Here is a 72,089-nt window from a genome sequence, read left to right as displayed (position 1 = left end):
AGGACTTGTCTAGCAATTCTGAGTTATGATTCTTTATTTGAAAAATGCTGATGCACTTGCTGGAGCTTTTTTTGTCTCATGAACAGGTATGAGACAATTCTGGGCAGGTGATGAATGCTTCCTTCAAGTCAGCGTGTTCTGGGCTTATTGCTAGTGAAAAATCAATCTGGGCTAACCTCAATTCAGATCTGAGTTGTCCTATGTATTTCATTTTCAAACCACATCTGGGCCCAATATGAATGTTACATTCTTGCTTGCTTATTTTGTTTATGACTTGTGTGTTTAAGTTTTCTTTAAAAGTTTTTTTTGTGGCCTGAAATGGTTTTTAATCCAACTTAATTTTTTTTTTACTTTAGTTCAGTTTAATTTTTGTTGTCTTTCAAAATTTAAAATTAATTTCATGTTTTTAATTCAAAATCCAATAAAATCTTTCTTTTATGAGGTTATATCTTTTCAAGTCTTTTCAAATGGTGATGCAGTTGCATGGTTTTAGAAATCCACTTTTTGGGTACGGTTACCAACACTCCCTCTCTTCCCTCCATAACTTCTCCACACACTCTTTGGTTTCTTCCCACTCACTTTACTGCTTCTCTTCCCTCAAAAGATTGAATCTAACCAAATGAGAAAGAAAACCATTGCAAAAAGGGCTCCTCGTGAAAAGATTTACAAGCTACCCACCAAACCTGCAACTCGCTCCCAAGACCAAACATTCATGCCTTCACCCTCTCCTCCTACCTCTCCTCCTCGCTCTAGTCCCATGGCCCGAACCAAGACCACGCCAAGGATCCCTGTCTCAGCCAAGCCGACGCCACCGCCAAAAGCCACATCTTCCAAGCCTGGCTCCTCAAAACCTGGTTCTGCAAAGCCATCCTCATCCAAAGGGAAGCGTCTGGCGACGGAGGAACCTGTTCCCGAGCCACCACAACCCAGGGCAAGGTCAGTTCCTGTGCGATCACAGAGAGGTAAAACTCGAGTTCCTCTCAAATCAGTTAGTGAACCTGACATTGGGCCGTTTGATCACAAAGCTCATTTTTTGACCTCTCATTCGAACTATAACCTTATAGATTCAAATCTGCCATGAACAATGATTTTTATGAAGGGGTTATCCAGTATCGTACCCTGTGTCTTTCATTTCTCGCTGATTTGCCATCTTTGAAAAGAAAAGGTTTTCCTTTTGTTGACAACTTAATTTTTCTGGACTGGAATCACCTTTTTGACATCAAAAAACCTGTCTATCCCTTGTTGTTCAAAGAGTTTTATGCAAACATGACTTATCATGAAGGCACTGCTCATTCGTATGTCAAGGGCCGAGATATAGTTTTAAACAATGAGACCATCAGTGATGCTTTGAAGTATACTGATGTTGGGCCTTGTGCCTACACGTCAGTTAAGTGGGATGAAGGAGTTGGAGTTTCTTACAACGATGCCCGGGCTAGTATTTGTGAACATGTCTCCTTAATAGATGGCATTACACCCACACACAAAGCCCTAGGATATGAACGTGCTCAGTTGCACCGAATGGTCAACCACATTATACTTCCCCAAAGTGGTTCATATCAAAGGGTTTCATACACTAACACTCTTGTTTTATATGCCATTCTCACTAAAACTGAAATTTCATTGCATATTTGATGGCTAGATACATGTTTGATTCTGTTAGAAGTGAAAAGGACAAAGCTCTTCCTTATGGCATGTTTCTAACTTGTATTTTTGAGTATTTTGGTGTTGACTTGACCAATGAGAAATATGAAAATAGACATTCATATCTAAAGGGAGGTGGTTCAGTGAAACAGAACAAAGGACCCACTAGATCTGAAAGAGTTGTCCTAGATGATGAAGATGATGATTTTGTCCCCAAGGATTCTCCTGCCCCTTCCACTGAGGGAACATCCATCTCCACTGGAAAGAAATCTACTCTGCTAAATGTGGTTAAGGATGTTGCTCAAGAGTTTGTCTCCCAATCAAATCACTTGATTGCCATGAGCAAGGAACAAAGGAAACTAGCTAGCAAGCATGAGAACTTTCTGAAGAAATCGAGGGATAGGGTGGTTGTGCTCATGACCTTCATTGATAACCTTCAAAATGATGAAGACGTTGCCACTGATGTTGAAGAGGAAGCTGCTTCGGAGGGGAGTGGTTCTGATGCCTAGATTTTGTCTCATGAAAACTGTTGCTGCTGCTCTTTCTGTCTCATGAATTCTATTTATTTTACTACTGTTGAACTGTTTTATTTTGGATGACTGTAATAACTCTAAATACTGCTGCACTGTTGATGGTTTAGTTGGGACTTTAAACTGTGATCTAACCTTTCTTGCAGGATTTGTTTTACTGTTTTTGTTGATCTTGCTAGTCCTCCACCCTTGATGACAAAAGGGGGAGTAATAGTAGGATAAGAAATTTTTTAGCATTGATGCAGCTATCAGTATTTCTTTTGAAATTTTTTTGTCTAATTGCTGCACTAAAATTTGATTTTACATGCTGAATACTGATGCTGATGATATTAGCTTGATGATTGGGCTGATTATGTGATGTTGCTCATTTGATATTCCTTATACAAGATATAGTGTGCATAGCTCTTTATTGTGCTTTCTTTAAGTACAATGTGAAACAGGGACAAAGAGGAAAGCATAAATCCAGGGGGAGCTAATATTGAAAAGGAAAGGGGGAGCAACATAAAAGCAAATGACAAATATCAAAGGGAGTTTCCAAACCTTACTCAAACTCAATTCCTTTTGATTATTGCTTAAATCATGTTTGTCATCAAGGGGGAGATTGTTGAGTTAAGAAATTAACTAAATTAATTAATGATGACAAATATTATTTTTGGGCAAAATAAATAATTAGTGTTAAATGTTAATAAGTATATGTTGCTAATTATTTATTTCATGTTGCAGGCCAAATTCATTTTAAGCAGCCCAAATGGTATAATAATAATTTAGCAAGGCTGATGGGTAAATAAACAAACTCAGCGCAAAAGAAACAAAGCCAAAGGATCTGATGGGCCAACCGGGTTGCTTAATGGAAATTCAATCCAAACCCGTATCCATCTCACAAAGCTTCTTTTGTAAGATTGAAGTCTTCTCCCTCTTGAAGTGCAACGTTCCTCTACTTTCTGACCAAGTCAAATCAACTTCAGAAAAAGTAAGAAAGAGAGAGAGCTTCTTCACTAAGCTAGAAACCAAAGAAGCAAGAAAGAGAGAGTTGAAGCTTGAAGCACAGAAGCTAAAACAGAAATTCCAAACCAAATCAAGCTTAAGAAAGGTAATCCATCTCATCTTGCATGCATCAGATCCTCATCCCTTCTTCCCAACTCTCTGCTCTATCCGAAAATGGCATTCAAAAGAAAAGTTGATCTCTGTTCTTCACTGTTACAAATCCACGGTCACAAGAGATTCTTGGGGACCAAGTTGCATCTCTATGGTTCAGATTTGGTTGACCATTGGAAGATAATTTCGGTTACTCCTTCATGGCTTTCAGTCAAGTTGGAAAAGTTAGAAGCAAAGGTCCTACTTTGATGTTTGAGAAGAAAAAGTGAGCTTGTGGGTTGGTAAAGCTCAGTGCTCAAGGAGTTGACCTAGGGAGATGAACCCATCAACATGCAAGGAGATAAAAGAGGTTTGTTGTTCATTTAGAAACCAAGGAGAGATAACCAGTGAATTGAGGTTTTGTTCTGAGAAGAGCTCTTTGAAGAAGTTCAGCTAACTGGACAGTGTAACCTAATCAAAGGTGCATTCCGCCAGTATGAAGAACTGAATCAGAGGCTTGCTAATCTGGTTTTTCGCATAGCACAGAGGCTGTTGATGAAGTCAATCTCCTTCATGTTTTACCGATTGTAATGTACTTTTCTAAGTTTATCTTTCTGTAATTTCTTGTGAGAAAAGACATTGTGAGAAAGCTCAAGAAAAAGCCATGAGTGGAAAAAGGCTGAGTGAAACACTTGAGAGAAAAGCCTAGAGTTATTTTCAGATTTCTTTAGGTTGGTTAAGTGTCTTGTATCTTGTACCTGTAAGGTATCCCTTTCTTAGTTGGGTTAGCACTAAGAGGTATAGTTAGGTATTAGCATAGCCAATGTCAAGTTAGGTTAGAACTTGAGTGTGAAAGGATTGGGTCAATCCTGTGTTATTGGTGTATGTAATACTGTTAACTATAGTGAAATTCTTCCATAGTTGTGGAGGAGACTGGATGCAGGTTGCATAGCACAAGGCAACCGAACCAGGATACATGCTGGTGTTAGCTTTTCTATTCTCTGCTGTGTTCTGTTTTCTGATATTCATGAGACAAAAATAAATTGTCTCATAAATTTCCGCTGCTGAGTTCAAACAGAATCAAAACTGTAAATCTGTTTTAAAAGGATAATAACAGCAACCAAAAAGGAAGGCATAGATTCAACCCCCCTTCTCTATGCCTACCACAACCTTCACTTTCCATTTCAATTTTTAATAATGTTTGTCATCAAGGGGGAGATTGATGAGTTTGGAAAACTCTAATTTAATTTGATGATGAACGAACATTATTAAAAATAATTAATTACAAAATTATTAATTTGATCTTAATTCATACTTGCTTAATTAATAATTTTGTTGTGCAGATTGTGTTGGGCCGAAAAAATAGCAAGCCCAATGGAGAAATAAAATTCAGCCTTGTGCAAAAATATATCTAAGAATATGTGGCTGATTTTTTTATTGTGATAGTTGGGTCAGATTTAATGGTGTAAGCCCAAATCAATTGTTGGTGCAAGACCAAATAGGTTGGTCCAAAATTAAAAAGGAAATGGGGCCCAACGGTTAAGCTATTCTTTTATCATCATGGTAAAATCCAATTTTTGTTATATAGCTACATGTTTCCACGGACACCAATCTCCCACTAAGGAATGGATTTCAAATTTATTCAATTGTGTTTATTGTCTTGGAAACATGAAAGAGAAAAAGCAAAGTGATTTGATGGCATTGATGGAAGTCTACATGTTGCCACACAAAGCATGGAAAGTTGCACCTAATTAATTTATTTTTGATAACACTCATTGCTTTGCTTTTCTTTTCTTATTCTCTAGTCTTTCTTCTCTCTCTCTCTCGGTCATTTCCATCAGGAAACATGGAAGCATTAGCAAGCTACCAACAAGAAGAAGAAATAGCTAGTATCAAGACCATCATGATGATGGCAAGAAAACATAAAAAATATAAAGTATGCTGTGGCTGAGATCTTCAACCATGAATGGTAAGATATGGTGATGAGATCTTGGCTTCTTCATACCAAAAAAGGTAGAAGGAGATTCGGCCAGCAAGGTGAAGATTCTTGGAGGCATGGCTTGTCACTGATTCTATTCAACCACCACAGAAGGTAGCTAGGGTGGCTACGTGATGGAAAAGGCAGAGATTGGAGCAGATGAAGCCATCATCATCATGAAGCATCAAGGGCCAGAAATCCATCTTGGAGAGCAAGCCAAGGATGGAGCGCTCGGATTGATGAAGTCTGATGACCAAGGAAGAACTAGAGGTATTTGCATGTTGGGTTTTGCATAAGTTACCTATTCTCTCTCTCTGGCCGAACCGGTTATGTGTGAAGGAAAAGAAGTTAAGCTTGGTTTTTGCTTCAACTGTGAAGGCTTCTCCTCTCTATAAAAGGGGTGAACAGCCACGGTTTGATTCAAGGAGAAAAGTGTGAGAGTGCAAGGCACAGAAGTCTCATAGCTACCTAAGCTTACAGATTTTCTTCTCCTTCAATGTATTCTATTTTGTATTTTTTTGTTTAATTTTGTCATGTCTTGAGTCTCATGGAAAAAGGCAAACAGTGAGGTTTGTATGAAAAAGCCATAGAGCGAAAAAAGGCAGAGAGTGCAAAATTAAAAGAAAAAGCCATAGATATCCTTAGAGTTCCTTTGTACATCTGTGTTGTGTTTTAGATTCTGTGGGAATCCCCTTGTAAGTTGGGTTAGCACTTTACAGTTTGTAATTAGGTTGATTATAGTGAAATTCCATCATTGTTGTGATGGAGACTGGATGTAGGATGCATTGCACTTAGCAGCTGAACCAGGATATATCTGGGTGTAATCTTCTTTCTCTACTACTCCATTTCTGTTTCTAGTGCACAGGAGCTAAAACCAAAAATATCTCGTGCCAAGTGACGAGACAAAAATGAAAAGTCTCGTGGCTAGGGACGAGACAAAAACAGAAAAATTTCCTCAAAGATCAAAAAGTGTAATCAAGCAAAGAGGGGCTAAGATTCAACCCTCTCTTCTCTTAGCCACTGAAACCATCAAGATAGTATATCAAATTTGTAAATTGCTTAGAGAATTTTGACGGAATAAGTAAGAATTTCTAAGTTTCTTTCCATCGTCGCCTCTGGCATGGCTGCCAAGGTTAGCGTCACTCGTAGTTTCAAAACTGTGGAAGACGGTGTTACTAGAGAGATTTGTATTTTGATCTAGAGTATTTTGGTGATAGAGATGTCTGTGCGCTATTCTCTTCTCATTTCTTTAGTAAAATCATAGTTTTTTTCCTTTAAATTCAACATTTTAAATTTTTACAACAACAACAACAAAGCCTTGTCCCACTAAGTGGGGTCAGCTACATGAATCAAACGACGTTATTGTGCTCTGTCATGTATCATGTCTACAGAAAGACCTTTTATATGTAGATCTCGTTTGACCACCTCATGGATGGTCTTCTTAGGTCTTCCTCTGCCTTTCGCCCTTTGTCCATCTTTCATCTCATCCACCTTCCTGACTGGATGTTCTATCGGTCTTCTTCTCACATGTCCAAACCACCTGAGACGCGATTCAACCATCTTTTCCACAATGGGTGCTACTCCAACTCTCTCCCTTATATCTTCATTCCTTATTTTATCCAATCGCGTATGACCACTCATCCATCTCAACATCTTCATCTCTGCCACACTCAACTTATGTTCGTGCTCCCCTTTAGCCGCCCAACACTCCGTACCATACAGCATAGCCGGTCTTATAGCGGTGCGATAGAATTTACCTTTAAGTTTTAAAGACACTTTTTTGTCGCATATAAAATCAGATACACTCCGCCATTTTGACCAACCTGCTTGGATCCTATGATTTACATCCTGTTCAATCTCTCCATTATCTTGTATGATGCACCCAAGATACTTAAAACTTTTAACTTTTTCTAGGATGTTTTCTCCAATCTTCACCTCTATATTGGGGTTTTCCCTTCTCAGACTGAACTTACATTCCATATATTCCATCTTGCTACGGCTTATGCGCAGACCATACACTTCTATAGCTTCTCTCCATAACTCCAACTTCTTATTTAGGTCTTCCCTTGACTCTCCTATAAGGACGATATCATCGGCAAAAAGCATGCACCATGGCACAGGCTCTTGGATGTGCTCTGTGGGTACTTCCAAGACTAATGTGAAAAGGTATGGACTTAAGGATGATCCCTGGTGTAATCCTATACTAATAGGGAATTCTTCCGTCACACCACTTTGAGTCTTCACACTAGTTGTGGCCCTATCATACATGTCTTTAATTGCCCGAATATACGTGATCCTTACTCTTCTCTTTTCTAAAACCTTTCATAAGACCTCCCTTGGTACCATATCATACGCTTTTTCCAAATCAATAAACACCATATGTAGATCCCTTTTATTACTACGATACCTCTCCATCATCCTTCTTAATAGGTATATCGCTTCAATGGTAGATCTTCCTGGCATAAATTCAAATTGGTTTTCTGTTACTTGTGTCTCTTTTCTCAACCTCCGTTCTATCACCCTTTTCCATAACTTCATAGTATGACTCATAAGCTTAATCCCTCTATAATTTCCGCAACTTTGTATATCCCCCTTATTCTTGTAGATAGGTACCAAGGTGCTCTTTCTCCACTAATCAGGCATCTTCTTTGACCTTAAAATCTCATTAAAAAGTTTATTTAACCAGTTGATGCCTTTTTCTCCAAGACCCTTCCAAACCTCAATCGGGATATTATCAGGTCCTACTGCCCTGCCATTTTTCATCTGTTTTAGAGCCTCTTTTACCTCGAAGTCTCGAATCCTTCGATAGTAGTCAAAGTTTTGATCTTCTTCCCTTGTGCATAATCGACCAAGGCTCGGAAGAGTCTTCTATCCCTCATTAAATAACTCATAGAAGTAGCTCTTCCACCTTTCATTAATCTTCTCCTCTTAAGCCAACACATCTCCATCCTTATCCTTTATGCACTTAACCTGATCCAAATCTCTTGTTTTTCTTTCTCGGCTCTTTGTGATTCTATATATACCTTTTTCTTCTTCTTTTGTGCCCAAAGATTGGTAGCTAGAGACCCTCATATGTTCTTGTTTTTGCATCACTTACAGCCACTTTTGTCTCTTTCTTAGCCGCCTTATATTTTTCCCATTTATCTACATTGCGGCATAAAGACCACTCTTTAAAGTATTCCCTTTTTATCTTTATATTTTCTTGTATACTCGCATTCCACCACCAGGACTCCTTGTCTCTTGGTCCTATTCCTTTAGATTCACCAAAACTTTCTTTTGTTGTTCTTCTAATAACTTCTGCCATCTCCCTCCACATCTCTTCCGCACTTCCATTCCCATTCCACTTTGCCTCTTCTCCTACCCGTCTTAGGAAGCTTCTTTGTTCCTCACCTTTCATCCGCCACCACCTCGTCCTTGGGTTCTTCGTATGATGTCTTTTCCTCAACTTTTGCTTAACGCGAAAATTCATGACGAGCACCCTATGTTGTGTTGTCAAACTCTCTCCCGGGATGATTTCACAGTTAATGCAAAATTTCTGGTCGACTCTCCTCAACAAGAAGAAGTCGATTTGAGAGCTTGTCATGCCACTCTTATAGGTTATAAGATGTTCGTCTCTCTTTTTAAAACATGTATTTGCGATGAGAAGATCAAAGGTTGAGAAAAAGTCTAAAATAATTTTACCCTCTGCATTGATCACCCCAAAACCATAGCCTCCATGAATACTCCCATATCCAGTCACTTCTCTCCCAACATGGCCATTTAAATCTCCTCCTAAGAAAATCTTATCTCCCAAAGGTATGCCTTGAACCAAACTCTCTAGATCCTCCCAAAACCTTATCTTATGTTGTTCGTCCGAACCCACTTGCGGTGCATAAGCACTAATCACATGGAAAGCACCTCCCTCCATCACAAGTTTGATAGAGATGATCCGATCTCCCACCCTCTTGACATCCACTACGTCCTTCTTCCACTGCTTATCCACAATTATTCCAACTCCATTCCTATTCTTCACCTTTCCTGTATACCAAAGTTTGAAACCAGAAGTATCTAACTCCCTAGCCTTTGCACCAACTCATTTCGTTTCTTGTAGACACATAATGTTAATCTTCCTCCTTGTTATGGTGTCCACCACCTCCATAGACTTTTCTGTTAGAGTGCCTATGTTCCATGTCCCAAATTTCAACCTTCTATAATTGACTAAAAAAAAAGTTTACCTTTAAATATTCTTATTCATGTTAATTTATAAATGATCAACTTTCAAGGCTTTTTATTTCAAAATACATAATGCATTTTAAATAATTAATTGAATTTATAGTTAGCACATATTATTTCTGAGCCATTTCCAACAATGTATGAATAAAGAAAAGAAATATATAGTTTGGAATTTCACATAAAGTTAGAATGACTCTTGTTTGTAAAAGAAATTTATTTTAAAAATTAGATTTGAATCATACTTATAATGTTATGTTATCAACTGATTACATTATTGATTAGACTAAAAAAGCAATAAATAAGAATGAATAAGGAAATTAAATTCAAACCAATGGAAGTTTATATATAAATGGTTGGAGATTTATCTAATTCAAATTTTTATAGCCATTATTAAACAAAATAAGCTAATGTGGTCAATTTTGCTATGAAGAGTTTCTAAAACTAAAATGATACATACATGCATATAGATTAAAATTTAGGAAACATTTTAAGTGCACCAGGGAGTACTAGTGCACCAGTTATTTTAACCATTGATTTCAATTAATATATATTATATATATTTTTTATAATTCAGATCAACGGTTAAAATAACTGGAGCACCGGTACTCTCGGTGCACTTGAAATGCTTCCTAAAATTTATATGGCGTAAAGAAATTCTTTACACGTCTAATTCATATATGATAATATACTACTCTGTACAAAACCCCATGCATAACTAGGGGAGCAAAAAGTTAAGAGCAAGTGGAACCAAAGAAACATAAGAGCGATGTTCACAAAAACATAGGTATCGATTTAATGCATGATATCATTTTACTACAAACTTAAAAGTTGTTAATATATACACACTACACGAGAAGGATTCGTTTAACGGTTCCGCTACGTTACCAACAGCATATCTGCCGACTTCTGCCAACTCTTATTTATAATTGTGTTTTATGGAAGTGTGTTCATGGATGTGTCTAATAAAAATGTCTTTTTTATAACTGTATTTAATAGAAGTGTCTTTATAGATATATTTTCTGGATGTGTCTCTTTATATATGTATTTAAAATATATTAATTATTAGACACATCTACAAACACACTTCCATAAAACACAAATATAAATAAGAATTGGCAGAAGTTGGCAGATAATATGTTGGTAACTTATACTTTTCCTTCGTTTAATTATGTAGGTATAAGTTTTCTTTAACTTATATTCTCAAATAATTTCTTATGTAGGATGAACTTTATCAATCTAGTTTAATGATTCTTTTTTCCATGACACGGTTTAACAGTTGAATTAATGAAATTTATTGTACATAGAAAGTTATTCAACGGTATAGGTTAACAAGTGTTGTCTTATGAGCGATATAAATGAAATCTTATTTATCTTCCAATGCAAAGAGTAAACATATATTAAGATTCTTCCATCAAATTAGAGGGATTAAAACTGTGTACTAAGCTGATCCTAATTTGGCTTAGTTCGGGAACAAGAAAGACGATACTATTAAACCGATGGTGAGAATATCTGTAAAAGAGACATATATATATATATATATATATGGGTTAATACTCAAATTCGTCCCTGAAAGATCATTCATTTTTTAAATTAGTCCTCAAATAATTTTTTTTAATCCTATTAGTCCATGAAAGATAAAATGTAAGTCAAATTAGTCCTTCTGCGAGTTGGATAATGACGTGTCACATTAAATGTCATGTGAAATATTTTTTTCTTTATAATATTAATTATAAAAAATTTTTTTACATGTCAAGTGACACGTGTCACTGACCTATCACGTAGCGTGTCACGTGTTACTGACCTGCCACGTGACAATTAACGTGACATGTCATCATCCAACTGATAGAAGGACTAATTTGACTTACATTTTATCTTTCAGGAACTAATATAACTAAAAAAATCATTTGAAAACTAATTTAAAAAATGAGTGATCTTTCAGAGACAAATTTGAGTATTAATCCATATATATATATATATATATAGGCATTATAGTTATGGTAATAATCGAAGATAAATAAAATTGAAATCATCTTTAATTTTTTTTAAAATGATCTTCAATATTATTTTTAGTATTAAAATTATTCTTTTCACAAATTTATTCTTTATAAGTATTATTTCGAATAAAAAATGATTAGGAATAATTGTAATTTTGACCCTATATTTTAGGATCAAAATAATATTTTTTTTGGTGACGATCAAAATAATATTTATCCTTAATTGAATGCATAATGTTGCTAGGTTAAAAATAATATTCATCCCTAATTGAAGCATAATGTTGCTAGGTTAATTAAATTTTAAAGTATCGTCTCATTAACTAACTAGCCATATAGATTTGATTGGGCCATATTAATTTGCCTTTGCCTATATATCAAAAAGGGTTGTAATGTGACTATGACATCTCACGTCCCATATTTTGGGAATAGAATAGTTAATTAACTCCTTTACAAATGCCCTAAAAAGTAGGGCTTGGAATGTGATCCTCTAGAACTCTCTTGTATCTTTATAATTAAGGCATATATTGATTTGCAAGCATGATGAGTATGACCCAATTGTCTATTATACCCAAACAAGAAGGACCAATATTATTGCAAACATGATCTTCACAATGATGAAGAAATCCTATTTCTGTTTTATTCAAGTCTCTTTTTTTTTTTAAGTCCATGGTTATCTTAAAAATTAATTTTATGAATTTTATTATAAAAGTATAGGTTAAATATATTATAAAAAAATTAATATTATTTATTATAAAAATAAACTTTTACGTTTACAATGTATAAAAACAATAAATAATATTAACATATTATTTAATCTATGTTTTTAGGAGACACGATAATAAAACAGTTATAGTACAATACTTTGTGATACCACCGACCAAACACGTCTATCTATAAACTTCATGAATCCACGCAAGAAAAATGAAATGGTTCAAAAATTCAAAATCTACTATTGAGTTTCTTTATTATAGATCAAATTATTAAATATTTAGTTGACTTATTAATGCATTCTAGAGTATAATAACTGGATTTTTAGGTCATTTATAGCTTAACCACCAATCATAATGCAAAAGCGAAAGCTTGAAAAAAGGGCCTCAAGAGGTTGATACCGTAGACACATACAAAATCATTTGTGTGATCACATCATTAATCTAGAAAGGTTCGAGATATTTTTGGGGTATAAGTATATTCTGGACTATATAATGGTCCAGTTTAGATAAATAATTTAATTAATTTTTTTAAAAATAATTTAAAATAATAAATAGTTATATTTATTTGAATTTTTATTTTAAAAGTGTTTATTTTATAAAAATATAATAAAAGATAACAGTATTACGAGAGAAATCATTTTTTTAATTCTTTTATAAATTTTTAAATAGCTTTTTAAAAAATAATTTAATTTTAAAAATTATACCAGACATTAATACTACTATTTTTTATAAGTTAAAATTTAAAAAAAAATATTTTTAAAACTTTTTAAACGGGTTCATAATCGATTATAAAATTAATTAAATAATATGTATGAAGGCGTCTGAATATTATAAAATAATCTGGTGTTTATCATTTATTTATAAAATTTAAAAATAAAAAGATAGGCCTCGCTTTATTCTATTTCTACTTTTAAATAAATTATTCAAAATTTTGTAGGCACAACAAAATTTTTCTTATATAAAATATATAAGTTATTAACTTTATTTATATATGTTCTGAGGTTATAATAATATTATTCTAGTCAATAATGTCCTGCTTACTCCTCTTAAGAACAATATAGAAAAAACTAGAGAAAATCATCTTCAACTTCTTTTGTTGTTTTCTAAATCAAATCTTAGCCAGATTAATTAAAGATATGGTAAGATTTAGGGATTGGTCAGTCCAATGATGAGAGCATATGACCTATGTTTAGGGGAGCTTAATCAAATAAAAATTGACATCATCATCAATACATCATTCTACTTTTCTAGTCACCTTGATGGCTTGATATTTAATTAAAGGAATATAATACCGTAAAGTTTTGGTTTCGTATATAATATGGAAATTAAAGCTAGCATCCAAATTAAATATATATACGAAACATTTCATATAACAATAATTATTATGAACTAAAGAAAGAAATTTTAATTTGCTACAATTATAACCACCAAATCTCCTTGAATTTTTTCAAGTTTTATAATTATACTCCAAATAATTAAGTAGTAAACAAATTAGCCCATTTTTTGAATAATCTCATCGAATTCCAACAATGCAATTTAAGAGAAAAAAAAAAGAGACAAAGAAAACTAAGGAGATGGCTACATATAATTTTTTGAACCAAATTATTTATAAATTTAATTATTTTATTAATTTTTATAATTTCAACAAATTTTCAATTAGACTTTTATAATTTTAAAATTTATAATTAAGTCTCTATATTAGATAAAGATTTTTTTTAAGTCATTTTTAACCATTATTTGTTAAAAAATAAAATTTTTTAAAATATTTATTTTGTGTTTGATATATAATAAGTTATAAAATATTTCGAAAAAATATATATTTTAGAATTAGTGTATTTTTATTATTTTTAAAGTCCTTAAAATTGATTTCTACTGTTTAATTATTGGTTCTTTCATAAATTTTAATTAAATTTTGAATAAATTTTATTATAAAATAATTAATTTAAAATAATATAAGATAAATTGAGCCATCATCATATTCCACTTCCAGAGAATTCGGCATTTGTGATTTTGATAGTAAAGTTGCAAGTTGCAAGTTGCATGCATATCCGATCTTAGTTATACATATAATAATCTGGTGGTGAGTTTAGATTAGATTTGATGGGTCCGCCAAAGTAATTGACAATCTTGCAATCTTGCGTGGAAGCATGGAGGTTTCACTTCGATAGATACGCACCATCTACGCTTTTATTTGAACACCATGCACTAATCATTATTATTTATTAATTATTACTACTATGGAATCAACCAATTATTTTGCTAGAAACTTGTAGACAACATTTCTTTTTTTATATATATAAAGTTAGGAGTGGGACTCGATCAAAACTTTTAAATAAGATCGAGACTTTTAAATAAGAACAAGGAGATTATATTATTTGAATTCTAATTTGTTGGCAATTTGTAGAGAACATTACTTCTTAATTAATCGTTGAAACTTATTTTTTTTAAAGAATTTAATAAGCGAGCCATTTTTTAGTTAATATTAACTATTTTTTAGTTTTAAATTCTAATATTAAATCTTAAATTTGTAACTAAATTTTAAATTCTTTAAAAATTAAAAATTCAAAAAATAATTTTATAATAAAAAATTAATTAATATTGAACATTTAAAAAATAATTTTATACTACTTCTTTTTAAAATTCTTTGAATTAAACAATAAAATAACGTATAAATTAGGTTAGGAGTTACTAATACATACTGTTGGATAGTATTTATTATTTAAGAGAGGGAATGGAATAATAAAAAGATAAAAAATTTAAACTAAAAAGAAAAATACAATCACTATGAATTCAACCTCCATAAATATTTGATGGGTAATGGGAGTTATAATTATAGTGAGTGCGTGTGATAATTACGAAATTTTAGTAATACTTCAAATGTATTATTAATATTAAGATCACACTTTTTAATTTAATTATATTTTTTATTTTAAAATTAAAAATATTATCAAATAATAAAAAGTGTGACATTAATGTTAGCTATGTTTTTTAAATATTGTTAAAGTTATATAACTACTATAATTATTATAATCATAAATTGGTTGAATGATCAATTCATTTGTCTGTCTAATTAATAAGTGTCGGAAATTCGAATTCTGCATTATATATATAGCAACTTATTGACTAGCAACAGATTTTTAAATGAAGTTTTGTTATGAACTAGTCTTTAACCTGTTAAGTCGGAGAATATTGTGGATAAAAAAAGTTACTATAGGATTCAGTAATATATTATTATTATATCAGATAAATTTTTTTCTAAAGAAAGAAAAGCTGGTTCGCTTTTTTGAGAAAGCCAAATTGCAGAATGTAAATACTATCATAATAACTTGACATTTTATTGGAAGTGTGTGTATGCCTAGTCAGTGTGATTTTTTTTATGACAAAATTCTTGACATTCACATTGAAAGAGCAATGCACTTGTTAGCTACAGAAGAAAGAAAAATGTGGCATGCCTGAGACCATTATTATTATATATCGAAAATATTTGATAAAAAAATAAAAAAAAACTAAAATTTATCTTATTTAAAATTTATTAAAAATATATTAATTATAAATAAAATAAATTTTAATAATTTTTTTGTCTTATTATTATTAACCTCCAAAAAATTAACACCACGCCTAATGAAACAAAACTATGTATCAATTAATTATTACTTCTTGCAATATAATGACATGCATATATCTGCGGCTAATTTTTTTTTATATTGTTTAAATATATATGTAATACATTATTATTGGAAGATTGGGTGTTTTTTTTGATATGGTGTTTTATTCAAATCGGACGGTCCGATTTGTTTGAAGAGAAAAATAAATTACAAATCGGAGGGTCCGATTTGTTTGGAGAAAAAAATAAATTACAAATCGGAGGGTCCGTTTGTATTTTTTATTATTTTTTATTTTTTAAAATAAAAATCAGACGGTCCGATTTTAACATTAAAATTTTTTTTTTCGAATTCACAAATCAGACCGTCCGATTTGTGATTGTTTGTTTGAAAAAAAAAATAAAACAAACAAATCGGTGCATCCGATTTGTATATCCCATACCAATGTGAAACACACTTCTATTCACAGCTTCTTGTTATACACTTCTCTCTCTCCCACATAAAAAATAACAAGCGTATATCTGCTCCTACACCATTATTATAATATTATGCTGTCAACTAACACTAGATAAAAAGATATATATATACTAATGTTTTTACCAATGGAAAGTTCATGCAATCATGCATGTTTGTGTCGTCGTATAGCTAAAACTTTTATCTATAATTATCAACTGTTAAAAAATTTATAATAAAAAAAATAGAAGTAGGTATATCGGTATAATTAATATTGCTACTAAGTTCTGAATCTTAGATATGTTCTCAATGAATAATTAATATGAGCTAGCTAAGTTCAAATCATCTAAAATGTATTTTATTATATTTTTTATTTTTATTTTTAATTTTTTCTTTTTAAAAAATAAAAAAACCGAAAAAATTACTTCTTTTATAAATAACTTCTACTATAAATAATGGACTCCACCAAATAATTTAAAAATAATTAACATCTTATTTTTTTTTATTTACAAATTTTTCACTTTATAAAAATAATAAAACACTATACTAGCAAAATAATTGTCACTCGCAACACTAGAAATCAATTAATGATGTGGCTATATTAATATATATAAACTCGCCTGTTAAAATCGCCGTAATAACAATCGGTAGTTTCCTTTTTGCAACAGTTTGGGTTGATCGCTGCAAAAAAATTGCCGCTATCTGCTGCTGGATTTTTTTGTAGTATAGATATTTACTTATATGGAATGTGTTAGTTGGAATACCACTAAATACCATATAGAAAACCGTGGGCCAATTTCTAACAAGATATAATATGTAGTTGGATTCAAGGGACAAGAAAATAGTAGTACATATTTTATTTTCTAGGTAACAATTAGGTTTAGGACCATATACTATATAGCTAGCTCTTATTTAGGCTAGACATGCTTTCAGTCAATGATTACAAGTTCAAATAAATTGAAAGGCAAATTCAGGTTGTTTAGATTTGTCAAATGTATTCAATTCACTCATCAAAAATTTTATCTAACAAGTTATTTGCAAAAGATTCGTTAAAGTAATGTGTACAAAATAATTAATCCTAAGAAATTCACCCTATCTATTTATGCACACACACTTCTCACTTCTGTACACAAATAATAATATTAATAATGATAATTATGAATAATAATGACTATTTAATTAAAAAAACTCACTTTTATTTAAGAAAATTATCTATATAAAAAACAATATATAATAATGTTATTTTAACATTCTATTTTGACAACTTTCACAAACAATTTTTTATATATCTAACATAAAATAATATAATAAAACTTATTCGCCAAGTTATCTTGAATGATGAAAATCACATTCCGATCGGATCAACAAATATTATAGTTTTTCGAGCTGGTTGAATGAATGATAGGGATGACCCTCAAAAATACTTTGATGCTTAAGTCAAAATAGATTTAAGAGGTAAAATTTTAAATGTGTGTAACGTATTTAAAGAAACTTTAAACTCCTGTTTATATAATTTTCTCTTATTATCTTATTTTTTTAATTAATTAAGATAAAAAGATATTTAGATTTAAATATCGATTAATAATTTTTAATTATCTAATTTCTTCCGAATTTTTGGATCATTTGAGAATGATTTGGACTTGAGAATCAAGTCATCGCTGAACCGTTGAGGCCAGAATTTGGATCCGTAACTTCTTACTCATGTGATGAATTATTGAATACCACAACTTTATATATAATTAAACTCTATTATTAAAGCAATAATATAGAGTAGCTAGCAAAAGAAGTTGTCCCATTCACAAGGCAAAAAGGGAACTTACTTTCTTTGTTGTTTTCTTTTCCTCTCATTATTGGTGTCTTTGTTTCTTAATAAATATTTAAAAATGGTTTTCATAAAATTTAAAATTACATATTTTATTTTCTAAAAATTCTTAAAAATTACTTTTAAAACATAGGTTAGTTCCTTTGTTGTTTAAAAAAAAAACATAATAACTTTTTTAAACTTAATTATCTCATAATAAAATTTATTACGAATTTATTTATTTAGTATACATATTTTTTATTAAAAATGACGAAAAATAATCTATCTAACAAAAATAATTCTAGATAATTTCTAAAATAATAAAAGAAGTTTAAAAACCAAAATATCCCATTTAAAATTGTTTAAAATCAATTTGATTTTTCCTCTTTGTTTTTCTTTTCTGTTAGGTTCCGAACTTGAAAGCCAATTGATTTCTTGGCTAAGAAAAATAGTAATGAAGCATAGAAATAGAGAGAGTGAATGAGTGACGTTAATCTAAAAGAGGCACATTGCATTAAATGCGAGTTGGTTGATGGTAGTTTCATTCCACCTTCTCCCTCACCTTTCCCTTACTCCTTAAGCTTCACCTTCTAAATCTCTCTATATCTATATATCTTTATAAATAAATACATATAATACATTATATATTTATATCATATCATATAAGCCTATATATATAAATAAAGGTATAAGAATAGCAACAATAATTAATCTATCAAATAGAAAAACAGTGGTGTCACTACTACTACTACTAGCTAGCATTATTTTGCTTAATAACCAAGCTTGTGAGATCATAATATCATATCCTTCTTCATCAATGGAGTTTGTGACAGAAAATTCAAGTCCTTTGTTGGGTTCCTTTGTGGAGAGGGTGAACATGGTTGGCAGCCATGCCCTCTCTGCCATTGTTAGGAACATCTTCTCTGCCATCTTCACCTTCTGCTTTGCATTTGGTACTTCACTACTTCTTCATTAACTCAGCTTCAATTCTCTCTTTTAATTTCATTCTATTTAGCATTTCACATTCTATATTCTGAGTTTTTATTTGTACCTGTTATTTCACCTATTAAAACCAGGAATTCAACTAATTCAACTCGAAAAACTGTGTTTTTAGCAAATTCTTTTTCTTTTTAGTTTAGTAATGAACTCGAATTCAGAGTTGAATTCGAGCTCATTACTAAAAAGAGTTCTTTTGTTTACTGGGACATGGTACAAGGTTGTTTTTGGCATTTCTTAAAAGGTGGAAACACTAATGCACTTTTTATTTTATTGTTGAATAATGTACTTTGATTTGAATTTTGTGAGAAAAATCCAAACTTGGGATGTGGGCATTTGTTAGATTATTGTTCTGTAATTTGCAGTATTTTTGACATTTTTTTCATATTTATTTAGAATTCTTAATAATTGTGACACTTTTTGAGGTTAATACATACAAGGTTTTGATTTGAATTAATGAGGTTTGTTTTTTGTTGGCAGTGGGGACTTTGTTGGGGGCTATGACTGGAGCTTTGATAGGACAAGAGACAGAGAGTGGATTCATTAGAGGAGCTGCCATTGGAGCCATTTCAGGAGCTGTTTTTTCCATTGAAGTTTTTGAATCTTCTCTTGTTCTTTGGCAATCTGATGAATCTGGAATTGGCTGCTTCTTATACTTGGTGAGTTCTAGTTCACCATCCAATGTTGTAGTAATCCTTTAATTGGATCTTTAAATGGTTGAAGTTGGTGTGTTTGGACAACAAATTAAACTATTTCTTAAAATAATCAATTATATAATCCATGTATTTTGTTTTAATATCCACTTTATATCATCATTATACTTAGCATTAAGTGTTAATTGATACTCATTTTTAGATGTTCAAGTAGCATATCAATTATTGGATAATAAAATATTTAGTACCCTTGAGATTTCATATTGTTATCTCTTTATTCCTTATCAATGTATGTATTTAAATATAACTTTTTAGTTTGAAAATGTATAAAAGAAGGGTCTTTTAGGACAATAAAAAATCAATTAATAATCACCCAATAAGAATTTACATATCTAAAATTTAGAAAAGTATAGGTAAATAATTTATAATCAGCCAACTTTAAACAACTGCAATTAATAATTATTAATTTGTATTTTTAAAAAATAAAATTTAAATAATTACTAATTAACGATAATTAATTAATACAGAATGCAATTCAAAAATATTTGTTAGCTTGTTGTTAGTTAGATCCTGTTGATTACTTAACGAAATTGTTAAAATTTATATTGACTAAATTATAGGCTATTTTATTATTTTTTAATTTATTTATAAGAAAATAATATTAATAGATAAAAGAAAATATAATTGTGTATTGTATATATATAATCTAATGATGTTGAGTAAATGTGCATGCAGCTTGATGTAATTGCAAGCCTATTAAGTGGAAGACTTGTGAGAGAAAGGATTGGTCCAGCAATGTTAAGTGCTGTCCAAAGTCAGGTAATTTACTTGGTCCTAATTTCATAACCAATTTACAATGATGTTGACACACAAGTTTTTGTTAATGTAGTCTTATTTATATATATATCAAGGACAAAAGTGGATAAATGGACACCAATTCAAAAAACAAATAAACTTTTTTACAATGTAAAAAAAATATTCTAAACTTAATTTTAATACCCTCAAAGTATATAAAATTTTACTCAATTAGTGAATTTAAAAATTAATTTCTTTTGTTAATTGTCTCGGTAAAAAAAATTTACACTTGAGTATAAAAAATTAAATTTTAATATTCTTTTTTTGCTAACGCAACTTAATTATATATGCATGTGAGATTAACCTTAATTTCATTTTCAGATGGGTGCTGTTGAGATTAACTTTGATGATGTGCAAAACATCTTTGACACTGGTGGTGCAAAAGGCTTATCAAAAGATTCAGTTGAAAAGATCTCAAAGATCATAATTACAAGTGACAACAATGTTGATGCTTCTGGTGAAAAGGTTTCTTGCTCAGTTTGCCTTCAGGTTTGTTTTCACCTCATCTTTTTTTTTTTCTATAGTAATTAAAAGAGAAATAATTAACTTCTTTATTTGTCACTATTATTTTTTAGATTTAATTATTTTATTAGTCTTTATAATTTTACTAAATTTTTAATTAAGTCTATATATATATTTTTTCAATTTGGTCCCTACTTCCTATATTATTTTTAATTTTGTAATTAGGTTATTTTCATATCAAAAACATTAAAATTAACCGAATATTTCTCCTAAAAAATATGCGGTAAAAAATCTAATTAGATTTTTATAAATACATTTAATTTGCGAAAAAAATATTCAGTTAACTTTAAGATTTTTTACATTAGAAAATACCTTAACTATAAAATTAAAAGTAGTGTAGAGATTCAATTGAAAAGAAAAAATATAAAAATCTAATTACAAATTTGGTAAAATTATAGAAACTAATAGAATAATTAAACATATTTTTTATTAATATTAATAAAATTGAAAAGTTTTTAAGTATATCAATATATCGGTATTTCAGTAAATTTTAATCATTGATCTTAATTATATATATTATTATATATATTTTCTATAATTAAAATCAATGATTAAAAATTACTGAAACACTAATATAGCGGTACACTTGAAAATTTTCCAAAAAAATTATATATACAGAGATAGTATTTGGATTGAGTTTGGTATATAGAAGTTACTCACTTTTGTGGTTAGATCATACCTACAAAGTGTGTTGTTGAGCTTATAAAAGTGTTATGAAATTGACATTATGAAATTTTGTGATTTTTTTTTTTCTTTTCTCTTCAGGACTTTCAAATTGGAGAAACAGTTAGAAGCTTGCCCCATTGCCATCACATGTTTCACCAACCTTGCATTGACAAGTGGCTCATAAGGCATGGATCTTGCCCTCTATGTAGAAGGGATCTGTAATTTTTGTACATGTATGTGGAAATTAAAAAAAGTACAAGCAGTCAGAAAAAAAAAGAAGGATATTTCATTGTTTATATGCGCATTTAATTACTTGTAGGAACATATATACTCAGGGTACATTGTTGTAAAATTCCCTCCCAATGCCATTTATGAGTGGCACCAATATTGTACCAAATTAGTGAAAAGAAAATTTTGGCATTAAATAGAGTCTATTATATTTATTATATTCTTAAATTAAATAATTTTAAGACATAATATTAGAATTTTTATAATCAAAATATTTTTAAATTTGATTTTTGTTAATATTAATAGAAATAATTTTAGCCTAAGACAACAGAAAAAGAAAAAAAAAGTATCAATTTAAAAGTAATTTTTATGATAATAATTTTTTATATATTAATTTAATTTTGATCCATTATTATTGACTTATTGTGAAAGAATTTCTTATTATATATCGTCTAAGTATGTATTTATGTTGATATATCAAAGTAATTAATTAACTCGCACACAATTGGTTAATTGTTGTCTTAAATGTTAGTAGAAATATTAAGTATAGAGAATTAATTTTTAATTAGTCAATTAACATTAGTAAATTTTTTTATTGTAAAAGTTATTTTTTGACTCCTACTTTTTGGACGAGTTTAGAATTTACCATTAAAATTTAGATTTTGAAATATAAAATTTAGAGTTTAGTTTAGGATGTAAAATTTAAGATAAAAAAATTTAAAAATTGATTGGAAAAAATTAACTCCCTAACGAATTAAATTCATATTATTCTTTTGTGATAAGGATATATGAATATGTGATTAGATAAATGGTGTATGTGAGTTTTATGCCCAATTTTACCTACTAAATATTAACATTCATTTATTTTTCAAATTAGCAATGTGAAATTAGCTAGTCATCTTAATTGTTTAATTAAGGTCTTTTTATAGAACTTTAGCTAAGCTGAGTTTTAGTCAATTTATATTAAGGTCCTTTTAAATGATAAGACTTTAGCTAGTTCAAGTTGAGTTTGCCCGTGAATTTACTCAAATATTGAAAATGTTTAATAATAAAAAAATATTAACAAAAAATTGTCAAAATTTATCTTATTTAATATTTATTAATTATTGTAATAATTAATAAATATTAAATAAGACAACTTCAGATTTTTTTTTTCTCTTTAGTGTTATGATTCAAATATATACTTGTGGTACAATAGAGAGGGGAAAGAAAAAACATAATATTTAAGAACATTAAAAATTATGAAACTAGGTCAATGCGAGTTGTTTTCACAATTATTTAACTTCCATAATCATCATAAAGAGTCTTTTAATGCTTTTTAATAAAGCAAAGAAATTTGCATGAAACTAATTATTAAATTGAAGTGCATCACAATCATAATTAACTCAGGATATATAATATTGAACCGAGAAAAATGATAAAAATGGTCAATGCTATTTTACCATCTCTAAAATAATATGTAAGTTATTTTCTTTGTCATATTTTAATTGTGTGTTTATTTTAATTTAAGTTATTTTTTTCATTCTTTCGTCGTTGTTGCGTCTCCTAAGTATCACCGTCTTATTAGTGTTTCGTTTTCTCTTCTCAAATCATTTTTCTATAAAAGGTATTCCAACTATCTCTAATTGCGTTTACCCTCCAAGCATCATTGTCTCATTGGGTGTCTTATTTTCTAAACCCAAATCATTCTTTCAGAAAAGGTATTCCAACTTTCTCTAATTACGTTTACTCCTCTCCATTGTATTCTTTCGTCTTCGTCGTTAAGCCGCCTTTCAAGCATCACTGTCTTATTGGGGTTTTGTTTTCTCTTCTCAAATCATTTTTCCAGAAAAGGTACTAATTCTCGTTAAAATAAACATCCAATTAAAATATGACATATCATAGATGATAACTTACATATTATTTTAGAGAGGTTAGGATACATTCACCTAATTATAATAATAAATAAAAAGAAAAAAAAGTGAGAAGAAAGAATAAAAGTGGATTAGATGCTATGAAAAGAAGAAAGAATAAATAATAACATGGAGTAAATAAAAGTGAGAAGAAATATCCAAAAAAAAAGAAAAGAAAATGAGTAGTGGATTTAAAGTATAAAATTTCGGGGGTGTGCAAGTAGTTTTTCTTGAAAAATGTTAGGTGATTATTATTTTTCTATATATATTTATCTTATATGTAAATTAATACTAACCAATTTTTTTTTTTGGTAAAAATATTGGGCTTCTAGCATTCACTTTTTCGTTTACAAACTATTATACAAGAGGGCAAATATATATGCTTGGAATGGACAATTAGATTGAATTATTTTATTGGATTGAATCATTCAAATTAAAAATAAAATAAAATAATAAATATTACTTTTTCATGCTAAGTACGTAGTAGTAATTTATAATTACCTCCATCTATCTGAATTATTACTACCTACACTATGATACTTTAAAAGATATTATTGTTGTTGTCAAATATATAATTATTTATGTATTTTTTTATTAGTTTAATCTCTTAAAAAAAATTTATATTGTAACATGATATTAAAACTTCTAATATTATAAATCTGAAGTTGTATCTTTGTAAAAGAAAGAATTTCAGCACTACTCTATTATGCCATCAATTTTGTGAGGCTCAAACATTTGTTGCTTTCGTCAATACATTATTACTTATAATTACTCATATTGTGCCATAGCTTTTTTTTATATAGTTAGAATTATGTAATGGGAAAATATAGTATCTACAAATAAATAAATAAATAAATAAATAAAGAAGTGATGAGTTTGGTATAGTACTAGGCGTGGAAATCATGAAGCATTATCCAAAACATGCGAATGAGACTTTTCCTTTTTCACGTTTAAATCACATGGATCATAAGTTGATAGCCTTTAATTTATTCATGGTTGTGAATATATATTTAATGAACCTTTCTCTTTAGAATTTAATAATTTCTATGTAATATCAGTAAAAAAAGTTACATAAATATTCAATATCAATATTATTACACTTCTTTTCTCCTTAGTTACTTTCTAACACACACTCTACTCTATTCTTTTTTTGATTTTCATAATATTTCTCAACATGGGAGGATAAGGACTAATTTCGTTACGAATCAAAGTTTCGTTTAAGAATTTGTCATTGATCAATGAGTTATTGCATGTACAATATGAGATTTGAATCTCTAACACTTACTTAAACAGACTAATGAACTAATCACTCGACTAACTTAACTTGGTTACATATACTCTACTCTATTTTTTTTTTTTTGGACATTGTACTATTTTTGGACATTGTACTATACTCTATTTGAGTAACCATCACGCTCAAAAGCTGCTAACATGATTTTTTAATTGTTTTTGGACAGGGTCTACTTGGCTGTCCTCCTCAAAATTTTTGAATCATTTTAGCAACAGATTGAAATCCAACAAACCTAATATATTGGACACACACAAAATGCAATCAAAGTATCAAACTCTGCTTTTGTATTCATCTTAACACAAAGCACAATAAAATATTCATCAGTCCAGTTAAGCCCACAAAGGACAACCACAATTGACCCACATTTCTTCCACTTGACTTCTTTTTTTTCCCTCTTTTTTTACTACTGCTTTCATCATGGATGACTTTTGGGGTGTAGTTTGTTTCCCATCTAATTAAAGATATATAAATATAGTCAAGATTCAAATAAATTAGACTTAAATTGATGCTTAATAAATCATATATGCATGTATTATAAGATAATTAAAATTAAAAATTATTATTACAAAAAAATTAACAAATAAATTAGTAAAATTAACTTTTTTGTGAGATTCAAATCTAATACTTATAAATGAGAATAAAAAAAATATGTCATTTGAATTATAATTTGTTAACGGTTAAATTAGGTGGAAATTCATGTATAATCGATTTTATGTAAAATTAATAACTAAGAGTTGTTAGATAATTTAATTAATTTAACTAAATTTTTATCTGACAAATTCTCAATTATCAACTTCATGTAAAATTAACTTTTATCTATTAACTTTATATAAAGTATAACTATACCTAATTATCTTCCAATAAACATTAGAGCTACCAAACTTGAAGGCGCGCCAACCTTCACCCGCACGCCACCGGTCACCGCTGTCCGTATACCGAACACCTGTCCACACCCAATTGCTTCTGCCCCCTCCGCCTCAGCCCCCATCCACGTGGCATTCAAACTTTAGGTTCAAATCTTCCCACTCACTAACTCATTAAAATATTTTAAAAATTTTAAATAAAATAAATGAAAACTCAGGTGAAGTCGACTTTACGTAAAGTTAATGTCTGAAAACTATTAGATAATTTGACTAAATTTTTATCTAATGGCTTTGAGATATCAATTTCACGTGAAATCGACTGCAACGGAATTTTCACCAATAAAATATGAGTAGTGCTAGGGAGCCAATGGACTAAATATACAATGTGTTCACCAAGAATCGAACTCTTGACCTTTCGGATCTAGAACACTAATACCATATCTGAAACCACTCATCCCAAAAGCGTAACTTGACAGAACAATGTAACACTAATAATCATATCTCTAATACTTCCTAAACCTCCATTCTGCGCTTAGACTATTGGCTCCCTAGACTTTCTCATAAAATATATATTTCAATTGATGCGGAACGAAGCAACTCAGAGGGAATCGCAGTAACAGAATAATAAACAAACTAAACTAAAACTGAACCAATAACAGAGTAGGGGTGCGTAATGCGCATCGCAGTTCCAACGACGACGACGACTTCCATGGCCGGCGACGAGAGACAAACTTCTTACCGTGTTCTGGCGGATCGGTGTCGGACACTGGAGGAGGAACAAGCCAAGCTCAGGGAACAGTTCCGCCAACTCTTGCAGGAGAAGGAAGAGGAAGAAGAAGAAGTGGTGGTTGCAGATTCAACGCTGCGTTTTCTTTCGGGGAACTTCTTCTCGGATAGTCCGTACGCTAGCGTGTTGAAATGCATGGGACACGCCGTTCATGTCTACAGAGCTTCCTCCGGTGAGATCATATATTGGTAGGTGATTTACTAATTTCAGATCATAACAGTAACTAACTAACTAACTAAATAACTGACTATTCTTTGATTCGCTTTCCTTTTATTCACTATATGCTATGCACTACTTTCTAATGAAACAGTTGCAGCTGTGAATTGCATACTGTAGATACAAAAAGAGTATATCGCGTACAAGTTAATCGATGCGAAAAGTATTTTGCATTAAGAATTTACCTTTTGTTGTGAATTATTCTTGATTTAGATTTTCCAAGAGTGATTTTGAGTTGAATATAGACGTTTCATTTTAGGAATCGTTCAGCAGAAACACTGTATGGATGGAAAGACTATGAAATCATTGGTCAAAGAGTTGCTAAGTTCCTTGTTACCGAAGAGTGTTATGAATCTCTGCAGAATATTCTAGAAAGGTTGATCAGAGGAGTTCCATGGTCTGGAAAGTTTCCTTTCAAGAAGAGATCTGGTGAAGTATTCATAGCAATAGTGACTAAAACTCCTCTTTATGAGGATGGCGAGCTTGTTGGTATTATCACTGTTTCTAGTGATGCCGCTGTATTTAACTCAATGGATTCAGAAAATAGAAGTTACCAACCTGGTAACAATGGCAAAGCTGGAGGACAGAGGATAAATTTCAAAAGAATTCAGTGGCCTCCACGACCGTTGATTGCATCATCTGTCTCTAATCTGGTTCTCCTCTTAAGCTTCATTAATACAGTTTTTTTTTTTTTAATTTCATTATTCTCTTTGGACTTCCATCACTTTTGCTGAAATTATATCATAGAACCTAGTCTTTATATCTACCAGGCATCAAAGATTCTCCTAAATCGGCAACGGCATCCGGATGATGCATTTTCCAGGAATACTACAACAGATGGAGATGAAGAAAAACACAGCATTCATGTATGTCTCCATTCTGCTTGAAGACTTTTGGGATTCTGGGTTAGCTTTTTTGGTATTATAATAACTATTTTTTAAAAAATTTTCTTTCTAATTTGGATTCAGGAAAAAGAACGTCATTCTAGTCATCAGAGAAGTGAAAACAGAACTTTTAGGGAGGCGTCCGAGAAGGTTAAGTCTACTATTGTAAGTTAATTTGAATTTGTGAATTCTGCTTTGTATATCAGTCTTTGTGTGGTTAATATATGGTTTAATCACTTCAGGCAGCCAGAGTCCTAGCCAAGCTACAAACAGGGGGAAGTGAAAAATGTGGGAAGGATGATGGAAGCATTAAAAGTAATTGCACAAATGATTGTTCCGGAAGTAAGAGAGTGAATAATGAGGGTGATTCTTCTGGAGGCTCAGTAGCTTTAACTCCACGCAAGGATGGTGCTAATGAAGAGGATAGAGAAGTAAATATTCATAAATATAGTTCTTTTTGGGATAGCACTATAGCGGATACAAATATTTGTGCACAAAGAACATTCACTGTTCTCAAATTTATTTCTGTAGAATCTTTCTTAAGGGAGTACATTGAATGTTTTGGTTCTCCCTTTTCCTAGGACCCATTGTTAAGATTACACTGCAAATTTAATCCAAAGAAAAAGGAACAAGAAGCTATAAATATGGTGATAGAAGATGAAATGAAAAAGCAACAAGAAGGACTGCAATTGCAAAGTACACGAGAAAGCACTGGCAGTAATGGAGGCAGTAATGGAAGTTCATCAAGTAAGGGTGACAATGAGTCAAACTCTATTGTGAAGTCTGAAATCCATTGGGAAAACCTTCAATTAAGAGAGGAGATTGGTCAAGGTAGTTGATTCTGTTGTGCATTTTTATGATTCCTTTATGCTATGTTGAGGAGTTGAAATGCTGAGACACTTCTATCTTGTTGAAGCAGTCCAATACAATTTCCGTTTGCACATATTATCAGTTAAATATTTTGATTCCAGACCTCATTATGTTTTTTCTTTATGTTGCAGGGTCTTATGCAGTTGTGTATCACGGAATATGGAATGGATCGGTAATAATTCAACGTATTCTTTTTATTGTCTTCGTAGGAGTATTGATTTGGCATCTACTGATGTGCCCTATATTCTTGATATCAGGATGTTGCTGTCAAGGTTTACTTTGGGAATGGATACACAGAGGAGACCTTACATGACTACAAAAAAGAGGTATAAGAATTTAAGTTTCATTTTATATTTGCCTGATTGAGAAAGAAAACAGCTCATTCCGGAATCTGTGTGCTTACTTCAGATTGATATAATGAAGAGACTAAGACACCCTAATGTATTACTTTTCATGGGAGCAGTATATTCGCAGGAAAGGCTTGCCATTGTAACAGAACTATTACCTAGGTAAGTGTTAGAGCATGTTATATTGAATGTAAAATAAGTTGTGCTTACTTAGATGCACAAAAGTATCATGCATCTATTAGGTTTTATTTTTATTATTTTTTTTTTTGTCATCATGTAATAGATATGTGAATTATTGAATATGAAAGTATCAATCAGTACGTGCATAAAATCCCTATCAATTTCTACTTTCTTTGAGAAAATTTGAGGAGCATCTTACATTGATTTTATTGAACTTGGTAGGGGAAGCCTTTTCAAAATTCTTCACAAGAGTAATCAGCCACTAGATATCAGAAGGCTTTTAAGGATGGCTCTTGATGTTGTGCGTTTCCTCTCTCTCTCAAACACCACATTCATAAACGGATATTAAGAACTAGCTGATGGCTTGCTGAACCTTAATTGTTGCAATGTTATCAATCACATCATTGCTTACTGCAGGCTAAAGGTATGAATTATCTTCATCATAGAAATCCACCCATTGTGCATAGAGACCTAAAGTCTTCTAATCTGCTTGTTGATAAAAACTGGACTGTCAAGGTAATTCATTGCTTGGATATTCATTCAGTAATCCCGGGGAGATTGAATACCTACCTGGAGAACAATGATATTTGGTTTTTTACCCTTAGGTTGGAGACTTTGGTTTGTCAAGGTTGAAGGATTCAACTTTATTGACTTCAAAAGGAAGAGGCACTGTAATGATATCTCTCATCTTTTCACTTTGTAGATCCAATACATACGGCTTAAATCATTTTAGTTTTTCATCAATGTGTTTTTCTGTCAAAATGCAGCCTCAATGGATGGCCCCTGAAGTCCTACGAAATGAGCCTTCCAATGAAAAGTAATTCCCTGGAGCTAAGTTCTATAGATACTGCTCACTGGGGGAAGTTTTCAGGAAACTTTCTGAGAAGTGAATTTTATTCTTTTGTTTCTTGTCGCTTATTAATTGCTTGCTTGAGGAATAGCTCAATCAGTCAGCTTGAATCTCTTCACAACTTGCAACCTTATATTTGATGAGGAAGTGATAATATATCAGTCCTTAGTTTTGTCCCTTATCCCTATCATCGCCCTACATTCGCAATTTCAAAATATCCTGATGTGATCATTTTCGGATTTTCCTTTCTATTTTACACAGGTCGGATGTGTATAGTTTTGGTGTCATCCTCTGGGAACTAATGACTCAGTCCATTCCGTGGGAAAATTTGAATTCTTTACAGGTTCCTTTCTCTCTTTCTCTCTTGGTGACACACATGCCAGGAACTTTGATTAAGTGTAGATGGTTTAATTAAAATGATGAACATATATCATTGAATTAAACATGAAGATAACAAACCTCTGAAGTCATCTTGCCATAACTGCTGTATTTCACTTGAAAGGTGGTTGGAGTAGTAGGATTTATGGATAGAAGACTTGAGCTTCCGGAAGGGCTTGATCCCCAAGTGGCATCAGTCATTCGTGACTGCTGGCAAAGGTGCTTCCATAATATTCACCACCTCTTTGGTTGGTAGTTTTCCTTCAAACTCAACTAAAAACATGACTTATGTTAAATTTGAGCAGTGACCCAGAACAACGCCCATCATTTCAAGAGCTAATACAGAGAATGATGTTCCTTGTTAACAAAGTAAACGCAGTGTCAATTAGGAGAAATTCAGAATCATAAACTTGTTACGTGGTCTGGGTTTATGAATAGCAACTGAAAAGTCCTAGCCGAACAAAATTGAGCGCAACAGAACATCCTTCCTAGTTCCTTCCAATATGAGAGAATTGGAAGACTTTGAGAAGAATAGCTGGTTGATCATTGTGATTCTTGTCACTCATGTAGTTATGGATTCAAAGTGACTTGAGATGATGCTGACCAATGACGGGCGCCTTCCATGAAAGCCAAGAATCGAATTGAACCCATCTTCATCATTCACAGAGAAATGCTAAATTCAAACTAGAACATAGAATGCATAGAATGTACAAGCTAGAACATAGAACATAGAATGTACATTCCTTACTTCGAATGGAATAATTCAGAAGTTAATGGTTGAACCTATAAATTAGTCATACTAATACAATGTCATGTATTTATTGCTATTCAATATCCAAACATTTGAGTCAAGCGTTCTAGTTGGAACGCATGATCCATTTAACTACGTGAACTTTTTTGCTAGAAATGGTTGCATTCATGTGATTATATTCACATGTACGTTGAAGTTAAAAGAGATGTCCAAGTTTCACATGTGGCTAAGGCCTAAGGTTCAATAATCAATCGATGGGGAACTCAACAATCCTAGTCCAAACAAAAGTTCTAGACCGCATTATTCTATATATTATTCTACTCCATGCATTGCTATGCTTTGTTCTTTTTCTTTCCCTCTTGGATTTTTCCTCTTATTGTGAAGCATATAGCATAAATATGATTAAATGTTGGAACAAGTCCAAGATGAGTTGGAAACTTGTAATGGTGTTGAACATGTCAAAGGTCCAGTTGATGATGACCACTTGGCTATAGTATAATTGGCCTTCCTCTCCTAAAGTTATATTGCTACATAATTTTTTTTTTTTTTTTTTGGCTAGATTTTATTAATGTGCTTGAATTTATATAAAGATCTTTCATTTTTCTTTTATAGTCTAAATAATTATGTAATTTTGGGATAAGTGATAGTTAGATAAAGTCTTCTCCAAAACGACTATAAGATTTAAATTTTTGATACTGTAAAGTAAAATCTACTTAGAACATAATCCAATAATATCATTAACTAATCACTTCTGATAAGCTAAAATGGTTATGGATGAACTATAAAAAATTACTGCCTTAATATTTGAATCTTTGATATTGTAAGTAAAATTTAATTGGAACATAATCTAATAATATCATTATAACAAATCACTTTTCGAAAGCTGGAGATATATGCCAGTAAAAAAGGAGCAACGTAAGAGTTGGATAGTGAAATTTTTTTCAGTTATATGGATTATTTGGCTAAGACGGAATGACGTTATATTTCAGAGCAAGACAACAGGAGTTGCAGATTGTGTGGATCAAGCGTTTACATATGCTACAGAGTGGTGTAATAAATAACTCACGTTGTCGATGGCCATGCTGGAGATGACCTAGGAGTTGTTGTAATTTATATCCCTCGTCTATCTGTACTTGCTCCACTAGAGTGTTGAACTCTTTCTTTCCAAAAAAAAAATCACTTTTAAGTGTATGAAGCTAAAATGGTTATGGTCATGAAGTATCTTTTTCTAAAAACGTAAGCTGTTACATGCCTTCTTATTGTTGTGAAATAAATAAAAGATATATTAAATATAAAATAAAGATGTATAAATAGAAGATTCTAACGTTAAAATAATTAGCTCAATAATGCTTTATATATATATATATATATATATATATATATATATATATATATATATATATATATATATAAAGATAGAAATGAGTATAAAAGTAAAGAGAGAGAATTGCATTTGCTTTTGTTTTATTGTTGCTGTGTGTCTCTCATTCGTAAGATGGCTTCTATATATATAGGCAAATGAAGTTTGATTTCCAACTTCATTCAGTATTGTAAATGAAAATCAACCGCCCATATTAATGGGCATTCAATTTAATCTTATCGCAACACTCCCCCTTGAATGGCCATTTAGGATTATTGCCTCATTAAAACCTTACTAAAGAAAAACCCAGTGGAAAAAAAAACTTTAGTGAAGGAAAAAGAGTACAATATCCTTTAGTGATGGGAACTGCCTCATTAAAAACCTTGTCAAGGAAAACCCAATGGGAAAAACCTGACCAAGGAAAAAAGAGTACAGTCTCCCCCTCTTGTCGACACATCATTTAATGTCTCGAAATCGGCACATCCCAATCTCATGTACCAATCTTTCAAAGGAGGATTTTGGGAGTGACTTTGTGAATAAATCTGCCAAATTGTCACTTGAGCGAATCTGTTGGACATCAATTGTCCCTTGATTTTGAAGATCATGGGTGAAGAAGAATTTGGGAGAAATATGCTTAGTTCTATCACCTTTGATATATCCGCCTTTAAGTTGAGCAATACATGCTGCATTATCTTCAAACAGGACAGTTGGAGCTATCTTATGATCAATTAGTCCACATGATGACAGAATATATTGAATCAGACTCCTCAGCCAAAAACACTCACGACTAGCTTCATGAATCGCCAGTATTTCGGCATGATTAGAGGATGTTGCAGCAATCGTCTGTTTCGTGGACCTCCATGATATAGCTGTTTCACCATATGTAAACAGGTATCCTGTTTGAGATCTCCCTTTATGTGGATCAGACAAATATCCAGCATCTGCATAGCCAACTAATTGTGACTTGGATCCATAGGGATAAAACAATCCCATATCAACCGTCCCATGAAGATATCGAAAGATTTGTTTGATTCCACTCCAATGTCTTCTGGTTGGAGAGGAACTATATCTTGCTAGTAAATTCACAGCAAATGATATGTCAGGTCGCGTATTATTAGCAAGATACATTAGCGCTCCAATGGCACTAAGATATGGTACTTCAGGACCAATGATATCTTCATTCTCTTCTTTAGGACGGAATTGATCATTTTCCACATCCAAAGATCTTACGGTCATTAGGCTACTTAATGGATGTGACTTATCCATATAAAATCTTTTCAAGATCTTTTCTGTGTATGTTGTTTGATGAATGAAGATACCACTTTTTATATGTTCGATCTGCAGGTCGAGACAAAACTTAGTCTTTCCAAGATTTTTCATCTCAAAATCTTCTTTTAGAGTTTTTATAGTTGTTGGAATCTCTTCAGGAGTCCCAATGATATTTACATCATCAACGTACACAGCAATTATAATGAATCCAGAAGCAGTTTTCTTTATGAAAACACACGGGCATATATCATCATTCTTGAAACCGTTTTTGGCCAGATACTCAGTAAGACAATTATACTACATTCGTCCAGATTGCTTTAGACCATATAAAGATCTTTGCAATTTGACTGAGTATAACCCTTGCGAATATTCATTGGATGGTTTAGATATCTTTAGTCCTTCAGGGACTTTCATATAGATATCCCGATCTAACGAGCCGTATAAATAGGCTGTTACCACATCCATTAAATGCATATGCAGTTTATGATATGCAGATAAACTGACCAAATAACGCAATGTTATCACATCCACTACAGGGGAATACGTTTCTTCATAATCTATACCAGGCCTTTGTGAAAAACCTTGTGCCACAAGTCGGGCTTTGTAGCGCACAACTTCATTTTTCTCATTTCGTTTTCTCACAAATACCCACTTATATCCAACAGGTTTTACATCTTCAGGTGTACGGACTACAGGTCCAAAGACTTCACGTTTTGCAAGTGAGTCTAATTCAGCCTTCATGCATGGCTTCTTTCTATTTTAGCCAATCATTCCTTTGTCGACATTCTTTAACTGATCTTGGCTCAAGATCCTTACTTTCATGCATGATATTTAATGCCACGTTATATGCAAATATTTCATTGACGATTGTCTTATTTCGGTCTCATTTCTCTCCTGTAAAGACATAATTTATCGAGATCTCGTCATTTTCACAATTTTCAGGTACCTGAACGTCTTCTGGCGTTATATCAGAATTTTAGACAACTGCAGGTGTCTCTACTATGTCTTTTTCAACAGGAATATTATTTACCTCTTTTCTCTTTTGAGGATTTTTGTCTTTGGAACCGACAGGCCTGCCACGCTTCTGGCGTGAATTTGCTTCAGTGGCTACTTGTCCTACTGGGACATTAATTCGAATTGGGGCATTTTTCACTGGTATATAATATTTAGTTATCCTCTTTGTATCGAAAAATGCATCAGGCAATTCATTTGCTATTCTTTGCAAATGTATAATCTTTTGAACTTCCAGTTCACATTGCCCTGATCGAGGATCTAAATGCATCAACGATGATGCATTCCAGTTAAGTTCCTTTTTAGGAAGTTTATTCTCTCCCCCTAATGTTGGAAATTTTGATTCATCAAAATGACAATCCGTAAACCGGGCTTTAAATACATCTCCAGTTTGTATCTCAAGATACCTCACTATAGAGAGAGAATCATATCCAACATATATCCCCAATTTTCTTTGGGGTCCCATTTTGGTGCGATTAAGTGGTGCAATGGGAACATATATCGCACACCCAAATAGTCTTAAATGGAAAATATTTGGCTGCTGGCCAAAAGCTAATTGCATAGGAAAGAACTGATGATAACTCGTTGGTCTCAAACGAATAAGTGCTGCGGCATGTAAAACAGCATGCCCCCAAAGCGAGGTTGGGAGATTTGTTCTCATAAGCAAGGGTCTAGCAATTAATTGGAGGCGTTTAATAAGTGATTCTGCTAACCCATTTTGTGTGTGAACATAAGTTACTGGATGTTCAACACTTATTCCATTAGCCATACAATAAGCATCAAAAGCTTAGGAAGTAAATTCACCAGCATTATCAAGACGAATTGCTTTGATTGAATTTTCTGGAAATTGTGCTTTTAATCGAATAATTTGAGCCAGTAATCTCGCAAACGCCAGGTTGCGAGAAGATAATAAGCACACATGTGACCATCTCGAAGATGCGTCTATTAGGATCATAAAATATCTAAAAGATCCACATGGTGGATGAATAAGTCCACATATATCACCTTGAATCATTTCTAGGAATTTAGGGGACTCAAATCCAATCTTTACTGGTGATGATGGCCTTAAAATTAACTTTCCCTGAGAACATGCAGCACAACAAAATTCACTAGTTTTAAGAATCTTCTGGTTCTTTAGTGAATGTCCATGAGAGTTTTCAATAATTCTCCTCATCATGGTTGTTCCAGGATGACCCAATCGATCGTGCCAAGTTATGAACTCATTTGGGCTAGTAAACTTCTAGTTTACAATGGCATGTGATTCAATTGCACTAATCTTTGTATAATACAACCCAGATGAAAGTGAGGATAATTTTTCTAATATAACTTTCTTATTTGAATCATGAGTTGTGATACATAAATACTCATGATTTTTCTCATTCATCGTCTCAACATGATATCCATTTCGACGAATATCTTTTAAACTCAACAAGTTTCTCAGAGACTTGGTAGATAATAGTGCATTATTTATTATAAATTTTGTTCCTCCAGGAAACAAAATTATAGCTCTTCTGGAGCCTTCTATCACATTGCCTGAGCCAATAATAGTATTAACATATTCCTCTTTTGGCACAAGATGGGTAAAATATATATCACTTTTGAGAATAGTGTGCGAACTTGCACTATCCGCAAGGCATACATCTTCGTTACATATCCTTGCCATTCTCTTCAAAGACAAATAATAATAAAATGAGTAGTATGGACAGTTAAATTGAATACTTGATCAGAATTATTTTTCTAAGAAACACTGTACATAAAATAATGTCATATACTAAAATTTTATTTTAAAATTTGACACATTTAATAATTTCAAAATTCATAAACATTAATATTTCATTTTTTATGTACATCACATTTGAAACTTAAATACATAGAAAATAAAACTTAACAATAAGTTCTTTACATTATTTATTTACATAGATACTTCACAATCCCACATATTAAACTATTTCATCATTGATCAAATGACCAATATTTCCTTTAGGATCCTCAAAGAAATCAGATACATCATAATGAGTGGTGGAGTTCTCAGCATCATTTGAAACAAAATTTGTTTCCTTTCCTTTGTCATCATTTTTCAAAGATGCCTGGTAAAGATCAACTAGGTGCCTTGGGGTACGACAGGTACGTGACCAATGGCCTTTTCCACCACAACGGAAACACTTATCCTCTGTTGATTTATTCTGCCCGATATTTCTTTCTTTATCCCACTTCTGGTGAGATCCTCTCTTTTGAATATAATTCTTTTTCCTCCCATAATTTTTCTTATTATTAAAACCTTGCCATTTACCTCTTCTGGGATAATTTGCCGCATTTACTTCAGGAAATGGGGCGGCGCCTGCTGGGCGCGCTTCATGATTTTTTAAAAATAATTCATTGTTGCGTTCAGCAACAAGAAGGCAAGAAATTAACTCAGAGTATTTTTTAAAACCTTTTTCTCGATACTGCTACTGCAGGAGCACATTCGAGACATGGAAGGTTGAAAAAGTTTTCTCCAACATATCATGATCAGTTATTTTTTCCCCACACAATTTCATTCGTGAGGTGATTCGAAACATTGCAGAATTATATTCATTTATAGATTTAAAATCTTGTAAACGCAAATGCATCCATTCATATCGGGCTTGAGGAAGTATCACCGTTTTCTGATGATTATACCTTTCTTCAAGGTCTCTCCAAAGATCTGCAGGATCTTTTAATGTGAGATATTCATTTTTCAACCCTTCGTCAAGATGACGACGAAGGAAAATCATGGCTTTGGCTTTATCCTTCTGGGATGCATTATTTTCATCCTTAATGGTATCTCCAAGATCCATTGAATCAAGATGAATTTCAGCTCTAGTATCCATGATAAATAATTGTTTCCAGATATATCAAGAGCATTGAATTCAAGATGAGAGAGTTTCGACATAATGAAAAATTGTTACTTGAGTCTTCTTAAAAATTTGATCAAAGTCTCGTGCTGATAACGTGTTGTGAAATAAATAAAAGATATATTAAATATAAAATAAAGATGTATAAATAGAAGATTCTAACGTTAAAATAATTAGTTCAATAATGATTTATATATATATAATAATATTATATGTTGTAATGTATATATATATATATATATAAAGATAGAAATGAGTATAAAAGTAAAAAAAGAGAATTGCATTTGTTTTTGTTTTATTATTGCTGTGTGTCTCTCGTAAGATGGCTTCTATATATATAGGCAAATGAAGTTTGATTTCCAACTTCATTCAGTATTGTAAATGAAAATCAACCGCCTATATTAATGGGCATTCAATTTAATCTTATTGCAACACTTATGTATATATTTATTTTTGTTTTGTATTAAAATTTTCTCTTTATTTTATTACTAATCATCATTAAACCTCACATATGGCCCTGACCAAAAAAAAAAGAAAAAGAAAAACCTCACATATGGCTAAAAGATGATTGTTCCCATCCTGGTACAATTATGTTCAAACTTCAAACCAAGTATACTAATTTCACTGGAAAAGGAGACACAGCACCCTTCAAAATTTTAGATCACCGCCCCACCAAAAACATTTTTCTTAAAAAAATGGAATGTTACAATTAGTGGTGCCAGATCCTTTAATTTCTCACTCATGAAATCAATATTCTTATAAACGGATGATCGAGGCAATGCTTTGTTAAATGATATATTCTTCAATCAATCAACAATATTCAATGAAACAAAAGGTATTGGCCAACACAATCAACAAATTGCATAATCAAATCTCTAATGAAACAAACTTGACTTTGTCAATAACCCTATAAACTACTATCTATGATTACCATTATCATATCATATTATCATATATAGCATTAAACATTTAAACATGATAATTGGGATGCTTATCTAGAAGGTTATCCGGCATGTCTATTAATCTTGTGACAAAATTAATTTATTAACCTTCCTAGATTACTCTCTGGCTCTATTTAAACATAGCATCATCATCATCATCTCTATCACATAAAGTTGTACATTGTCATAATCAATTCACTAGCAATTAATTAATTAGTAAATTATTGTGTATTGTGGTTCTTCTGATTGTTTTTGTGCTGAAAATATAGGTTACGTGAAGAATTATATTATGTTTGTTAACCAACTTAAGTTGGTTGAGTGATTAGCTCACTCGTTCACTTAAATAAATGCCGGTGATTCGAATCACACTGTGTGTATGTATCAACTCAATGATCAAATGACAAACCGATCTGCGATAGATTAGTCTTTGGTCTGCCGGACTGGATGATACTCGAAACAAAACATACATTACTATATATATATATATAGTTGCACTAATATATAGTAATGGGAATCCTTTTGGCTTATAAGCCGGCCTAATAATAATATATGACCAATGAAAAGAGTATTGAGAAAAATGAAAATCATGGAGTTGCAATTATCGGCTATGCAAGAATAATGTTTGTGGAATCTCATCTAAAATTGAAACTACCAAAAGGGTATTTGTCAACTATAAAGAAATTTCTTCTTCACATAATCATAAGGTTGAAGCAATGGTTGATGGATATAGAAGTATGGTGGAGAACCCATCACCAATGAGAAACGCAACAAATCACATGATGCTGGGATTTCTTGCTGGAATTTCGACAGTTATGTTAGTTGCTGCCATATTGTTCTGCCTCTTTGGAACAAAGCTCATTGCACTTTTCAAACAACATAGGACTTTGAAAGGTGAGCTTCTAGTTATTTTTATTTGGTTCTCTAAAAGAATACTTGTCATTTAATCACAAAAATAAAATAAAATAACGAATTGCATGGCAGAAATTATGTTCTTATTTTAAAACCAATAAATGCATACATTCATCTAAGATAGGAGTGGAATTTTGTAGCATAATTTTTATTTTTATCTGAATTTCTTTTGGTGCAGGTAAAGAGTACAAAAGCTTCAAAGATGAAACAATGCCTCTAAGGCGTTTTACCTTTGATGAAATAGAGAGAGCTACCAAGAACTTTAGCCAAGAATTCTTACTTGGTTCTGGTGCATTTGGAAATGTTTACAAAGGAAATTTTGAATTAGAAGGAACTTTAGCCATTAAGAGAGCTCACGGCGAATCCTTCTTAAGCATCGATGAATTCCGAAATGGTAAGCTGACACAAGAGAAACTTCAATCAATCATACTTTCTTTTCTTTCTTAAATTTGAATTTTTTTTTTTTGTTATGTTCTTGGCAGAAGTTAGGCTCCTTGCAACTGTAAAGCACAGAAATCTTATTGGTCTAGTGGGGTATTGTGAAGAACCAGGTTAGTTAGTTCTTGACATTGATAAATTTGTTGCCAAAGAATGCTGCTTTGATAGCATGCATTCAATTGAGTTTAGTTTACCTTGATTCTCTCTTTTATTTGCATATAGCATACCGAATACTGAATAATTCTAACAGAATTATTGTTATATGATCACACACAAAAAAAAGGTAAATGTATATCAGCAGATTCCAAATATTTTCATGCTAACATGGCTCAATTATGTGTTTATCAGAAAGATTTGGGGCAAGAATTCTGGTATATGAATATGTACCAAATGGCTCTCTGCTTGAATATATGATTGGTAAGTCAACTATTTAGGACTTCATTTCTAATTTCATTTTCAGTAGAGTATATTCCCAAATAAATTCTTTAGGAATTTCATGTCAGACGTTTTTGTCTCTAAGAAAATTTTATTACGTTGAGTTTCTTAAACTTTACAAAAGTAAGACATATAAGTCTTTTTGTTATACTTTTAAGGACTTATTTGTCCAAGCGAAAACAATGGATCTAACTAAGATAGGGATTTATATGTCGTGTTTTTGTAAACTTCACGGACCTCGGCATAATAAAATTTTCTTGGGAACGAAAACGTGCAAAGCGAGGTTCCTTAGGAACCAATTTGAATATATATTCTTTTCAGTATTTCTCTGTTTATATAATTTTGTAAAAGTAAAAATCAAAACCAAAAATAGAATTTTATTGTTTACTTTTTTATTTATAAAATTTATACATAAAAGACACTACAATAGAATCAGATATGAAAACATGCCACTATTCTTATCCATCTTAGAACATAAAAATATGAATGTTGCCTTGTATAGGAAGGAAGAATAGCTTGACTTGGAAGCAAAGAGTGAACATAGCAATAGGAGCAGCTAGAGGTATATATTATATCCTTTACATGACTAATTAATTATTTATCCAACAATTCAATATAACAAACAAGAAATCCTCTTAACATTTTTTTTATATATATATATAGGCATAGCTTATTTACATGAAGGAATAAAGCCGAGTATAATTCATCGTGATCTCAAACCAAGTAACATCCTATTAGGTGAAGGTTTCGAGGCTAAGGTCTCGGATTTCGGGTTGGTGAAATCCGGCCCTATTGAGGACCAATCACATGTGAGTAGCCAAATCAAAGGGACACCAGGGTATCTTGATCCGGCATACTGTTCAAGCTTTCACTTGACAAAATTCACTGATGTTTATAGCTTTGGTGTCATACTTCTTCAACTTGTTTCAGCTAGACCTGCTGTTGATACAAATGAGGTACAAAGCAAGCAACATATAATTGATTGGGTAAGCAATGCAAATCATAATGAGTTAATGACCTCACAAATAATAACTTTCTCCATATAATAGCTTTCTCCATATAATAGCTTTGGTGTCATACTTCTACAAGTTTTGTTGCTCTCTCCATATAATAACTTTCTCTTTTACATTTTACTATTTTAGATCTATAGGCAATTTAATGTTTTTGGACTAAAATTGTATCCAAATACACTAAATTGTCAATGAACTTTGGATAATGAGACTCACATAATGGGACTTACCTGTGATGAAAGTTACAAAGTTAATGATTATTTATCATTTTATTAATCTCTCATTTTAGAGAACCTTTTTTGTCTAACAAATATTCCATAAGTATTAAAGGGAATGGAAAAAGTTATAAATATTACTATCTTGACAATATTTGAAATTCACCTATGTAGATCTTGGAAATATGTTTGCATGTGTTGTGTTCATGTCCCATTCTTTAAAATTTTGATGTTTTTTAACGTGTGCGTATCGTGTTGAATGTCTATGTTAATGTCAATATTTTTCACTTAATGAATGACTTTTGAGGCAGCAACTCAAAAGTCAAGTACTTATCATGATGCAAAAATATGATTAAACGGCCAAGATATTATATATTGACAGTATATCAAAATTAATCAGTAAAAGTGGTTGCTATCTATGTTGTTGTAGGCAAGCCCTAGCTTAGAGAAGGGTAATGTTGAAGAAATCATAGATGCAAACTTGCTATGTCAAAGTGAGCCATGCAATATGAGAGTTATGCTGAAGATGGGTCAACTTGCTTTAAGATGTGTGGTTCAAGAACCAAAAAGTAGACCTACAATGATTCAAGTGTGTCAAGAACTAGAACAAGCGCTATACTCTGAAGATACCTTCAACAACAAGCAACATTCTTCAAAGGGTTTCCCTAAATCAATTGGATTGTCTCAGCAATCATCAGTGCAAAAGAATGATAGCTTTGTGAGCATAGATGGTGTTGGACTTCAGAAATTCCATATTGATATGGATAGCTTATCATTTCAGAGTACAAGGTTAATGTGCCTAGAAAATAATAGTATAAGTATTGACATTGATAACAACAACTTGAACAGAATTCAAGAGGATGGGGACATATAAAGGTATAATTAATTAAGATCTTAGATGAATTATATATTTTCATCACTCTTCCTATGTTTGAATGGAGAATATTTTTGAACAATTTGTATAGACATGGCCATATTAATATGGTGTAAATTAAATTATTATAGTTGTGCATTTATTTAGAAGAAAAAGAACATAATGAGAGAATTTTATTTTTGTATTAACATGTGCAATGTTCAAATAGTTTAAAACAATTTATGAACAATTTTTGTATTAATCATTTATATATATCTTTTTATCAGCTTAAACTTTCAAGAAAAGTGACTTTATAACAAAGGGATATAAACATTAGAAAACAATATAAAAGATAAAAAGTTTTGTAAGGCATAAGAATGATCTAAAAGTGTGCACATATAATTTACAGAACATCACTCCATAGAATGATGAGAAAAGATTATGACTGAATGATCAAATATCCAATGTCACCTTTTGGGTTTGGTGTTCTATTTCCAAAGATGCTTTTTCTCCCTCAGGCATTAAGCTAACATATCCCAGGTTACTTGTTACATTGCATTAATTGACCAAATGTTATCTTTTTTTTATCTTCTCAAACTTTGTTAAATTGAATATACAACCTGGTGGTTCACCAGAAGCTCAATGTCTTGCTAAAAGGGTACAAACACTACATACAAACATAAATAACAGGATGATACTGCTGCCGCCGCCGCCTTCATCAGCTAGAACCGAGTTCGGCGCATGGAGCCAAGGTTCTAGAAGGTAGGGGAACGCCCCCGCCCCTCACAGATATCGGAGGACCCCGTACCGAGCTGGCTCGGCTGACAAGATTGGAGTCAAGAAATACAACTACAACTGTGATATCATCGTGGAAATGCCGCCGAACGCCACGGTCTATTTTCTTCAGGTCGGAATACCTCATCTCTCGTTTCTTTGCGGCTTCCTGAAGAGCAACTTTGATGAGCCTCCGAGCAATTCCCTGCAAAGACAACCAAATTTAACCCTGACATCTACTAGCATTTACTCTCCGATTATCCTACAATGGAAGTGTTGCATCCTAATTAAAAGTATCAATCTTCCATGACAATTATTCATTGTAAACAATTCAGGTCACAACTTCTTTCCTTTCCTAAAAAAAATGCATCATCATTTCTTTTATCTGATAGGAAAAAAGTTATAACTGCTCCATACAACACAACAACAACAACAGTCTTATCCCACTAGATGGGGTCAACTACATGGATCAATCGATGTCATTGAATCCTCTCATATATCATGTCCACAATAAGACTGTTTATAACTGCTCCATAGTAAGTGATAAAAATAAATAAACAATGGAATCAATTAACTTATGAAACTATTTAAAATGGAAAGGTATGTTATATATAGTAAGTGATGAAAAATAAATGTTTAATTATTCGTAAGGTCCCTAAAATTTCACTCAATTTTTAGTTAGATTACTATAGTTTAAAATTTGTTCAAGTCCTTATATAATACAAAAGTAACCAAATCTCTATAGTTTAAACATTTCAATCAAGTCCCTTTTTGTTGGAAAATCTTATAATGAAACCCCTATATTAGATTTTTCTTTTTTGGTGTCTAAAAGAGAAAAAGAAAAGAAAACCCGTACATGATAGAGCCCTACTTTTTCTGAAAATTGTGGTGCAATATAGGGAGAACTCAATTACAAAATTTTTAAATTATAGCAATATATTTCACTTCATAGGGATTTAATTAGATCTAAATTATAAGGACTTAATTGAAAATTTTTGTATAACATAAGGTCTGAACTACAAACTTTTAAACTATTTGGACCTAACTGAAAATCGAGTAAAATGATAAGCACAAGAAGTATAACTAAACCAAACATAAAACATATAGCATGTTCATCTTACGTTGTGTGGATGATTTTGAACTATATCAACAGCATCCTGATTACTTAGGTGTTCCCAAAGACCATCAGAAGCAAATATGAGAAATTGATCATGCTCTTGAAGTTCATGAACAGAAATTGATGGTTCAGAGCTCAAAATTGGTCTTTTGAAAGTTTCCCGAAGTCGAAACTTAGCATACAAAGGTTCCTTGTTAAATTCTGCCTTTTTAAGGTACACATCACCAATGGATCTTGAGACCTGTGACAGAAAAATTTCATAACCAATTTGTATCACAAAAGATAAGTCTAAACAATTTGCAACCATATACAAACCAAATCCATCACACCATGAGTCAATGACTCCATCCTTCCAAACTTCAAGTTCCAACTTTCATCACTGTAATTTGTAACTAGCAATATATTTCACTTTATAATAATCAAAACTACACATGATAAAACTTCACATTTTTTTCCCTTATGATTATCCAATTTTGTTCTCTTTCTTTACTCGATGCATTTTTCTTGTTGAAAGAACATGGTTATGATTGAAGTGGATATAAGTAAGAGATAGTATATTTATCACTCCTATTCTTATGATATAAAACTAACCCATAATTGCAACTTACAAGTCACATGACATGATTCCTAACACATGAAAAAGAGAAGAAAATAAGAGACATTCCTTTCTTTTGCTTGATTGTAGAAACTAGTATGAAGAAAGGGGAAAAAAGTAAATAACCGTTTGATCCTACTATGATAAAGAGGGGGAAAAATAAAGACGAAGTTCTCATTTTAAATAAAATCACTCATTTCTCTGGTTTTCTTTCTGAAAGTTGATATAACTTTGTGTGAACTGAACACTTATTTCCCTTTTTCTTTTCTTTATTACAAATTATCTCTCAGTATCCAACCAAAAGAAAGAAGGAGCTCTCTGATTTTTCTCTCTCTAATCTCTCTTCAACCAGGTATTTGAGCTTAATACACTAGATAAATAAAAACACCAATATATAATATTATTCAAGGCCAAAAGCTTGCTATAGTACAACTAGTACGATTGCAGGAGTCCAGTGCAATAAAATTCTTGACAATAACACAATGCCCAATACTGAAAAACTATTAACATTCTAACATTTCCTCTTAAATCTCAAGGTTACACTGCTTTTAGAATTTTTTTAATAGAACTAGAAATTTACCGGAAGGAGAAGAGAAGAGAACGTACAGAAAAAGATAAGGCATCATACATCATACATATATGAAAGAAACAGCTAAGACCGAAAGGGATAGACCATGTAACAACACTTGTCAGTCCCTTGGAATATCAGCTAGACAAAACACCATTAAACAGACAATGTACAGAGCACCACATGGAATCCAAAAACCGAATCCTATCCCAAATAAAGTCAATACTCGATAATTGAGTCCGAATAATTAAAGCTAGAACTCCATGGTAAGCAGTGCACCAAAGCACTACAAAAAGAGAGGATAACACACAATCGTTGCTTCTTTACACAAATTAGTCATGCTGTTAGCTTGATACAACTAAACCGACTTCAAGACAACCATTAAAAAATATAAGATAGGTTCTATAAACACTAGCTGAAAAAACAACTCAAGTATCACAAACGTTAATAAAGGAAGTGGTGAGTCAGCAGCAGAAATACTAGGACAGAGGGTCTGAGATTTCAGTACTCAAGTAGAATAACAAGGGGCGAAGGAGACCGGAAACACTAACATCAAATTGAAATTATAGTGGGGTTTGCCAAAAAAGAAGACAGGAAGGCAGCGAGGGCAGACAGAACATATCTGATTGATATTTCACATGATCTGATATACTACATGAGCCTGAATCTTGGACAGAATGAGATGGCATGATTAATGACCTTGGATGGATGAGTGGTCCCAACCACTTTATATTATCTGTCAAAATCAAGGCTAGATTATTCTAGTTGGGTAGTTGGTATCATAACTTCATCTGATAGGAAGAACTAATTCCTAGTTATACAACTAGTTTGAGCCAAGTACTAATATATGAATAACCTGATGTGATATCATTTGTAATATGACAATTATTTTATACCAATATATATTGCTGCGGCGAAAGACTACAATTATTTGATTTAATTTAAGCTTCGATTTATTGTTTGGTTGAAGAAACAAGACTTATATTTTTCTCCCCACAAACTACTAGCCCATCTCTTCATGTTTTTACCCTCTTACAGTGATCCTCAAATCCATAGAATCCCAGTTTTTATATTTGATATGTTAAAAGTTCAGTTAAAACTTATAAAAGGAGATTCTCAAGCCAAAATATTGAAAGAAGAAGGTATTTGACAATTAACATGATTACCCATGTTCAGGTATTGTTTATGATATTTGGCATTTAAGAAAGACAGTTTTCAATGTAATAACATATTTAATACCAGTTTCTAATTTTTGCAACCCACCCCCCCCCCCTCCTTCCCCCACACACACCAAAAAAAAAAAAACACGCCACGGTAGGGCCGGAGGGACCAAAAGAAATGCAACATGACATTATCACTGAAATCAAACAAAAAGTCATGATAACAATAGAAGACAGTGATTTAGGCACGCCTATATCTGCTAAGCTAAAAAAAATATTGACAATATATGCACTCCAATATCGCATATTTAGAATGAAAATTAAGAATCCGATATCCTTGTTAATAAAAACGTTAATCACCAATATTCATATAAGGAACTTACCTGTATCAGGCCCTTCACTCGCCATACGTTATGCTTCAAAACCACAATTTTCGAGTCATCCGGATGCAAAGAATGCATCTCTTGTCTCACAGATTCTATACTCACGTTATGCTCCGATGACAGCTGGATTGCCAGAACCTCCCCAGTTGCCCTGACAACCCTCCCGAGCACAACACGGGAATCCCCAAGGTTAGCAACGTAGAGAGAATCACCACAAATCACACCAACCAAACAACATGATCCCACAGCAGCAATTTGAGGATTCATAGGCCACTGTTTAGTGACCACTGACAGAAAACCCTCTTCTGTAGCTTGGTACGCCTTCCGAATGACCTCCACAGACATAGACTTATGCTCAGATGCAAATCCTTAACAAAATAATAACACACACACACATACACACGCAATATCAATACAATGTTCAGAACCAACATCAAACCAAATACAAACTCTTAGATGTTTCTGGAGCAGAGACTTCTCTCGCACTGTACTACTGAATATGTACTCAATCAATTACCACGCCATCTCTCACTTTAACTATATTTTTAATGCCATAGCTAATGAAATACACATTCAATGGTACAATACAAGAAACTTCTGCTCCACATGCACCTAAGATCTCTCTTGAGAGCATAGAGTCATTATAACAAACACAAGGGATGCAACTTAAAAGAAGCCATTACTTTTTAGATGCTGGAATAGGTTATCACAAATGTAACGTGATGTCTCAGGACCGCCGTGACCATCGTAAACACCAACAAAGGTACCATAAGGGCCAGTGTCAAGCAAGCTTAAGGGACCAGACTCAATCTGGCTCTGATCCTCAAGCAAGTTGTTGGCCTGAACCACAGCCATAGAGAATTCACCAAACAGATGCTGCCCGCAATCCTTGTACCACAGCAAACCCTCCTTCCGCCCGCCGGAGACATCGGAGCCCTTTCGATCCGGTGATGATCGTCGCCGCCAGCAGGCAACCAGAAAGTCCATAAATTTTGATAGCATCCCTCATTTCAAACCAAAACACCCACCAGGTTCTTCTTCACATCCAAAAAGTTGGATGCAAAAAATGACAGTAATCCAGTTTCTTCACACAACTTCACACCTATTGTTATTTGTAAACACAAGCACCTATCTTGAAGTCCCAAATCAAACATGAAAATTGGATAAATACAAGGTTGAATTTCAGTCAAAGGGGCAAAAGGGTACCTGAAAATATAAACAACATAAATAATAACAATAAAAATAGTTGCTGAAAGGAATAGTACTACTAGTTATTGTAGAAGGAAGAAATAAAGTTACTTGATTGATGGAACAACGTTAGATCTGCAGATCCAAGAAAGTGAAGGGTGTTGTAGTAAAGATAGGGTTTTTGGTGTGAGTTTAAGATGTTTTGTAGTTGTTATGAGTTTGTATCGGAGAGAGAGAGAGAGAGAGTGATCGGTGATCGGCGGAGAAAGGAGGGAAGAGAAGGGAGTGAGGTGACCTGAAAGAAGCTGAGAGCTGAAAACTCTCCTTTTTATCTGTTTGTTGTTGTTGGGTTCGGTTGTTGTTTGTGTTCTTCTTTTTCTTTTCTTTTCTCTTTTTCGAAACACACCGAAGGAAAAGGGCAAAACAAGTAATTCTCCCTTCAATTTCTCTCCCTAAATTCTCGATTTTTGCTATGCTGGAAAAATACTACATTTTTAATTTATAAAACTAAGGGTAAATATCTTCTAAGACTCCGACCATTTTTTCATGGGATATAGCACTTCTTAATCATCACTAAATTTTAAATAGGTTCTTATCTATCTATATAATTTGATCGTTTAACCTCTATAACCAATTGCCAACGAATTACTAGTATGATGTATCAGGTGAATGCTAAATTATCTATTTTAAGTGTTACGTATCAATTAGAATCGTTTTAAGAACAAATTATCTTCTTTCTGTAAATAAAACATTGTCGTTGCTTGACATTCCCATAAATCCTCTTCATCGAAATATTGAGAGGATAGAGTTTTCATCTTACATCATTATAAGAAGACTTCGCAATAGTGAGCATGAATATTGTGAATTCTAGTTTGTCATGCAGCCATGAGAAACGATGTGGTGGGTATGAAGAGAGTTGGAGCAATCGAATGAGTGCTGATGGAAACAGTCTAAAAAAAGTGTCGAAAAAGAAGTGGTGCTCTTAACAAGTAAAAATTGTTTGGGTTGATTTTGTTGGACATTGTAATAGAAAAAGGGTCTAGTGTAGTTACAACTGTATAATGATAGTGTGCTTTTATTTGTGTAATCTTAATGTTTTACAAGTGGTTAAATATTGAATATACAGTTTAAGCTAAATATTGAAATTGTAGTAAATTATGGTCCTGGAATAATAGACATTATGTATTCAATTATCCATGTTTTTCACATTTCATGATTAATGCATAATACAAAATCCTGATTTGGAGAAGTAAAAAACATAATCACAATTCACACTTACATAAAGATGAAATATTCTCATTTTACAATAACAAAATTTCAAAATGTTACTAACAAATCTTGTGAGTCAAAGTTTTCACAATGTATCTCACAAATCCTGCGAGAATAAGTTTTCAAAATGTAACCACACCAACCATATTTTTGACATTATACAAAATGTGTTAGAATTTGGTTGAATTAGTCCCACATTGCTTAGGATAGCAAATGGAGTGGGTGGCCTAGGCTATAAATATGAGGCTAAGTTCTCCATATTTTTGCATTAATCGGAAACACTTAAAGCCTGTATCTGACTTTTCTTTTCATCTATACCTTTTGATTAGAGTGTGTTGTGATTGTGTCTTTTATTTCTCTGTGAAATATATTTTCTCAAGGGAGAATGGTATATTATTCCCAACAAGTGGTATCAGAGCTTCGGTTCGGTGTGATTTATTCTTAGTATGCTCTGTGGTTGCAGCCTAATCTGACCTTCCACGTCAGAAAAGAATTTTGTCCTGTAGTTTGAGGTTGATCTTTGGTTACTGTTGTTGTTGCTGGAAGGCAGTGTGACACTATGAGAGTGCAGTTTGGAAAGGTTCTGGCTAAGGAAAGACTTGATATTTAAGTATGTCCATTGTGACCCACCTCTCTTTCCTGGGGACTCTTCCTAGTGCACGGTCTACAGTTGAGTTATACTATTTCAGTATACGGTTGCAACAATGTCAGGATATTCAAGTGCTGTGAAGCTTGAAATAGAGAAATTTGATAGAAGAATCAATTTTGGCTTGTGGCAAATACAAGTCAAGGATGTGTTGATACAATCAGGTTTGCACAAGGCGTTGAAGAAGAAGTATCCTCATGGTATTGTCGCACTGCCATGGATAAGGATAAGTTGTGGCAATCGGGTCCACAATTGCACACGAGCATTGGTTGGCGTTGAGATGCAAGGTGTGTGGCGGAGTTATGTCAATGGCTGAAGAACTTCCAGGAAAAGCCAATTTGGAAGTTGCACCATGAATTTTCAGCAAGGTTTCTATCTGTACCAAGGCGAAATGCTTGGAGTGGTCTAATTCCAAGTGAGTATACTTTCATGGTGGAGTATGATAGTTCTCTGAACTATGATTGTCGGTATAGACAATGGCAGCAAAAAATTGTCGGTGTTGACTATGGAAGCTGAAGATGTGTGACTATTTCAATCAAGTTGGAGATTGTTAGAATTTGGTTGAATTAGTCCCACATTGCTTAGGATAGCAAATGGAGTGGGTGGCCTAGGCTATAAATATGAGGCTAAGTTCTCCATATTTTTTACACCAGTCGGAAACACTTAAAGCTTGTATCTGACTTTTCTTTTTCTCTATACCTTTTGATTAGAGAGTGTTGTGAGGTGTAGTTAAATATTTGCTTTGAGAGTGTGGGTGTACTGGGGTGCCGGTGTTAGAGAGAAAGAAGTCTATGTGTTGTAACAATTTTCACATAGTGATATTCTCTGGCTGTCATTTGACAACGGCCGTGGTTTTTTCTCCAATAATTGGAGTTTCCACGTTAAATTCTTGTGTTGTGATTGTGTCTATTTTATTTCTCTGTGAAAGGTATTTTCTCAAGGAGGAATGATGTATTATTCCCAACAAAATGTATCACAAAACATGTTTAAACTAATTACTAGTTTCCCAAACACAAGATTAGCAAACAAAGAAAAACACAAAAAGCTAAAAAACAGATAACTAAGTGTGGTGTCTTATGATATGACCATCCTAAATAACTAAGTCTGCTTGGTGACCTGAAATTTGGTGTTGGAACAAATTTGAATAATCTTGAAGAAGTTCCTCCAAATTGCTACAGCCACTGTTTCTTTAGAGATTGCCTCATGATTGTTTGGTATAATGGTAGGCTAGTTCGAAAGAGCTTGAATTGATGCAGGCTGAATGGGTATATGGATGCTTAATGGTTGTGAATTCAGAGGAGTTGGTGGCCTAAAAGTCTTTTGCTTGGGCCTGAATTCGGTAGTTGACTGGACTGATGGTGCAAGTTCATTTTGAGATTGCTATGCAACAACATGCACAAGATTTGGTTAGGTCACAATAAAATAAGGTACACAATAATGCAGCAGGCCAAAAGGAATGGAGAAGAGAATTTATCATTGGAAGAGTAGATGGAGTGTTTTGGATTTCCTCATGTCCATCTTGTGGGGTATGTGGCCTCTTTGGTATATTTTTTTATTCTTCTTAGACTTAGCTTGTTTCATTTGTAAAAAAAAATATGCAAAAAAAGTGGGTAACTATTGAATTCCAATCACATGTGACAATATAAACAGCTAAGGAAACAATCAGAAAAAAAAAAAAACACAGCCAATGACATTTTACTTTTCTAACCTTAATTTCTTCTGAAGAAAGCTTCTGAGGCTTTGGGTTGGTGTGAGTCTGATCAAAGGATCCACCCTGCAACATTAAAAAAAGAGTCGGTCACCATTTTATTTATTTATCCTCACTACTCGTGGTCTCATACCCATGCGGAGGAGGCTTGTAGGCTTCATCTTCGGCACGCTTGTAGGAATGAGATGATGAAGATGATGATTTCAAATACTCCATCACCATCAACACATGCTCATCTTCGAAAACCCCATCCTCAATGACAAGATCATCTTCAATTACAATAGGAATATCCACTCCATGCTCGAAGTAAAGATGGAACTCATTTAGATTGTGACTCATAGTGAAATCACACATATTGTTGATCTTCTTGTCACCACGAAGCACATGCAGACCATCCTCAAACTCAATAGCAGTTGGGTCGTGCCAGTACATTTGTTTGTAGGCCAAGTACCCAATTCCTTGAACAATTCCTCCAAGTCCTTTTTATTAACGAAGTCAACATCCATAAGAGAAAATTTCTCTCCCTTCCAGCTTAAGTAATGTAGCTTTTCATTTGCAGCTGTTACAAGCTTTCCGCCATAATTAAATATAGGGATCACAAACACAAACATCTGCAACATTTTTTGTCATAATCATTAAGGTTTTACCGTAATGCATAACAACAACGGCGAATATCATGACTAAAAATACTATACGTATTTGATTACTTGGAATATTAACTATGTTTCTAAAAACTTAGCATTACCAAACCCTACTAAAAAACAATGTTTATTCGCTAACAACTTTATCGATCAACTCATACTCATCATAACAAACGGCAGGCAGTTCATTTCTCATAGACATGCATGAAAAACAAGTTCATTGTCATCTTACCTTTCATTAACATAATGAGAAAACTATAACATGGAACTTACCTTTTACTGCCGTGTCACGCAGTCGCCGTCTGAACCATCCACACCACCGTCGTAGACTCGTCACTGTTTTTTCAACACCAGCTTTGTCGAAATGTTTTGGAGGAAAACAATTGTGGATGATGAAATGTTAGGGCTTTTATATGAATGAACATCAAGAAGGAGTTTAATGTAAATGTATTATATATAAAGGGGAGTGTCAAGTAATGACAACGTTTCACTTGTAGGGAGGGGGTAATTTGTCTCTGAAATAATTCCAATTAACACGTGGCACTTGGAATAGACAACTCAGCATCCACCTGACACGTCATACTAGCAACTTGTTGGCAACCGGTTACATGAGTCGAACAGTCAGTTATATAAATGGACGGGGACCTGCTTGGGGTTTAATGATGATTAGGGGGCGATATGTCCCACGGGAAAATGGTCAAGGGGCGGAAAGGGTATTTACCCTAAAAAAATAGAAAGTTTAGGAACCAACTCTTAAACTAGCCAATTTTAAATAACTCTATTTAATATTTATTAATTTTAAATTATATTTCAAAATCAGAATCTGATTAATTGACATTAATTACGTTTTTAAATAATAAATATTTGGTAAATTAACCGCTCCCTAATTACAGTGTCGTCAACATTTCCTCTCATAGCGTCGGCCTTCTCCCTCGTACAGACCACCGCTTCGCTGTCGTTGCAGTGCGCCACCATTCTCTCCGCACAGACCATCGCATTGTTGCCTCTGTGGTGCGTTGTCGTTCTCGTTGCTGGTGCAGAACAAGAAACATCCAATCGTGAAAAAAGAAACATCCATTCTCAAATAAAAGGAATATCCAATTTCGTATGAAGTTGAAGTCATCTACTAAATTTTTGAACCCAAAACAGATATGAAACATCCCGTAAATCAAAAAAATGATATTTACTAATCTTTGGAGGACGGGATGTGACTCGATGACATAATGGAAGAAGAGGAGGAGGCAAGACACAATGGAGAAGGAGGAAGAGACACAACGTCATGGTAGAGACGGTTAAGACGCGACGTGATGGAAAAGACAGACGGCGCGATGCAACGACGCAGTAGCGATGGAATGAAAGGCTGTATAGCGCAACAAAAAAGGCATACGACTCGGCATGACTTCTCGATCGTGATGGACGGCGTCTTCGCAGCGAAAGCAACACAGTGCGATGGAATATTAAACCATAATATAAAAATACTCATCTCTCAACTGTATGATAAATGTTATTTGGTTTATAATATATTATGAAATTTTATTATAATTACATTACAAATCTATTTTTATTATAATTATGAATTTGGTTTAATTATATTATCATGAAATTTAATTCAACATGTAAAATTTATTTGATTATAAAATGTAAATTTAGTTTGTATTTTGTGGATATTATAAGGCCACTTTACATCTTTATACAAAATAATTAATTATCTGATGTTTATGTAGTATTATTGCTCAGAATTTTATTAACAAATATGGTAATAAGAACTTTAAAATAATCATTTTTTAGATATTTCAAAAGAAATTCACCCCATTGTTGAAAATTTAAAAAGAATTACTCGCTTGAATTCTTGACGAACAAAACCCAATACGTAATTAAAAAAAAAAATCATTGGAAACGATACTTTGTTTTTTATATTTTCAATACGTAAATACATAACAAAGTTTCAAAGTTTTCTATTATTCTTAATTCCTTAATAAGTTCTCTAGAATAATAAAATTAATTAAATCCTCAAGGAAAGATACCAATACTCTATTTCTTAAAGAGCGGTGATATATCTTCTTAAAATTTATAATATTAAGTTTTCTTTGCAGCTTCTGATTTGAAACCCCATGTATAAGCTTAATTGTTAAGGTAGCTTGTGATAATTAAATACTCTCATTGGCATATAATTAATTAATATTTATGACGTGTATGAAACTATGAATGGATATATTTTTATTAATAAGGTAATTTTTTTAAGAACACGTTTCCCAAATCAGGATTATATATGACAAAATCAAATTATTGTATAATATATAGGTGTATGTGTAAAAGATGTGATGGTGTCGATTATATAAGAAAATGATATTAATTAAAAAATAGTAACAATAAAATGATAAAACCAATACTTATGTGAAGCAATGTCAATAAAGTCCATATCCATATATTAAATTATATAGACAATGTAATAAATTCAAAATTAAAATGATGATCAAATGAATTCAATTATAATCAAACTCTATAACCATATATAATAAAAAAAGTATATATTGTATAAAATTCAATAAATCAATAAAACCAAGGTTCTATTGTGCCCTTCAAACCCAATGTCTAGATAGTATTATAATAAAGAAATGAAAATCAAACGAATGATTTCAAATTTAAATAAAAGATATAGAAAACAATCTATTAAACTATAAACTTAATTAATAAAAAAAATACATTTTAATATCCAACAAAATTATTATCAATCTCATTATATATTCACTCTTTATATCAAATACTATTTTAATATTAATATTTTTTAACAATTAATATATATTCTCTTTATTTTTAATTAAAAAAATAATCTACACATACAATTATTCAATCACAACCAAATTTTTATACGAGTATAAAAAATAGGGCAATTTACCAATTTAAAACAATTGGTTGAAACCTTTACCAGATTACAACATTTGGAAATTGGATATCATTTTGTCTTGAATCATTTTATATAGAAACCGTGGGAGGCAAGCACGGATTCCAAATCTACATAAACCGTGGCAGGTAGCCAGGTTTTATGAGCAAATCATGTTGTATGTAAACCGTGGTAGGCAGCCACGGTTTACGTGAAGAGAATGAAAAGCATAAACCGTGGTAGGCAGCCACGGTTTATGAGTAAATGGTTTCGAACATAAAACCCTAGAGGCAGCCACGGTTTATGAGTGTGCAGTATAAATAGCAAAGCCGTGGCTGGTGAGGGCGGATCATTTGTGATATTTGATAGTAAAGGAGAAGGTTGGTGGGTGAGAGAGGGAAAAAAAAAATTTTTTTGTTAAGTTGATTGTTTGAGAAGTTGAACCGGTTTAGTGGAGAACCAATGGAAGAAGAAGACCGGCTGTACCGGTTAAACCGCGTTGCGCATGTGGCTGGATTTATCGACCAAGAGGTTGGTTAAACCGTCTTTTTATTATTATTTTTTGTTTAATGTTGTTATTATTAATGGTAACTGTTAAATTGATATTTTAACAGTTATAATAGAATTTTTTGCTGTTATCATGATAGTGAGTTTTTTATATTTATTAAATTTGTAATTTTTATTATTGGTAGAATTAATTTTTTAGGTTTAGGTGTTAGTAATATTGTTAGTGTTATTTTTTCAGTTCTTGTTATGCTTAGGGTTTTTTATTGATATTACTGTAAGTTGTTGCTATTGTTGTCTGTTGAGAGTTCGCTATCTATCTTTTTACAGCCTGCTAGGGTTATTAGTGGTGTGAGAAGACAACAGAATATGCCTTTACACGAGCGTATCATACCGTATCTAGAGACGGCGGGCTTATATCATTTGGCTAGGCTGAACAGTCAGTGGTTCTGGGTTGATGAGCCTCTACTTAGCGCATTCATTGAGAGGTGGCGTCCTGAGTCCCACACATTTCACATGCCCTTTGGGGAGTGTACGGTGACCTTGGAGGACGTGGCCTATCAGCTGGGTTTACCGATTGATGGTGAGCCTGTGAGTGGCTGTCTTAGCGAGTTTGAGAATTTCATGGAAAATGGAAGACCGGCATGGGTGTGGTTCCGCGAGCTGTTTGGGGAGTTACCTCCGCAGAATAAAGTGAAGCAGATGACAGTGTGCTACACTTGGTTCCATGAGCGGTTTCGGGTTTTGCCAGCAGATGCTACTGACGACATCGTGCGTATATATGCGAGGGCCTATATTATGATGCTGTTGTCATCTCAGCTGTTTGCGGACAAGAACGCCAACCGTGTCCACCTTCGCTGGTTGCCTTATGTGGCATCGTTGGATGACTTGGGTAGATATAGCTGGGGCTCGGCCGCGCTGGCGTGGTTGTACAGATGTCTTTGTCGTGGAACAAACAGAAACGTTGTCAACTTGGCTGGGCCACTACAGCTTCTACAGTCTTGGATCTTCTGGAGATTTCCTTGTCTGAGGCCTAGTGATTTCAACAGATTCGGCTTTCCACTTGCATCCAGGTAAAGAAATATGATTTTAGACTTAGAAATTGTTCATTTACATCTCCCATTACATTTTATGACATTCTTTAAATTGAACTGAACTTGTAGGTGGGCTGGGTATCTACCGAGGAACGATGCAGTAGATCAAAGAGTCGTGGCTGCACGCCTTTGTTTGGATAGATTGCGTGTGCATGATGTGAGTAATTTACTTATAGTTGATACAGTTATGTTTTCCTCATTATAAAATTTGTTTTACGTAACGTTTCATTATGTGATGTAGATCGTGTGGGAGCCCTATTCCTCTCCGGATGTCTTAGCTGTTGTTCATCCGGAGATACTACTTGACCAGCACCGCAGGCTATGGACGGCAGTTACCAGTCTCATTTATTTTGCTGCGATTGAGTGGCACCAGGTGGATAGGGTTATGCCTTAGTTCGGCGGGGTTCAGCATCTCCCTCGTTTGGCTCTTAACATAGATTGGCTTCATGCGAAGGACGGCAGGGGTGGAGATAGGTGGTTCCCCTTCTATTATAGGGAGTGGCATGAGCACTGGCAGGATCGACATGCGACAGTTTTACCGGTTGACCGAGTCGCTGATCCCGGCCCATCAGCTGAGTACCTGGACTGGTGGTGTCGTGTGGCCCATAGATTTTTATCCCCGGAGGTCGCTTTTCAGGATCCCAGGCCTATTGTGTTGACTGAGGAGGCTCATCACAGAGGGTCATCACAGGCACCTCCGATGGTGCAGGTTGTCGACAGACCGGACAACCGCCGCGTGGACCGGCGTAGGCGTATCGGCACACGTACTACGGATCGAGAGTGGCGTTGGCTGGCCGACCACTTAGAGGAGGAGCAGGTTGTTGGTGATCATGGAGGTGATGTTGATCATCGTGTTCCTCGACGTAGGGCCAGAAGACATGGTCAGCGGGATGGTGGTGGGCGGGCCCGTGGTAGAGGACCATCCGGAGACTATCAGAGTGGTCAGCATGCTGTTGGTGAGGACATTGGTGGTGTGGCCACAGGGATGGATCAGGGTACGTTTGAGGTGGGGGGTTCTTCTCAGATGTTCCAGAGTGGTGACACGCAGGCGTTCGCCGACTTTACTACCGCTGCCGTCGGTATGGACATTGATGATCCTGTGAGTCAGTCAGAGTTCTTCAGAGATATCGCAGACATCTTGGGGGAGGATGATGGCACTCATTATAGGCCACAGATGGATGAGGTACCTTCACAGTTTGCCGAGCACCAGCCACATGTTCAGGATGTACAGCCAGCTTTGCCGGTTGACCTGAACGAGCCAGCAGCTTCACCATCGGACCCATGGTTCGCGTTAGGAGGTACCCCTGCTTCGGCTTTCAGCGTAGTTCCTCCTCAGGCACCGGTGCCACAGGTGGATCAGAGACCGAGGAGGGTTCGTCGTGCTCCTTTATGTGGCACTGGAGGTCACCTTATTGGTCAGTTGGACGATGATGACAGTGACACGATTGAGGAGTCTGATTAGTTAGCTATGTATTTTCCATTTTTATATGTACTTTCTTTCATTATGGTGTTGGATTAATGTTTAAACATTTATTCTATTTTACGGTGTTGTATCTGTTTGCGATGTATCTGACTATTAAGTATGATTAATGATGTAGTCGTTTCGAGTTTGTTTGTGTAAACAATACAATGACATTAACACTAAATTAAGCTGTCTTAATTTTACTGTCTTAATTTTTCTACTAAACAAACAAATATTCTTTCATGATGATACAGAAACATATGAATAACACCAATGATAGTTATAAGACAGAAACTTAACTTACATGAATAACCCAACAACAAGCTAAATAATACATCCTAATTATCCCCGCCAGCAATATTTCTTCGCTGGGCACAGTTCCTCCTCGTATGACCAGGTTGTCGACAGAGGCCACAGCGCTTGGGCTGGTTCTCAGCAGATCGATCCATGGCACCGCGGATCCTAGTTGCCTTCGGCCGACCTTCCCTGGCTCGCCTCATGTTAGGATCAGGAATGATAGTAGGCCCGGCATATGGTGGCCATAGGCCTTCTGGTATGGGCGGAACAAACCCGTGACTGTAAACTTTGAACACCTCACTCATACGATACACCTCATGCACATATGCTGCCCAATTAAGCCGGGAGTGGGCGCAACAAGCAATCGCGTGACAGCATGGATAATGGAGTGCCTGAAAGTACCCACAATCACATGTGTGATCCTTCAGCGAGACTCTATAGCTACCCAACGAGAAGTTTCCAGTCGGTGTCGTCTCAGCAACCGTGTACTTCGACTGGTGCCTGTCGTACAAGGTGACGGTGAAGCACCTTGACTCTCTTATATTCCTTTCAATACCCTTGACCAATGCCTGACAAAATTCTTGTCCAGATCCAAGTTGCGCCTCTGCTGTTTGTCCCCGGAGAACGAATAGCTCAGCAAGCCTTCCGTATGTGGACTTTACCAACGACGTCACCGGGAGGTTGCGAGTTCCCTTCAAGACAGAGTTCACACATTCACTGATGTTTGTTGTCATGTGCCCGAACCGTCTACCGCTATCCTGGTGTTGCGTCCACTTCTCATACTCCATCCGGTTCGCCCAATCACACATGGCCGGATTCTCTGTACGCATGATGTCGAACCAGTAATAGAACTCCGCCTCAGTTTTTGCGTACGCAGCATTAACCAGCATTCTTCTCGCATCTTTACCTTTAAAAGAAAGGCTGAAATTTGCTGCCACATGACGGATACAGTACACCCGATAAGCACGTGGGGGCAGCCAACCATTCACGGGATCCTCTAGTGCAGACTTGATACCGTTATGCCTATCTGAGATAACAAGGATACCCTCCTGTGGAGTCACATGCCTTCTCAAGTTGGACAAGAAAAAAGCCCATGACTCGGCATTTTCTCCCTCCACAAGGGCGAATGCTATCGGGAGGATGTTTGAGTTCCCATCCTGTGCAATCGCCAACAGTAAGGTGCCTCCATATTTGCCGTACAAGTGGGTACCATCAATACTCACAAGCGGCTTGCAATGTTGGAAGGCCTCAACGCAAGGTGGAAATGTCCAGAACAGACGGTGAAAGTACACTGTTGACTCATCAATCTGGTCCCCAACTCTAACGGGAGACGTCTGCAACACAGTAACTGTCCCGGGCATCGTCAACTCCACTCCTAGCATCCAACGTGGCAATTCGGCATAAGACTCTTCCCAATCTCCATATATTTGTGCAACTGCCTTCTGTTTTGCTTTCCATACCTTCCGGTAACTGGGCTTGAAGCCGTAATCAGCTTCAGTCGCTTGTTGCAACACCTTGATCAGTACTGCAGCATCCGCACTAACCAACGGAAAAATCCTCGCACAGATAACGTGGTAATCAAGCTGACGGTGATCACTGGAAATAGATGTAGCTAAGCAAGTGTGGGGACCGTTGTACCTCCTAACCTCCCAAGTGCCCTTCCGTGCACGGAGCGAAATCCGAATCAGCCAACTACAACTTTTGCCGAAATCCTTGCACTTTCCATGATACTTCAAATGGTCCGATTCCAACACTCGGTACTCAACACCTCGATGGATGCTATAGTCCTTCACACTAAGAACAGCTTCATCTTTGCTCTGGAAGGATTGCCCAATCTGAAATTCGGTTGACGACCCACCTACTGTAGCAATTCCGGCCGGATGTTCACCCAGAGCCTCCAAGTTTAACGTCGAGAAGTGTGGAGGGTAATGCTGTGTGCCGGAACTTGAAGGACCTTGTTGTGCTTGTGGATTAGCACCGGTGTCATCGTCGCTGTCCCCAAATATATTTACAGGCTCCTGGTCAGAGTCATCGTCCCGCATTGCATTCTCTACTCGATCAGGTTCCCCGAATTCTTGATGTTCATCATCTGTGGCACGACCTGATTCCCCCCAGAAATGCCTGTTGCAGGACCCCTTCATTAGGGGAACGTGCAGTAGGAACTGCAACCACTGGTACCAGATCAGCCGCAAAGGAAGGAGAGGCAACATGCGGAAGAGAAAACCGGTTCGCTGGCGCCGAGCAAGACGCACCGCCTGCGGCAGTCGAGCTATGAACAGGAGCCGATGCCCCAGAACTATCCAGAGTTACCTCCAACTTCGCATACAACTCGTGTATTCTGACCTCAGGAAAACTCCTTACGCAATGAAATAGAACCCTAATATCTTCGTCAGCCGCTAACACGAATGTATCATACATCACACCGCTGGAAACTACAGCGATGGGAATCTTGTAGAAGATCTTCTTCACAACCTTGCTCCCAAAAACCCCAAGCTTCTGCAAGATGGTGCTCTTCAAATCTGACAAACTGTTTGACGAACTAACAAATACACTCAACGGTTCTCTATCAGTGAACTTCACACCATATTTTTTGCTTTTTTTTTTTATTTTTCCAGAGCAATGCACTAAGACAAGAACACACTTTTCCTCACTTGACATTGTGATAATGATCTCCTCAGCAACTACATTCTCACTCGAATATATATAGATTTTCATTATACATAAACCGTGCTAGGTTACAGGGTTTTATGCACATTGAATGGCCTTCATAAACCGTGGTTGCCAGCCACGTTTTATGCTTTTTCTTCTTCATAAACCGTGGCTACCTCCAGCGGTTTCTGGGTTTCACCAATAAAGAGTAAACCGTGGCTGCCTACCACGGTTTACGTTGTGCATCTCCAACATATAAAACCTCCCTGCCAGCCACGGTTTATGTGTATCTATAAACCGTGGTTGGCTCCCACGGTTTCTATATAAAGTTAAACAAGACAAATTGGTATGCAATTTTCAAATGTTGTAATCTGGTAAAGGATTCAACCAATCATTTTAAATTGGTAAATTGCCCTAAAAAATATTCTTTCTATGTATATTATCTAACCATCTTCCATTGATACACATGTATACATACATTTTTTTTACAGTACTTTTCAGTTTGGTAATCTAAAAATTAATGCATTGCACATCAGAACTTTATTTGAGAATTTATTATTAGTCAATAAATTGCTGTATACATGCACTAAGTAGAATTCGAACTTCTAATACTTTCTTAAACAGATTAATAAACTAACTACTAAACCAACCTAACTTAATTCACAAATACACATTCTTTGCATCTAACTCTAATTTCTATAAAGTGTCAACCTTGTTCCATTGGCATATATATGGAGGACAAGTTCAGTAGCCCTTTTCAAAGGATCCATTGCATCCTTCCATGTCTTGGATTTTGTCAATAGAAAATTTCCATTTTCATGTCTTAGCTACAATTCCTTGACCATATATAATTATTATATATGTCCATCCTATTTAATCTAAAAAACCCACAATGATCTTCACGTTCTATGTTCTTGCCTTATCTTCCTCAAATTAGTAATCATAATCTCTTTGTTGCTGCTCTCAATTATGCAGCTTTGCTTGCAACCAATTTTGAAAGATGTCAACGTCATATAATCTTCTTTGTTCTATTATTAGAATTATTTGTATCATTAAGTGGTATTTAACGGTTTACTTAGAATTATTGTTTGGCTAATCAACTACTTTTGTTGATTTCTTAACCTAACTTGAAAGAACTAATAAGTTAAGTCTTAACATTTTTCCTAAAAGTTTCTATTATTTTTATTCAATCATATTAGTATAAAATATATATTAAAATAAATTAAATAATATATGTATTTATGTATTTAATTTTTAGTATTTACTCTATTTTTGAAATTGATCTTATCTTATTACATTAACTAAAATCCATTTTAGAATTTGAATCAAGTTTTTTTTTTAAATCGTAATGTTTCTTTATACTATTATACCAACACTTTTTTTTTAAAGCCTCCAATGAAATTGAATCTAGTTGATCTATAACACTATTAAAATGCAATTAGAATCCTAAATTAATATTTCAATGAATTAAAAAAATAAAAATATAATTATTTTAAAAAAAAAGAGTGTTAATATATGTTTAAAAAATTTAAACATATAAATTTAATTAAATAACCATATTAAACTATTTACACAGTTAGTTAATCAAAATTTCTTGTCCTGTATTTGTTTTTTTGTCGTTTTGTGAGAAAGTTGGCAGTTTTTGGAGGCAACGAATAAAACAGAAAAAACAAACAAAAAACGAAAAATTACATCTTTGTCCAATCTCTTCTTCCTCTTTCTTCGTCCTCTTGGATCAAAATTCTCCTCAAATTCTTCGCAACCCTAACCCTAACCCCCGATTCAACCCCGCAAATTCCAGCTCCCTCCGATCCATGAAGAAAATCCAACACCGATTGGACTCAATCCACCGCAATTCTCACCAAAAATTCCCAAAATTTTATTTCCATAAACCCTAATTCTTACTTTTTTTCCTTCAATCCAAATCGCAATTTCGGTCATGGATATACCACTCCCCCCGCCGCCGTCTTCCTCCGGCGGCGAAGATGGCGGCGGCGGAGACCCGTATGCCAACTGGTACGGCAACATCGACTATCTCCTCAACATCTCTGCCATCGGCGCCGCCTCCTGCGTCCTCATATTCCTTCTCGTGAAGCTTCGCAGCGACCACCGCCGCATGCCGGGACCCGCCGCACTCGCCGCCAAGCTCCTCGCCGTCTGGCACGCCACCGGCCGTGAGATCGCCCGCCACTGCGGTGCCGACGCCGCTCAATTTCTCCTAATCGAGGGAGGAAGCGCCGCCGTTCTTCTCTCCATCGCCGCCCCCGCACTCCTCTTCCTCCTCCCTCTCAACCTCTATGCTGGCGACTCCATCCTTGACGACCAGTTCTCCAAAACTACCATCAATCACATCACCAAAGGCTCGCCTCTTCTCTGGATCCACTTCGTCTTTACCGTAATCGTCGTTGTTTTGGTCCATTTCGGAATCTCCGCTATCCAGGAACGGTTGAGGATCACTAGGTTTAGAGACAATTTTGGTAATTTGAGTGATCCTTCCTCGAATTCCACTGCTATATTCACCATCATGGTGCAGGGATTGCCAAAGATTATAGGTGCAGATAGGGCTGTGCTGCATGAATATTTTCAGTATAGGTATCCAGGGAAGGTTTATAAGGTCATTGTTCCAATGGATTTATGTGCATTGGATGATTTGGCTAATGAATTGTTGCGTGTTAGGGATGAAATTTCGTGGCTGGTTGCAAGGATGGATTCGCGGCTGTTGCCGGATGATGATTATGATGGTGGTGAAGGTGGTTTAGGTGGTGGAGTGGAGCAGGGTGGTTGGAAGGGAATTAGGCATTGTTTGATTTGTTGTTGGAAATGGTGGAAGGGTTTTTGTGCTGATGTGATGGCAAAATTCGGTTACACGGATGATGAGCGGTTGAGGAAGTTACAGGAGGTTAGGGCTGAGCTGGAGAATGAGCTGGCTGATTATAAAGAGGGCCATGCGCCGGGCGCTGGAGTTGCGTTTGTGATGTTTAGGGATGTGTATACTGCTAATAAGGCTGTTCAGGATTTCCAGAATGAGAAGAGGAGGAGGATAGGGAAGTTCTTTTCGCTGTTGGAGCTGAGGTTGAGGAGGAATCAGTGGAAGGTTGAACGCGCCCCCTTGGCGACTGATATTTACTGGAAGAACATGGGGACACCAAGGCTCTCGCTGAAGTTGCGTCGGGTGTTTGTGAATACATGCCTGATGCTTGTGTTGTTGTTCTTTAGTTCACCACTCGCTGTGATCAGTGCTCTTAAGAGTGCTGGGAGGATCATCAATGCCGAAGCCATGGATAATGCACAAAATTGGGTTGCTTGGGTGCAAAGCTCTAGCTGGCTTGCAAGCCTTGTTTTCCAATTTCTGCCGAATGTTATCATATTTGTTAGTATGTACATTGTGATACCTTCGGTGCTTTCCTATCTATCGAAATTTGAACGCCATTTGACAGTGTCTGGGGAGCAAAAGGCAGCGCTATTGAAGATGGTTTGCTTCTTCCTTGTGAACCTCATTATCTTGAGGGGTTTGGTAGAATCATCATTAGAGAGCGCAATCCTGAAGATGGGGCGGTGTTATTTAGATGGAGAAGATTGCAAGAGGATTGAGCATTACTTGAGTGCATCATTCCTGTCGAAGTCATGCCTCTCCTCGCTTGCATTCTTGATCACTAGCACTTTCTTAGGTATATCTTATGATCTCTTGGCTCCAATTCCTTGGATCAAAAGAAACCTTCAGAAGTTTAGGAAGAATGACATGCTTCAGTTAGTTCCCGAACAAAGTGAAGAATACCAGCTAGAAAACCAGGACACCAATGGTCTTCAGAGACCATTGATGCAAAATGAAAGTGCTTATGACAATTCCAGTATGGATAACCCAGAGGGACAGGATCTTTCCGTGTATCCAATCACCGGAAGCTCACCTGCACCGAAACAAACCTTTGATTTTGCACAGTATTATGCCTTCAATTTGACAATATTTGCACTGACTTTAGTGTATTGTCCATTTGCTCCACTTGTGGTCCCTGTTGGTGTCGTCTATTTCGGGTACAGATATGTAGTTGACAAGTACAACTTTCTGTTTGTGTATCGTGTTCGTGGCTTCCCTGCAGGAAACGACGGGAGGTTAATCGATACTGTGATATTCATCATGCGTATCTGCGTCGATCTGTTCTTGATGGCTATGCTGCTGTTTTTCTCGGTCCAAGGTGACTCCACAAAGCTGCAAGCCATATTCACTCTTGCATTGTTGGTCATGTATAAATTGTTGCCTTCTAGTAGTGATAGCCTTCAATCAACTCTTTTGGAAGGTGTTCAAACAATTGAAAATGTTGTTGATGGACCAATTGATTACGAGATCTATTCACAACCCAGGTTTGATTGGGATAACTCTCAAGGGTGATTGATTCTTTGACATGAATGCTATTACTCAGAAGGTGTAATCTGTCTTCCCAAACAGAGGTTGTACCTCAAACTTAGTGATTAGGGGAATTCGGATAGAGATAGGGATAGGTATTGTGATGATGGAGGGTTCAAGCTTATGCAGGGAAGAAAATGGAAGAGGGTTCTTTTATTGAATGTTGTGCATATTTTGTTCTACACGAGATTTTATGGCATTTTATTCTTGTCTTCCATTTCTTACCTAATAAGCTCGGTGATCATGTTAATATTGAATTGAATATTTGTACCATACGATAGATGTTTCTACGAAGTTCCTAGCATTATGAATTTGAGGGAATTTGTTCTTCTATTGTAACAGTTGTAATATATATCTAACACAGTTTTGCGAATAGATTCACTCAATTTATCTTTTCAATTAAGAAAATTAAGCTTGATTTGATTAGTTGATACCATATTACCATGCATTATATCAATTATCTTGTTTGGATATCACTTAAAAGTTGTATAGTGAGAATTTTGTAGCTAAATTCTCTTCGAAATTTCAGTAAAAAAATGATGGGTTTTGTTTTGCTTGAAAAAGATGCAAAGAAAAATGAATAAACGATTTCATTGTCAAAATGGCATTTCCTTCATTATTAACCTACCAAACCTATACTAAAAATTATAACTGCCATTTGTTTACATTAATTTCCTCTTTCCAAGTGAAACATGTTCCTAAAAGATTTTTAGTTATCTTAATGTTCTTAACTTCTCATCACAAATCACTAGCATTTACCATGTGCGGATATAACATGAAGTTACAAATTAGTAGCATCCAACACATGCGGATAAAACATGCAATTTATTAATTACATTAATTCACATTTAAAAAAGTAGGAAAAACGTTAGACTATGGCCAAAAATAGAGAAAAAAACACATTAGTAATTAAAAAAAAAAAAGACAAGATAATGAATGTTGAAGCATTCCAATGTTGGAATTCACTTGGACCAAATGGATAATAATAGGGAGATTGAATAATACAACATAGTCAAAACACAAATCCTATAGTAACTCTAAACCAAACAACTTTCAAGATCCCTTCTCACTTAGATATGTTCTGAATCAATTTCCATACACTCATCACTTATGAGTCATTTGTCACATGATGAAATTAAACTAACTCTCTCTCTCAAAAATAAAATGTGTGGCTATTCTTTCAATGTAACTGCTAGTAGTATGCACTAGGATAAAAATACCAATTGTTCAATGAGGATATAAATAGGTTGAATTAGCTTGTCACAAGTCATTTGCTCCTCCTTCACTTGTCACTTGTCACTTTCAATTTTTTTTTTCAAAAAATAAAATAAGTTTTTTTATTTATCTTTTATAAAAATTTGCTTTTGTTTTCTCTCATCACTTGGGAGAAAAAGGGTATTTTTGGATTTTAATAAGATATGATTAAAAACATGCATCATAAGGTAGTGAAAAGCAACCTTGCTGATTTAGGTTCAGAGAGGAAAAAGGTTGGATCAGGTGGTTATGAATATGATCAACCCCTTTGCCCAAAACCAAGAAGGCTTTCACCTTCCATACCTGAATTTATCAAGCCAATTAGATGCAACAAACACAGGTGCCACTCTTTTTTTTTTTAATTAATCAATTATTATATGGTTATTCCTAGGGGTGAAAGAGGGTTATAGCACAAATTTTTCAGAGAATTAGAAATTTTATTGAACGAAAGTGTTATTTTACATCCTTTTACTATTACTATAATTTCTGTAGTAAATTTTGATGTATATCATTATTGAAAATATATATGTATTTTTTTTCTTTTCTCTTTTTGTGAAGGTGATTCTATTTTTTTTTTCTTTTTCTTTTACCAGTCAGCCAAATAATTTCAACAATGGAAGTGGGGTTCTCAATATGATCACCGAAAAGGTTTTGCTTTTTTTTTTTTTAAAAAAATAGTGTAAGAAGAAGGTTGATGCGATCGTCAACTCTGATCTGGTAACTGACTCGATAAAAAAAATGAGAAATCCATGCTAAATCGGATCAGAGTTGACGTTCGCATCAAAGGTATTATCCTAGATAATTGGAATGAATAATTTAGTAATTAAGTTGTTGATGATGGTTTAGGGATCAGATGGAAAGGAACTGGCATGTAATGTGTGCTTACCATCATGTTATTATGGATCTCCACCAAGAAGAACAGAGAATCCATTGATTCATGATGTAGAATTTCTTCACCAAGTGGAACTAGTTGCACCATTAGCAAGAGCTAAATTATCTGACAAATTTGGATTTACTTCAGCTTCTCCAATGTGAATGTGAAAAAAAAGGATGGGAAATTAAATTAGTAAATTTTGCTTAAGATGAGAGTTAATTAAAAATGTAAGGTTGAGGGAACATTTTGATTACTGTTTTGAGGGATTGTTTAGAGAGTAATTAGTTAATATAATTACTTACTAATTAATTAGTATAAGGCATGTTTTTTTAATACTTAAATTATGTAAATATGCATTTGTGAGAGCTTAATTGATAGATAGGGTCAAAAGGGTCATTTTGTATATAACAAATTTTTGTTTGTAATGCCTACATGGCAATATGGTTATTTTACTAAATGAAACTGTTTAATATTTACTAGTAATTGTTTTTTTCCTTCTTCCTACTTCTGTTGTTTCTTCACCATTTTTCTTTTATAAATTAACAACGGATATACTACACATACAAGTCTTTTTGACTTACAAATCTTACAAGTTGGCACAAGCTCAACAAAACACACACGCATTATACTCCCAAATTCAAGAGTAAATACACACACGTTACTCAACCGCTTCCTATTTTCAAAGTGCGCTACTCACCATTATGAACAACTCTTCTTCTTCTTCCTCGATGAAAACCACAATTGTCATTTTTCTTCGCGTTTCTCCTCCTCCTCCTCCTCTTCCTTCTTCTCCTCCTTCTTTACATTTCTCCTCATTCTTCTTTTGATTTTACAACATTATGTATTTTTTTTCTTTATTTGATTTTTTTCTCCCAAAAAGAATTATAAAAATATGAAATAAGAAGATGAAGAAGAAGAAGTAGAAGATGAGGAGGAGGAAGAGGAAGAGTTCTGAATTATGCAGAACTCATCAGAATAAAAATACACTCAAATATCTTCATTTTACACCCAAATATCTTTGTTTTACACCTAAATTTGCTGCAAATACAAAAATGAGTTATGTTATGTGTACATTAAAATCAGCCACCAAAGTCAGCAAAATACACCCAAAATACACCATATTAAAACAAGCATAAATTATAGAATGTAAATACAACTATAAAACCATCATAAAAAATAACAAAAATCAGATTTATGAATCATAACTAAACAGAAACAAAAACAATTCAACTAAAAGAATAAGACAATTCACCTTCCTTCTTCTTTTGATTTTGTAACATTATGTATTTTTTTCTTTGTTTAATTTTTTTCCTCCCAAAAAGAATTATGAGAATATGAAATAAGGAGATGAAGAAGAAGAAGCAGGAGAAGATGAGGAGGAAGAAGAGGAAGAGTTCTTAATTATGCAGAGCTCATAAGAATAAAAATACACCCAAATATATTAGTTTTATACCCAAATTTGCTGTAAATACAGAAATGAATTATGTTACGGGTACACTAAAATCAGCCACCAAAGTCAGCAAGGGTTGCAAAATACACCCAAAATACACCATATTAAAACAAGTATAAACTATAGATTGCAAATACAACTATAAAACCATCATAAAAAAATCACAAAAACCAGATTCATGAATCATAATTAAACAGAAACTAAAACAATTCAACTAAAAGAATAAAACAATTCACCATCTGTCAATGAAAAGTCATAAACTGTAAATACACCCAAACTTTTCTAAAATACATTCAAATATTTCTAATCTATACCCGAACGTCTGATATAAAATGGACAAGATTATATTAATTCTAATCAGAACTAGTACATTAGATTCAATTCAAACAAGGAAGAATTAACAGCAAATTTCACAGGCAAGGTTTACGCACTGATTTATCTGACAATCTGAAGTTGAATTATCCATTATTTTCAAAAACGATTTCATAGTTTGATGTCAAAAAACAATGGAAATCGAGAATAACGAAGAAAGAGAATATAAAGAGAAACTCACGAAAGAGATCGAAGAGAGAAGGCAAGAAATTCGAAAAAGGAAACGGAATTCTTTCAAAAATTAAAAATCTGTTAGAGGCGCGTGAAATATATGTACATAACAAGCGCGTTTGAGTGTAATATCAATTAGAGAACTTGTAAGACTTGTATAACAAAATCACTTGTATGTAGAGATTAGTCTAATTAACAAATATAATTTTTGGGGCTGTTATAATTAAAGAGTAATTTTGTCTCCGCAAAATTAAGGTTATTAAATAAAGTATTTAATTAAATATAGCAAAAATTGGGAATAAATGCTAAATTTTAGTCGTGAAAAACGAGTTTATAATGAATTATTCACATCTTAAAGGATAAGAGTTCTAGACTTAATTTACTATCAAATATCCACATTTATGTTCAAATTACTGATATTTTTTCTAATTATGTTAATTGTTTATAAAAATATTAATTATTCTTATAAAATATATATTAAAAATACATATATTTATATATAAATATATAGTAAATGATTTTATAGCTAATTTTTAATATATATATAATATTTTTGTGTTTTTAGTTTTCATCATTTGATCATAATCAAGGTTATTTCGTTGTATGTAAACTTAAATATTCTGGTTCGTTAAGTAGGGAATATAAAAAGATATCCCTAGGCCATAGCTAATAAAAATAATTGCAAGGCCTATATTGTTTAAAATAGAAAAGTTGTAATATGATATTAACATTATTGAGTGTTACAGTTTGGACTGTAATAGCATAGAAATTATTATCATATGTTTAACTGATATTCTTAAAAATGTAACGAATAAATATGATAATATATATCAGAGTTGTAACTTTGTTGATGCTAAAATGTAACTCTTTTGAGAGTTGAAGAATGTTCCTTAAACAAAATAAATTAAAATATCAGAGAGAATATCTAATACGGGACAATATATGTTGTTAATGTTTAGATTTTCATTGGTTGAAGTGATTCAGTACTTTTTTTATTCAGTACTTAGTACTTGTTTGTCTCTTTAAAACTGAGATTTTGATTATACATAAGTAGATAGATTAGTAGAAGAGTCAGGTTATATTATTGCCAATTTTCACTTATTATTTAAATAGCCACAAATATTTTTAAGAAATTACATGATATACAATAAATATATTAAAATTAAAATTAAATTCTAGTAAACTTAATTATCTATTAGAAATAAATAAATAAATAAATAATAACATAGAATTTTCACTTTTTTAATTTATATATAATTATAATTGAGATGTATTACAAAAAAATGTTCTAACTTTGTTATTTTCTAAGTTATAGCATACCTGAAAATATTTATATATCCCAATTTTTTTAAAATTCAAATTCCAAAACATAAAATAAATAAAAAAAGTAATTTGTTTCGAATGACTATGCTTTTTAAAAACTAAAAAAGGATCTAATTCACTATGCCCAATTTTAATTGTAAAAAACACTCCCACAATTTCTGTTTGTTCCTTCGTATTTTCAAAAATAATTAATAATACCTACTTTTTAGGATTTTAACTCTCAAAAAATCATATTAAAATTTTTTAACCTTTAAAATTAAATGTTCGGTTTGTTAATAAAAAATAAATAGTATAAAGTATTATTTTAATTTTCAAGATTTAGAATAAATTTTAATTTGGTCATAATATTTTAAACATCTTATTTTAGTCTCAAAAAATTTTGAACATTGTATTTCAGTTTAAAAAAAGTTTCTCAAATAGATTTAATATTGTTCTACTATTAAATTTAATACTAACAATTAGCGTATTGAAGAGTCAATCATGTGAATTTGATTTTAGAACGTAAATAAAATCAATCTACCAACTATCATCAATTTAAAATTTTTTTTCTTTGATTCTGGATTGTTGATACTTGATTGATAGAATTTTAAATTTTTTTTTACAAGAAAGAAGTTGAGAAGAAAAAGTGTTATAATAAAATTTTAATCTTCTAATATAAAGAAGATGATATAATTTAATAATAACTTATTAATTTTTACATCATTTATTCTGTTAATTATGTTAAATTTAATATTAGAATAATATTAAATTCGTTTAAAATTTTTTCAAATAA

General features: G+C 33.4%; 6 protein-coding genes across 13 annotated transcripts; 4 read left to right on the top strand and 2 right to left on the bottom strand.

The window, feature by feature from the left end:
- The first annotated feature begins 18,679 nt into the window (after nt 1-18,679).
- Nucleotides 18,680-22,072, top strand: LOC130945917 (NEP1-interacting protein 2-like). The gene is made up of 5 exons (XM_057874609.1): nt 18,680-18,948; nt 19,472-19,650; nt 20,380-20,463; nt 20,821-20,988; nt 21,787-22,072. The coding sequence occupies exons 1-5, from the start codon at nt 18,813-18,815 to the stop codon at nt 21,907-21,909; spliced, it is 690 nt and encodes a 229-aa protein (XP_057730592.1). The 5' UTR covers nt 18,680-18,812; the 3' UTR covers nt 21,910-22,072.
- A 4,501-nt stretch (nt 22,073-26,573) lies between these two features.
- On the top strand, nt 26,574-31,380 carry LOC130969426 (uncharacterized). 8 transcript variants are annotated; one of them, XR_009081852.1, is made up of 16 exons: nt 26,574-26,936; nt 27,224-27,617; nt 27,735-27,830; nt 27,933-28,013; nt 28,091-28,279; nt 28,430-28,679; nt 28,850-28,890; nt 28,976-29,044; nt 29,127-29,227; nt 29,468-29,546; nt 29,663-29,761; nt 29,851-29,911; nt 30,013-30,062; nt 30,357-30,438; nt 30,598-30,692; nt 30,779-30,835. XR_009081852.1 is itself a non-coding variant. In XM_057895157.1 (16 exons), exons 1-16 carry the CDS (start codon nt 26,635-26,637, stop codon nt 30,879-30,881), a joined length of 2,097 nt encoding a protein of 698 aa, XP_057751140.1. In that variant the 5' UTR covers nt 26,574-26,634; the 3' UTR covers nt 30,882-31,380. The 8 variants fall into 8 exon arrangements, 6 of the variants coding, with proteins under 6 accessions (XP_057751140.1, XP_057751132.1, XP_057751122.1 ...); XM_057895157.1 differs by having other exon boundaries at nt 29,851-29,916; nt 30,779-31,380; XM_057895149.1 differs by having other exon boundaries at nt 27,933-27,998; nt 29,851-30,062; nt 30,779-31,380.
- A 7,829-nt stretch (nt 31,381-39,209) lies between these two features.
- On the top strand, nt 39,210-42,703 carry LOC130939360 (probable serine/threonine-protein kinase PBL18). The gene is made up of 7 exons (XM_057867474.1): nt 39,210-39,569; nt 39,766-39,981; nt 40,070-40,138; nt 40,374-40,442; nt 40,963-41,022; nt 41,124-41,446; nt 42,116-42,703. Exons 1-7 carry the CDS (start codon nt 39,392-39,394, stop codon nt 42,557-42,559), a joined length of 1,359 nt encoding a protein of 452 aa, XP_057723457.1. The 5' UTR covers nt 39,210-39,391; the 3' UTR covers nt 42,560-42,703.
- A 237-nt stretch (nt 42,704-42,940) lies between these two features.
- Nucleotides 42,941-48,771, bottom strand: LOC130963290 (probable protein phosphatase 2C 46). The gene is made up of 5 exons (XM_057889422.1): nt 48,435-48,771; nt 47,819-48,341; nt 47,136-47,503; nt 44,434-44,670; nt 42,941-43,517 (listed from the first exon to the last, which is right to left on the bottom strand). Exons 2-5 carry the CDS (start codon nt 48,135-48,137, stop codon nt 43,257-43,259), a joined length of 1,185 nt encoding a protein of 394 aa, XP_057745405.1. The 5' UTR covers nt 48,138-48,341; nt 48,435-48,771; the 3' UTR covers nt 42,941-43,256.
- A 10,095-nt stretch (nt 48,772-58,866) lies between these two features.
- Nucleotides 58,867-60,867, bottom strand: LOC130975401 (uncharacterized). The gene has a single exon (XM_057900205.1). It carries the CDS (start codon nt 60,865-60,867, stop codon nt 58,867-58,869), a length of 2,001 nt encoding a protein of 666 aa, XP_057756188.1.
- A 2,314-nt stretch (nt 60,868-63,181) lies between these two features.
- On the top strand, nt 63,182-66,241 carry LOC130968899 (CSC1-like protein At4g35870). The gene has a single exon (XM_057894392.1). It carries the CDS (start codon nt 63,414-63,416, stop codon nt 65,856-65,858), a length of 2,445 nt encoding a protein of 814 aa, XP_057750375.1. The 5' UTR covers nt 63,182-63,413; the 3' UTR covers nt 65,859-66,241.
- The last annotated feature ends 5,848 nt before the right edge of the window (nt 66,242-72,089 follow it).

This window comes from Arachis stenosperma, chromosome 1 (genome assembly GCF_014773155.1).
Source record: "Arachis stenosperma cultivar V10309 chromosome 1, arast.V10309.gnm1.PFL2, whole genome shotgun sequence".
Lineage (NCBI taxonomy): Eukaryota > Viridiplantae > Streptophyta > Magnoliopsida > Fabales > Fabaceae > Arachis > Arachis stenosperma.
The sequence above is the reverse complement of the archived record's forward strand: the minus strand, read 5'-3'. Positions and strand labels throughout refer to the sequence as shown.

Bases quoted from the DNA above. Each gene is read 5' to 3' on its own strand.
- LOC130945917 (XM_057874609.1), top strand. From the start codon at position 18,813: ATGGAGTTTGTGACAGAAAATTCAAGTCCTTTGTTGGGTTCCTTTGTG. The intron at 18,949-19,471 runs GTACTTCACTAC...TTTTGTTGGCAG, and splicing joins CACCTTCTGCTTTGCATTTG to TGGGGACTTTGTTGGGGGCT. The intron at 20,464-20,820 runs GTAATTTACTTG...TTTCATTTTCAG, and splicing joins TAAGTGCTGTCCAAAGTCAG to ATGGGTGCTGTTGAGATTAA.
- LOC130969426 (XM_057895139.1), top strand. From the start codon at position 26,635: ATGCGCATCGCAGTTCCAACGACGACGACGACTTCCATGGCCGGCGAC. The intron at 29,228-29,467 runs GTAAGTGTTAGA...TGAACTTGGTAG, and splicing joins GTAACAGAACTATTACCTAG to GGGAAGCCTTTTCAAAATTC. The intron at 29,547-29,662 runs GTGCGTTTCCTC...TGCTTACTGCAG, and splicing joins TAAGGATGGCTCTTGATGTT to GCTAAAGGTATGAATTATCT.
- LOC130939360 (XM_057867474.1), top strand. From the start codon at position 39,392: ATGGTTGATGGATATAGAAGTATGGTGGAGAACCCATCACCAATGAGA. The intron at 40,443-40,962 runs GTAAGTCAACTA...TGCCTTGTATAG, and splicing joins TCTGCTTGAATATATGATTG to GAAGGAAGAATAGCTTGACT. The intron at 41,447-42,115 runs GTAAGCAATGCA...ATGTTGTTGTAG, and splicing joins AGCAACATATAATTGATTGG to GCAAGCCCTAGCTTAGAGAA.
- LOC130963290 (XM_057889422.1), bottom strand. From the start codon at position 48,137: ATGCTATCAAAATTTATGGACTTTCTGGTTGCCTGCTGGCGGCGACGA. The intron at 47,504-47,818 runs GTAATGGCTTCT...TATTTTGTTAAG, and splicing joins CCTATTCCAGCATCTAAAAA to GATTTGCATCTGAGCATAAG. The intron at 44,671-47,135 runs GTAAGTTCCTTA...TTTCTGTCACAG, and splicing joins GAGTGAAGGGCCTGATACAG to GTCTCAAGATCCATTGGTGA.
- LOC130975401 (XM_057900205.1), bottom strand. From the start codon at position 60,867: ATGCGGGACGATGACTCTGACCAGGAGCCTGTAAATATATTTGGGGAC.
- LOC130968899 (XM_057894392.1), top strand. From the start codon at position 63,414: ATGGATATACCACTCCCCCCGCCGCCGTCTTCCTCCGGCGGCGAAGAT.